We start from the raw sequence: 72,089 nt of genomic DNA, 5'->3' as shown, positions 1-72,089 counted from the left end.
CCTCAGGTGTAGCTGAGGATTCTCGCTTGATGGTTTTCCAGGTTCGATTACAGTTGTCTACCGAGAAGTCCGTGGAGGTTTTGGCGATGTTGGATAGCGGCGCGGCAGGGAACTTTGTGGATAGGGTCTGGGCTACGGATCAAGGAGTTCTCTGTCAGACTAAACACTGAGCCATTCCTGTAGAAGGAGTTGATGGTACACCTCTCGTTTCTGGACCCATAGTTTCCGAGACCGAACCTTTATGGATGCAGATGGGTGATCGCCAAGAAAAGATCAGTTTCGACGTGATAAGAGCGGCTCATTTCCCCATTATACTGGGGATCCCTTGGCTCAGAAAGCATAACCCCTACATTGATTGGTCCCTCAACACACTAAGATTTGACTCTGAGTTCTGTCATAAAAACTGCCTTAGTAAGCAGGTACCAGAGAGACAGGAGGGGCGAGGTAACACTCTACAGACAAGGGTTGTCTCGAGCATTCCGCTGGTCTACCAATGTTATTCTGAAGTGTTTGAAGACAAGGTTCCACGTCTTTTGCCACCCCACAGACCAGAAGACTGCTCCATCGAGTTACAGGAGGGTGCAGTGGTGCCCTTCGGAAGAATGTTCCCTTTATCTCTCCCAGAAAGGAAGGCCCTTAAGGAATATCTGGAGGAGAATCTGGAGAATGGACTGATCCGGGAGTCACGATCTCCAGGTGGGGCCTCCCTGTTCTTTATACCCAAGAGGGGAACTACAGAACTAAGACCCTGCATTGACTTTAGAGGTCTCAATAGGATCACCTGTAGAGATAGATATCCAATGCCACTGATAAGAGATATCCTGGAGGCGGTGCAGGGGTCACGTCTATTCACCAAGTTGGACCTTAGGGGGGCCTATCATCTCCTTAGGATTAAGGAAGGAGATGAATGGAAGACTGCTTTTAGGATTCCCCTAGGCCATTTCGAATACAGGGGGATGCCTTTTGGTCTGGTCAATGCCCCTGCAATATTCCAAAGATTTATGGATCGTATATTCTCAGATTTACTATACCGATCCGTAGTTGTTTATCTTGACGACATCCTTATATTTTCTGTACATCTGAACGAACACATCCGGTTGTTAAGGAAGTTCTGAGATGTCTTCAGGAGAATCAGCTCTTGGTGAAGCTCGAAAAATGTCAATTTCATGCTGACTCTATCCCCTATTTAGGTTTCATCCTATCCAATAAAGGTATCAAGATGGACCCAGGGAAGATTGAAGCCATATTACGATGGCCAGAACCCAGGTGTGTCAAGGAGATTCAAAGGTTTCTAGGACTGGCAAATTTTTATCGTCGATTCATCCCTCACTTCTCTAAGATGTTCTACCACTCACAGCACTATTGAAACAAGGGGTTAGGTTTCAGATGGACTCCGACGCAATATAATCTTTTCAGTATCTCAAGAGTTTGTTTACTTCTGCTCCCATTCTAGTTCAACCTGACCAGACACGTCCCTTTGTTTTGGAGACAGATGCATCGGAGAATGCCATTGGAGCGGCCCTGCTCCAGAACTCTGAGGACAGAGCTGAACATCCGATAGCTTATTTTTCCAAGACCTTGAGTCCTAGTGAAAGAAATTACTCGGTACTGGAGAAAGAGCTTCTGGCAATGAAGATAGCCTGTGAGGAATGGAGGCACCTCTTACAAGGATCCCTTGAGCCCTTTGTCATAAGAACTGACCATCATAATTTGCGGGTGCTACAACAGATGGAGTGCACCAACGCTAGACATGCTAGGTGGGCATATTATTTTTCTCAATTTGACTTCCACCTTACATATCTACCAGGTTCTCAAAACATCTTGGCAGACGCCTTGTCTAGAAGCTGGGAAGTTTCTTCTGAGACACAGTCCAGTAACGAGCTGCTACTTGCCAACAAGAAATTTATCTCAGTGGTTTCTAGTTTTCTCCAAGCAATACAAGAGGAAATTCAGCGCAGCAACCGTGTAGACCCTAATCTCCTTCTCAAAGACGGACTATTATATCACGACTCAGCTTTATTCATCCCAACACATAATCTGAGGACGCAGGTGCTGAGGTGGTGCCATGAGTCTCCTCTGGCAGGACATAAGGGTCTGAGGAATACGACGGAATTGGTGAAGAGACTTTTCTGGTGGTCAACCTTGTCTCAAGATGTCAAACAATATGTGTTCTCGTGTCCGGTATGTGCTGTGAACAAACCCCAAACTGGTAGACCTTTGGGTCTGTTGCAACAACCGGAGGTACCCTCTCAGCCCTGGGAACATGTGTCTACTGACTTTATAGTGGATTTGCCACCCTCGGAAGGTCAAAGAACCATTATGGTCACTGTGGATTCCTTTAGTAAGATGGCCCACTTTATTGCACTTGCAGGACTCCCAACAGCTCCAGAAATGGCAACAGTATTCCTTCGTGAAATAGTTCGACTGCATGGGTTACCCAAAACAGTACTTTCCGACCGAGGGTCGCAGTTTATATCACGATTCTGGGCTTCCTTGTGTAAACAATTAGGAATACAGAGAGCACTATCATCGGGATTCCATCCACAAAGTAATGGCCAGACTGAGAGACTGAATGCCACCCTCGAACAATACCTCAGAAGTTTTTGTAACAGGGAGCAAGACAACTGGACTTCCTTGTTACCCTTGGCAGAATTTTCGTATAATAACACATATCATTCTGCCATAAAGATGAGTCCGTTTTTGTGCACCTATGGATTCCACCCTTCCCATGTATCAGGCCTTCGGAAAAACTGTTCAGACTCTCCCACTGTGGACAGTTTATTGGAAGCAATTCGATCCACCCAAAAGATGGCCCTGAAGGCATTGGAGGACAGCCGCAAGAATACAAAAGAGCGGGAAGATCGACATAGACGAAGTAACCCGGAATGGACACCCGGCACACTGGTTTGGCTTTCGACCAAATACCTACCTAGATGGTTACACCTTGGCAAATTTGCTCCCAAACACCTGGGTCCCTACTCAATAATCAAACAAGTTAACCCAGTAGCATACCGTCTTCGACTCCCCCAGAAGATGAAGAGAATTCATCCAGTGTTTCATACTTCCCTGTTAAAGCCTTATGTGCCGGATCCCTACCAAAGACCCAGAATGCAACCAAGGATACCTCCTGTCTCTGAGCCTGAGGAATATGAAGTGTCTCATGTGGTGGACTCAAGATATTACCGGGGGTCCCTACAATATCTGATCCATTGGAAGGGATACTCAGTGGCGGAATGTACCTGGGAACCCTGTCATCATATCCATGCACCTCGTCTGTTGCGAATGTTCCACAGGAAACACCCTGGCAAGCCGGGGGGAACCCCGAGGAGAAGAGGTCATACTGTTATGTTCCGGCCATGGAAGGTTTGGCAAAGATGGTCCCTTTCCCGACTTAGGTGAGCGATCTACGACTAGAACCATTTCGCACGGTCTAGTCTTCTTCCAAGATGGCCGCCCCAGTCAGCGTTACTATAACAACGCACTGAAACCTACGTTCAGTGCGTTGTATCGCTCCCACTTCCTGTTTATGACTTCGTTACTCTGGTTCGAGTCGCCTTCAGTTCGCTCTGGTTCCTGGTCCTTCTTGCGGGAGTTTCCCCGGCTTCCGCCCTTCCTCGCTCTGCTCCTCTCCGCCCGGTTTCATTCCTTTCCTTCTTTCCTCGCTCCCACTCTCTCTCTTCCGGCTTTCGGTTGAGTGCACTCCTTCCGCCCGACTCCGACTCCCAGTGCCAACTCGAATCGGGTCGCATTATTCCTTTACTTTCCTGTGCCCCTGCACACTCTAAAGCTGCCCTTGGCGCTCTGTTCTGTCTTCCTCTTCCTTCTGCCTTTCTCTATTTACCATTACCTTCCCCTGGTATTGGATAATATCTACGGCCTGCAGAATTTCACCGCCAGAAAGATCAAGCTCCAAGTTCAACCTGTGTGCTTCAGGGTTTTTTGGTGCCGCAGAAGCTTTTTCCCTGAATACTCGGACGGACTTACTGGGGGTCCCACTTGGCGAGGAGTTCCTCAGTTGCCAAGGTGGCCTCCAGTGGAGCCCGTCCCTACCTCCACGATAAGAAGGTCAAGGGCCAAGGAAAGAAGACTCAGACGACCACTACTAGAGGAAGTAGAGGGTCCTCAAGAACTTTGAACACATCCTCAGAAACCTCAGGTGAGGAGGGGTCACGGGAGAGAGACCTAGCCGTTAGCAATCTTGACACATATTCAAAATATATACACAGGCGAAGGTACCAGAAGTTACATAAATCACGTGTAAAAGAACCTATCAGGAATGACATATATCAAATGGGCACATAATACGTATAAATTTTAACAATTCACAGATACACATGAATTAATACAACTGTTGTGCAATGGAGTATAGGTAAAGGTAAGTGTAAAAGTAAAGGTAAACATGTATGTACTTACCCATTGTGAATGTAATTTTCAGTTATGAATGCCGAAGAGGATAATGAAAGGGGGGGAAATCAAAGAATGATTGTGAAAAACTGGTTGATAACATGAATACAATGTTACATAAACTGGCCTTATACTACACAATATGTGAGGCTATGCTCTGGGTTCATGCAAATTACCTTAGGTAATTCTCTGTGGGATCTTGCACTGCTTACATGCGAGAATGTGTGTCTCTAATAGCTGTACTGTGAAAGAATGAGTGACGCAGACTTAGTATTATCTTACAGTGTACAATGTTTCCCAGACAAATCGAGTGCCATTAATCTAGAGTAAGCGGCTTACCGGTCGGTATAAATTCCTTGCTACAATTGCTGCCCTGCAAAAAAACAATTTCAATCTAATTTTAGCGTGATCATTCAAGTACTCATTGTTAAAAGTATGGTACTAAAGCAGGTGCAGGCTTACCAGTGCGTTTCGTTAAAAACGTGGCCGTGAGAGTAGTTGAGGTTAGTGTGTTCGCCGCAATAATGGAGCTGGTTATGTTGTTCACCTGTTCCTATGGCAACCCTGCGTGGCGTACGGAGTCACAAGGGGCGTGCCCAGCGCTCCATCTCCTTGCGTCCCGCATCCCCATGGAAACGGGGAGACGGGACGGGCAGGGTGCTGATTAGGAACTTGAGACTCTGAAGTCTCTTGAAGTAATAATGCTATCATAAGGAAAATTATGTGCGGAAAAGCTAAAGGTACTAACATGTCTTCTGTTTTATAAATAAGAGCACATAGTTTGTGGTGCTCATGCTTGGTGTCGAGCGATGTTTATGTCACGAGTGTAGGTAGATCTTATGGGTAATGAATGCTTCTATGGGTGTGTTCCTATTATGCTTGCATGTATTGTATGAACTTTACGTCAATTTACGAAGGAATTGATGACCCTCCTTGATGTTTATATCACGAGTGTAGGAGCGTACTAAACTCCTTATATGCTATCGTGGTAACAATAGATCTCACAGGTAATGGATGCCTCAATTGGTGTATGTACGCATTGTATGAACTGTACGCCAATATGCAATTGGCGACCTTCACTTCATATTTGAGTGGGAACCTGTCTTGAATTACTTGTGTGGAAACAAATATGCCAGAATGTACGTCAGGTTATTAATGTATATATGCAAATTTGTACGTATCTGTGGAATCCAATATATAGGTAAATCCATCTAGTTATTGGTATATACATATTATGAACCTCGCACCCTGTGAAACCATCTCACAATTCACACTTGTTGAACAAAGATACCAGAGCAGATATGCATGATATCTACTAGCATGTGCTTTACCCTTTTGTAAGTACTAATCATGTACATAATAAACAACCATGTTTGAAACCACTGGATGTGTTATAAGAAGCATGGCCATTTGATCTCTTCATTCAATCCTTGCGGAGGAATGAAGCTTCACAATTCTTTATTGGGATTTTATAATAAAAGATCTTGGGTTTGAGAAACGCCTACAGGTGTCTTGATTGCCTATAAGGCTCGACCACAGGCCCCTTATCTCCACCTCTCTTGAGACTGTGACAACGAACCACTGGTCATCGGTCATTTATGTTTAAAACACCCTCAGCCGTCTATCAGCGCTAAAAGACAGCCTTGGGTGCATGTGCTCAACACCATAATTAAACATACACACTCAGGAAAGGACTTGGACACATTCAGAGTTAACATTCTCACTTGTTATACTGAAATATACACTTGGCAAGAGAGTCATCATTGTAATGCATTTTAGCTTCTGGGGATTCTTATTGTTATTAAACAAGCTAAAATGAAAGCAGATATAACATAACATAGGATTATTCCTACTAGCAAGATTGGTTTGTATGCAAATAGCATATTGAATGTTCAGATAATTGACCAAGTGGTGTTCAGTTCAAAAGCATGGGAGACACATATCCAGTGCTTAAAGTGGGCCGGGGCCTGCCGGGGGCGGGCCCCGGCAGTCTCCAGAAAGTGGGGCTGAGCCGGGGCCCAGCCGGGGCCCCCCGTCTCAAACAACATTGGCGAGATGCATTATCCCGCCGCAGCCGCGACGGGAGATGCGCCCGTCATTATGTCGGCCAAGCTGACAGAAGTGCCAGCCAGCCACAGCGACGCTGAGGCTGGCTGCACTTCTGTCAGTTAGTGTAACTCCCTTTGATGACCCCTCATTAGGGTCATCAGAGGAAGTTACTGTCCCTTTGTTTTCCCTCCCCAGGTCAGTGACCCCGGCGGGCTCCGTGATCTAATATGCAGATTAGATCACGGAGCCCGCAGGTTCGCAGAGGGTGAAAGATGCCTCGGGCTCAGTGATCTATGTGCTCTGAGCAGACAGATCACAGAGCCCGAGGTGCCTTTCTCCGTCGGCAAAGCTTTATAAAAGATGCCTTGAACTGTGTATGTTTCAAGCCATCTTTTATAAAGGTAGAAATATTTCTATGTTTATAAAAGACGGCTTGAAACGTGCACAATTCAAGGCATCTTTTATAAAGCTTTGTCGACGGACAAAGCCACCTTGCGGTTTGTTTTGTCCGTCATCAACGCTTTATAAAAGATGCCTTGAATTGTTTACGTGTCAAGCCATCTTTTAGAAACATAGAAACATGTTACAAATGTCTATGTTTATAAAAGGTGGCTTGAAAAGTACACAAACCATAGTAAGGTAAACACACAAGTGTGCGTAAAATACTATGGTTTGTGCACTTTTCAAGCCACCTTTTATAAACATAGAAATATATAACATTGCTATGTTTATAAAATATGGTTTGAAAAGTACACACACCATAGTAGTACGCATACAAACATATAAATGCTCACATACATTTATATATTTGTTTGCGCACCTTACTATGATTTGTGTACTTTTAGGCCACGCCCACAATGAAAGCCACGCCCCCAAACGAGGGCCCCCCCTCAATTTCTTACCCCACTTAAAGCACTGCACATATCTCTTGCTATTCTGTACTGTACTGTACTACACTCCTCTAGCCTCCATGCACACAGTGAAAATCCATGTTTCAATCACGTTTAGAGAGGAGTGTGTCTCAAAGCAAGGTGCTGCATCTGAGGTTGACAGGCTCTCCATTTCAGGCCTGGCTAAGTCTCTTCTCTTTTATGTTCTTCCCCAGCCCCAAGCCCCAAGCCCCTCAGGCTTCAATGAGCAAGCAAGTCTGCTGGCCCTCCATCTCTGTCTGTGTGTTCTACTGGTGTGCTGAGCTAAATATTTATTACCAGCAAAATGGACGCCCTGGATGTGTGGATCAGTCCTATCCACTTTTTTCAACAGTAAAGGATGGCACATCAGAGGTACAATTCTGTAACATTACAGAAACATGTTCCTCTGTAAGCTATGCAAGAAGTCCATCTTCTTACCCATTAGCCAACGCCTTTCACTTTAATCTATGGGACTTTGGGTTTGTGAATGTAAAGAGTGGCCATGCAAGCCTTGTGTGTTAACTGGCTATTTCCTGCATCAGATAAGAATTAACTGACCGTTTGCGGCTAGCCTGCCAGCTTGAGGCAGGAAACGTACCATTTCCTTTTTCTTAGCCAAAATAGAAAACGTACACAGGCAGTGCAAGTTTGGGCCTCTGACTTTACGCGTTCTGGGTTATGGTGCTTGGGTTAGGGCTTGGGTTATGGTGCTAAGCGCTAAGAAGACATGGAACACGTATGCACCTTTAAAGTGTTTGCCTCATCATAATATTATAGAAATGCACACGGTGTCTTAGCTTGAGGCTGTCTTTAATTGCTATGAGTTTCTGGCACATGTCACAGGTACAAGGAAGTATTCTGGAAAGAGTAAGGGACCACTTGATAAATTAGTGTCAAGGATGGGATAACTTAAAGTGGGGTTATCCAGGTACTCCTAGACCCCACATGTCTTGGCTCACTATGACACTGTGGAGGCCTCAATGTATAACCACTTCAGAGCAATAGACATACTTTGTGTCCTTAAGCACCTTTCACAGAAGAACAAGCCCAGGGCTTTGGTAAAAAAAAAAATCCTTTTCATAACTGTAAGGGAGGCATGGTATCACAAGTATGACACTGACACAAAAGGTACAATTTGAAAACCTTTATTAAAGTTTCTGGGTTTGGAAAAACTCCTACTTTGCCCTATAGCTGCGATAGGAGTAGTCTCTACCATCAAATAATAAACAGTTCTAGTTGAGTCCGTCAAATCAAAATGGCCTATACTAACAAAACCTAATACCCGCCCTATCTCTTGTACAAAAAGTGTGTAAAGGAGAATATGTATGCAAAGGAAAATCAGTGTTCAAATATAAAGAATAAATGTGGCTGAGTCAGCTCTCCTCCCCACGGTGGACAGCACAGAGTAAGGCCGCCCGTGTAGGCAGGATGGCACACTCTGGCTCAGGTTCTTAACACAAAGGCAGTTCAAAACGTGGATCGAGGCCCGTCTGGCCTTCCATGTTAAAGTCTCTCTTTCCAGCTTTCAAAACACAGTTCAACAAAGGTTCACATTGGTCCCCCTCACTCGGGCTCAGACCTCTCAAAGCAAAAGTTCAAAACACTTGCAGGGGAACTCTTCCCCAAGCTTAATTCACATCCTTTAGGTGTTCCCATACCCTAACCTATTACACTTCCAGTCTCCCTCAGTCGGGCGCAAATTGTTTCCTGATGTCGAAGACTTTTGAATGTGCGTGGCTTTTACTATAGACCACCGCAGGACCACTTTGACTTTCCCTTCAGCTCACACTCTTCTGCTAGTTGCCCCAATGCTTCTTGGTCTGGGTAGTGCAATGCCATAAGCACCAATATTCGACATTCACCTTTTTACTCTCCCCTTTTCTCTGGGTTAATTTTGATCACTTCGCTTTGACAGTTTAATCACTTTATCGCTACAAACATTTCACCTTTCACAGAGACTTTCGAGTGGGCTACTTCCTTTCGCCGGACCCCTCCATTACTCAGTATTGCGGGTTTCACAGTAATCGTTACTACAAGGTTCATTCACAGGTCTGCTTTTCTTCACGTCTCATCCACACGTGAGCAGCCCTCAATTGCGCAATATAATGTTGCAACTTCAATCTTTGCTTTACACACACCGGTTTTTCATGTCGCTTGCCAACTCACCGGCTGTGTGCGTTTCTTTCTTGTCTTTACAGTTTTCAATTCACGAGTCAAGGTCAGTGCCACAGGCTTGGACTTGCTTCCCCAACTCTATTGTTCACCTGGGAGGGTCGCTGGCGTCCTTGAAACACAATGCAGCCTTCTTGTTTGGGATTTGGCCTTCTCCACATGTCTTTTTCAGCCTGTTGGATGCAACAACCTCCTGCAGGGAACTCCTGGTGTTCTTTACCCTTTGCTGTCGTCCCTCCGTCTGTTGCTCTGCTCCAGTAGGTTTGCTTCGCCCCAGAGGTACTGCTCTTACTCGTGTTCCACCTTGCTCAGAGTGTGTCTCTATGTTCCACCTTTTATACGTGTGAGGAGAGCTAATTGGTATCAGATGTATGCACTTAAAGTCAAATGCCTGACTTTGCCTGACCCGATTTGCAGGATATGTCCAATGCGATATGTAAAGGTTAGCCTCTTTACTCTCAGTCACCCTCTTCCTCGGCCCAGTGTTTGTGTAGAAAGGGATGGGGGGGTTTGGGACAACAGAGAATCCTATGAAATAGGATGGGTCATCGGTACAGGAAAGGGGGGAATACCACGTCTCACCATTTGTCACCTCACCCCCACTCCTCGAAGACCCCTCACCCAGGTGATCCTCCCGCACTGGTCTACCTGCAGGGTCCGGATCCAAAGGCAATGACCGTGCCCTGGCCATCTGAGAGAGAGATCCCCGGGGACTAGTAGGTGAGACACCCTTTGGTTTCTCACATAACCATGGCATAAATAGGAAGCCCGAAAAAAAATCTAGGTTCTTTTGCTTGCTTTTCATGGAGATTTTTTCAAACGGGGTAAATTCGGATTTCTGACATGCAGCACCTTCCAAATATTTGTTGGGGGCCAAGAGAAGTAAGTAGGAGGGTGTTGCTGTCTGTGTCTTCTTGGTCATGACTGTGTGGAAAGCTCAGAGTCACACCACTGCAGAGCAATGGTGTCCTTAAGCACTGTGCACAGCAGCACAATCCTAGAGTTTTGGTAAAAAACAAAATCCTTTTGTAGGCAAGACATAAATAGGAATCCCAAAAATAAATAAATAAAATACAACAAGGTGGTTTTGCTTGCTTTTCATGGAACGTTTGTCAAAGTTGACAAATTCGGATTTCTGACATGCAACCCCTTTCAAAAGTTGTTGGGGCCTATGGTAGGAAGTAGAAGGGCTTTGCCGTCTGTGTCTTCTTGGGCATGGCTTCAACACAAGTTTGCTCTCCATGAGATGAGTATGTTTCAGACATAGCACTGGTGGGGCGAACACCTTTGTCCAGGTGTCTCTCCTTTCAGCACCATGCCCCAAAGAATACAGTTGAGTCCCCCACCGCTCACTACCACCGTTATGCTGCTAAGGTTGTTTAAGCTAGGCACCCTCCATGTGTTTAACACCTCATGCATCACCTTGCCCAGAGAATCCGTAGGCACACCCCCAGTGGACCATACTGTTCACCAAACGCCCACCCAAAGAACCTTAGTCTGTCGAGATAAATTACTGGGAGCCTGAACCCCTCTGTAATCGACCCCTCTATCCCCAGGTGCACCACAGCCAAAGACCGTCTACTAGGGCTACGCACTCAGCCCTCATCACCTATGATCCCCCATTTCCACACCTCCACTGCAGCCACCAAGTCCCACAAACCTGTTAGCAAGCCTTCCAGCCAGGTCACAACCAGCACCGACAGGAGATCTTCAGCGTCACTGAACAACCGCCTTCTCTCGAGCTTCCAAGGATTGCACAGAGCCTCGGCGAATCCAGCTACACATTGTGCACACTCTGGCAGTCAAAGTGACTCATCTGAAGTGCATCTACCCAAGGGGCCCCACCCACCAAATGCGATCACAGCACCTGTAGGGCATCCCCACCTCGTCTGCAAACCTGTGCTCTGCCCCAGACATGCCTGCCCGCACTCACCAAAGGAAAGCTGTCTCCATGCCTAAGCTAAACGAAGCATATATGACTAATGTAGCCAATAGTTTGGGTACACCCCCTTTCTGATTTGCCAGTACCCCTGTATGCCTGCTGAACTCTGAAGACTCCAACGAGACTACACTGGACCCACATGTTGTCACTCCTCACCTCCTCGCAATTTGTCCTCAGACCTCTAGCACTTTGGTTCCAACGGCAGTGGTACCTAACCCAAATGTTGTTTTACCTCATCCTAATGACTTATATGTTAACACTCTGCATTCAAATGTTGAAATGTCTACTCCTAATCCTACAAAACTCAGTCCTACCGCTGCTAAGCCAAATGTAGATGTAGCCACCCCAAATGTGCCCATAACTCATCCAAATGACATATTTGTTAACACTCTGCATTCTAATGTTGAAATGTCTATTCCGCATCCTGAAAAACGTAGTTCTTGTGCTGCTGCACCTAAGCCAAATGTAGCTGTACCTAATACCTCTGACTATTATACTCTCACACCTGCTGACACGAAAAGCAGCCATACCGCATTAACACCCAAGCCACCTCACAAACCCTTGGCCTCTCTAAAATACGCACTTATCAACGCATGCTCCCTCCCAGCACATGCCCTGGACATCAACAACTTGCTCAGCTCTCACAACCTGGATGCTCAAGCCATATCAGAAACTTGGCTCTATGAAGCGTCCGGCCCGCCATCTCCCTAGCCTCCCCTAGGGTATACAATCTACCAGCAGGACTACCAAAATGCCAGAGGGGGAGGAGTAGCTCTCGTGGCCAAAGAGTCCCTGCCCTTCAGGTAGTTCAACGCCCCACTTGAAGGCAACAGCAACATCCTATTACTTAAGCTCACCAAGCAAGTAGAAATTTTGGGGTAGATCCTTGTCCTCTGCAGGTGCCTCCCTCTGGAACAGCCTGCCTGACTCTCTTCATCTTGAGCCGGACCTCCTTAAGTTTTGGAAACTCTTCAAGACATCCTCTTCTCTTCCTCTTTCTCCCTCCCTTGCTAACCTCCTTTGCTTCTCTCCTGCTTCCCTCCCTCGTTCTCTTCCCCAATGTGCTCAGTCAGCTGACTGGTCGCCCAGTGCACCCCCAGAGACTCACAGGTCGCAGGCTCCCCCGCCAGTCCTGCACTTGCCTCCGGGGCTCAGCACTCTGCCTTGCATTACTGCACTTGGAATACGTTCCTGAGAGTGGCACCCACTCTGTACTTGACACTGGCCCCTGCTGGTCTGGGCCCACTTGTTCCCCTCCCCCTCCCTTACACTTCTGTCTGCGCACTTGCACGACCTTGAATGTACTAGGCTTAGCATGTTTGTCTGCCCTGTCCTCCTCTATCTCCCTTCCCTAGCCGGTTATGCCTGCATGCATAGGCGCATTGATGACCAACCTTTATTGCCTTGTATGTTCCTCTCCTGATCCCCCGTCTTTTTTCCCCCACTCTTTGTCACGCACTTATACTAATAGAAATGCCTCAGCCTAGTATGGTAGTTATTGCTGTTAGAACATTCAGAATCTTCCAGGCCTAAGAATGACGATGATATCCCCTTGGTCCCTTCCCGCTTTACACCGCTTTGAAGCACTTCACTTGTGTATAAGCACTTTACAAATAAACAATTACAATTACCACCTCCCCCAACTGCACCATCACATTTCACATCGTCCACCGCCCCCAGACCCTGTGGCCAGTTTCCATGAGAACCTTCTCCACCTCGTAGCTGCCAACATAAACATCTCCTCGAAGATCAATCTATTAGGGTACCTGAACCTAGGCGTAATCATCCTGAGGACTCACAAGCCAAGACACTCCCCAGGGCACTAGAAACCTTTGGCTTCAGACAGTGCATCACTAACCCCACGCATACCAAAGGCCGCACTCTGCACTAGATTGCAGACCTCAACTGTCTGCCGTCCATCAGTTGCAACTCTCCTTGCCCATGGACTGACCATCATGTCATCCTCTTCTCCATCCCCCTGCTGAAGAAAGAGAAACTGGTGACCATCCCTCTACCAACGGCACTAGCATATAGCACACACAAACTGACTTAAGAAAGCCTAATGCCATTTCTAGATGTCCCTGACTTCAAGCCTCCTTTCTCCAAGGATCCCAATGTTCTCGCTGACCTATAAGACTCCACGTTAAAGCAGGCAGTCGATTCTATAGCCCCACTAATGGCATGGATAGCGAAACCCATCAGGCACTCAAACTCTTGGTACACCCCAGAGTTACCTGAACTTCGAAATAGGAAACGCATTGCCCTTACCACCTGGCAAAAAAACCCTGAAGAATCCTTGAAACTAGAATGCACTAAAATATCCGCAAAGTACAAAAAGGCAATCATCCTGGCCAAAGCCTCATCCTTCAATACTAGGATTGCCACGCAAAATCAGACACCAGGTAAATCTTCTCCATTTTCAGAGAACTCGAAGCCCCCATCCCCACCACGCAGTGCTTCTCTAAAGACTATGGGCCTCATTACACAGATGGCGGTAAGGATTTCCCGGTACCGGTATTTTACCGGTACCGGGAAATCCTTACCGCCTTACTACGAGGTCCCTTTGCGGGTTGGGGAATTTAACGCCTGCTTTTAGCAGGCGTTAAAAACCAACCCGCAAAGGGACCCAGGGAGCTAATTACGGTACCGCAATTTGCGGTACCGTAATTAGCGCCTTCCCCATTCCCATTATGCCCTATGGGGCAAAAATGGGAATGGGGAAGGGCAATGGTGGAAGGGGGAATTACCGCCCCGCCGACCTTGGAATGGGGCGGTAATTCCCCTTTCCACCAAGGCGGTGCTGGTATTTTACCGGCATGAACCATGGTGCTAATAGCGCCATGGTTCACCGCCATCCGTGTAATGAGGCCCTATGTCTGGTGTACCAGAATCCAAACTGCCATGCTTAGCAAAATAGACTTATTACATAGTAAAATCCAGTCTAATCAGAACAACTGGAGTACTCCACATCACACAGCCCCAGCAACCACCCTGAACACCACAACCCAGGACTTCCCTCTATTCTCCTACAAGGATGTCTTGGAACTCGAAGTTCTCACACTACTGAAAAACCTTACACCTTCAAAATGCAAAGGCGATGCCTGCCCTGTCACAATTATCAAGGACTGCACAGCCACCCTGGCTCCCTTCCTCTCTGCCTTTATAAATGCCTCCTTCGCCTCAGGTATTGTCCCTCCATGCGCTAAAGAAGATAGGGTACACCCCCTCCTAAAAAAACTCACTTGACCCCACGGTCCCCAATAACTACTTGCCCATGACAACAGTGCCCTTCCTTCTAAACATTCTTGACAAGGCGGCATATCTACAGGTCCAACACTTCCTTGAAACCAACCGTATTTTAGGACTACATCAATCTGGTTTTCGTCACGGCCATGGTACCGAAACAGCACTGCGTGATTTAAAAAAACAGCTGGATGAGATCAGGGATGGCGGAAAGCCAGCCTTGCTCCACCTCCTGGACCTATCAGCAGCTTTTGATTTAGTGGACCTCAAAACTCTCTGTCACCACCTCACTACTTCGGCTCAATTCTCATCCAATGCTACATCATGGATCGCCTGCTTCCTAGAGGGAAGAACTATGAAAGTATTATCAGAACAGGCATGCGCTGCCCCCACTACCATCCATTGTGGAATCCCGCAGGGCTCCTGTATCTCTCAACCACTCTATGACATCTTTACTAGACCCCTGTTTGACATCCTGGATACTATCGGCATAGCCTACACCAACTATGCTGATGATACCCAAGCCCTCCTCACTTGTAGCTATGAAGTAGATGCCAAACCCTTAATGTAGCCTTCCCCACCATTCAGGCTTGGATGGCAGCCAACATGGCTATGCCTTAATGGAGAGAAAACACAAATCCTTATGGTAGGGCCCCAGGAGACCCTAAAAAAACTCAACAATCAAAACACTGCGTTCACCATGGACAACATACAGATTCCTGTATCGTCCGCGGTCAAGAACCTAGGCGTATACCTAGACGCCACCCTCTCCATGTCACGACAAGTCAGCACTATCGCTTCCTCTGCAGCCTGCTCTACCAAATGACTGAATGCGCTAAACCATTCTTGTCCATCGAGAACTGCCTCACCATTGCCAGACCTGTCATAGGTTCAAGAGTAGACTAGCGCAACGTCCTCTTAGCTGACACCTCGTCCAAAAATGTACTAAAATTACAAATCATCCGAAATAATGGGCTCCAAACGGCCCTCGGATTCCCCAAAAGAGAACACATCTCTACAGCAAGGCGGGAAGCTCACTGGCTTCCCATTTGGGAGCGCATCCTATTCATAACACTGCCCATCACCCACAAGTGCATTGCTAACATAGCCCCCGTATGTCTCATATAAGGTTGTTGGAGCATGCTCATTCCGACCTACTAGAACACCGTACTCGCACCGACTCTTACTACCCAAGGTCAGATGCATCAACGCAGGTGGCGCCAGCTTCTCCTTCATTGCGGCCAGACAATAGAACTCCTTGCCCATTACAGTCAGAACAGAACCCGCCCAGTATGCTTTCCGGAAAGCCCTCAAAACCTGGCTGTTCGACTAGGCTATGCATATGCAAACCTGAAGATTGTCAGCCAAACTGATGTATATATGCTGCTATATATGCGCCCATGTAACTATGTATAACCATGTATGTGATATATGTAACAGCGCCTCAATGCCAACAGATATGATACTTTAGTTATGAACATTATATTTGAAAGAATGTTCTTTTAATTCATTTTACATTTAGTTTTACATAGTTCTAATGAAACTAGTCAGTCAGTCAGTCAACAAGTTTATTCGGATTGAAAAAAATCCATCAAACACAAAGCAAAAACAGCACACAAATAAACAGTTACAATCAATAGGCCATATAATGGGATAGTACAGCAAAGAGTCACTTAGGGAAAGAAAAGGGTAAAACAAAGGACCCCATCCCCCTCTGGATAACTCCCCTTGCCTGGGCCTTACCCCCCAAAAAGCCTGTCTGGTCACTGCCCAGGGTAATGAGGTTTGCCCGAGACAGGGGGTAGGTCCTCCTGACTGGCCTCATGGGGGATTCAGAGCCTAAATATGGGTGTGGGGTGATTAGGATTCCGCTCCCTGGCATCCCTCCCATCTCCCCCCCCCATTGACCAAGGACCTTGCTCGCCAGTCTCCAGTCCCAAAAGGCCAGTTCCACTATGTCCTCCGAACTCTTGCCCAAACTGGCCAATCTCCGAGAGCCCACCAAAGTTTCCCTGGACACAAAGGAGCAACCTCTCACGGATCGTAGCCAGTGTACACTTTTGTTTACAAGAGACTCCCTGGACTCCAGCATGTTCCTTTCCATTTTTGGTACCCTGCGAAGATACACATACAGGAGGCTGAGATGGACCGCCTCTGTGCCATGGACCACAAGCAATCTTCCCCCCAAGATTAGGGCTTTACTGGACTTGGGGCATAGACCGCCACTGCCCCCTGCCCTGGGATCTTTTCCAATGGCCGAATGTATGATCCCAGACAACAGGCTAGGGCAAGAAGATATTGGAGCTGTAATCTCGGCACTCAGAGGGTCTTGGGTCTTAGGGTGTGCCAGAGAAAAGTCAGAGGGACCCTTGCAAACAATCGGAATGGGAAAGGGCTCCCCCTCCCTTTGCTCCCTCCCCTGAATGGCTATTAGGGCTGTAAGCAAATTTCTAATAGCAACCAACTCAGCCAAAACTTGTTTGCACTTACACCCCGAGTGACAGATCCACCTCGACTGGGGGGTTAATAACCGGCCCTGCAGCCGGGGAGGTTTCACATTTTGGTTGCTTGGATGCCCTAAGTGGGGATAGGTGGAGAGAGGGGCTGGCCAAATAGCACACTGTGGGCATAGGCACACTCCCTAAACTTCTGTTGCCCAGGGGAAGATTGCACACAAAGTCGTCATCAATAAATGGGCTGCCCCCTGCAATCGGGCTGGCCAGAGCAGAGCTAGAAAGAGTCTTTCCCGGGCTGGCACCAATGTTAGAGCCTGATGACGGTGTGGAAGCCGCGATGTTGCTTGCAGGAGTGGAGCTTACTGAGGGATAGCTGCTGACTAGTACTCTGATTCCTGCAATGTCTCCCTCCTTGGACTCCGGCATCTCCGTTCCCGGGACCGAGATTTCCGGGGACAGAAAACACCTTGGGGTAACTGAAGCTCAAGGTAGGGACAAGAGGAGAGAACTCAGCTGCAGTGGATGGATGGGACAACGGGCCTGGATGTCTTCCTCCGTTGGGGCCTGTGATAGCCTGGGCCTCCTGAGGCTTAGAGGTACAACCCCCTCCTTCACATGGATCGGACAGACTGCCTTGGTTGGTATGTATTGGAACTTCCCTGATCCCTTGTCCGGCAACTATACTGTTCCCTGTGGCGGCCGACATCCCCCATCTTTCTTCTCTAGTTGGGGTTGGGAGGAACATGTAAGGGGCTCACCCCCATGTACTAGGACATAGTTTTGCACATCCAGAGTGAGGGCTTTGACTTGCACTCCCTTTTGATCCTGGGAGCGAAACCTCTTCACAACCAGGACCTTTCGCTTGGGTTTGGGTCCACTCTCTTGGCGGGCGGGATAAACCTGGGATAAACCTCTGAACAAAACGAAGGGAGTGGGAGGGGCTGGAGTGCTGGTGATGGAGGGGGGGTTTCCTTGGTGGGCCATGGGCTTTCAAAGTTCTCAGGGTCTTGAGAAGTGACATTGCGGGCTTAGCAAATCCACACCAATGTTTCGCCCCTCTTGTCCAAGACAAACAGACAAACAGCTCCTCATACAGACCCTCGCCTGCACTTACTTCACCCTCTTCTCACAAGCGGATCCACGCCGGGCCTCCCACTTCACCGCCAAAACACTGCCCTATTGCGCCGCATCAGGGTCAAAGTCCAGGTGGTACACCGCCCCGGACCCGCGAACACCTTCCGCGGGACGCCAACACCCGCGCCCTTATCCCCCGCGGGCTTCACCCTGGCGGGCCTCGAGTCCTGGGAAAAGTAATGAAGGGGGCGTGGCTTGCACGCGAGTATGGAAGCCCTCCTGGGCCAGCACAACACCCTCCGCAGGACGCCAACACCTGTGCCCTTGTCCCCCGCGGGCTTCACCCTGGCGGGCCTCGAGTCCTGGGAAAAGTAATGAAGGGGGCGTGGCTTGCACGTGAGTATGGAAGCCCTCCTGGGCCAGCACAACACCCTCTGCGGGACGCCAACACCTGTGCCCTTGTCCACCGCGGGCTTCACCCTGGCGGTCCTCGAGTCCTGGGAAAAGTAATGAAGGGGGCGTGGCTTGCACGTGAGTATGGAAGCCCTCCTGGGCCAGCACAACACCCTCTGCGGGACGCCAACAACCGCGCCCTTGTCCCCCGCGGGCTTCACCCTGGCAGGCCTCAAGTCCTGGGAAAAGTAATGAAGGGGGCGTGGCTTGCACGCGAGTATGGAAGCCCTCCTGGGCCAGCACAACACCCTCCGCGGGACGCCAACACTTGCGCCCTTGTCCCCCGCAAAAATAGTGAATTATGTCATATATATTTTTTAGATACAGAAAAACAGGCAGGTAGGAAGATCCTACCTTTTGTGATTATAAATAATTTTTGAGAATTAAATTGCTAAAGTAAGATGACAGAACATCTTATTGGACCATTCATTATGCTTATTGGTTATTGTGTAGATTATGGTCCCTGAAGATGGTCATAGGCCCAGAATCCATTGGATGTCAACATTTGCTTGTGTTTTTGGATTGAATAATTTTTTTTAAGAAAACAAGAATCTGACAGAATTGAACGTTACTATGAACCTGTAATGGTCTACTCTAGAGCATGACATGGAAAGTCAAACATCCCTTGGAGTGGCTAAGGAGAACGCAGTTCCCGACGGAGATGCAAATGCAGGAAGTGACACAGAGCAACCCTATGTACAACTGCTTGGTGGATGGTGAGGCCGTGACACGGGAGAAGAAAATACACCCAGTATTCGGGCATGTGTGGGACGAACTGAGCAGAGAGACGCAGAAGGGGAAAACCCACCCAAAATGCTGCCCTGCAAGGGAAGAACTGTGTGTGGTTGTGGGGAGGAGTCGGAGGAACATGCGGCTGAGAGCGGCCTGTCGGCAGGGCCCAGAGGGGAAGGTCTGCTGCCGGGCGGGGCCTCTAACGGGTGTGCGGACTCGGGACACGGGGACGCGAGGGCCGAAACGCTGCGTTGCTTCGAGGCATCAGCCACGCTGGCGTTTGGCTGTTACTGTGTTCAGGAGGACCCGGGCCCTGTGGACGCGAGGGCCGAAACGCTGCGTTTCTGCGAGGCAGCTGCCACACTGGCGTTCGGAGGTTACTGTGTTCATGAGAACGGGAGCCTGCTTGAGCAGCCCCAAACAGAAACTCACAGAATCCACGACCAGATACAAACAAAGTCACATCCACACCAACTCACTTACCTGTATAACTGGGACACAGACAGGGCGGTGGAGACAGCAGGAACTGGGTAGCTACACAGGACGCCATTCTCCAAAGAAGAAGGGGTTGGGGCTTGGAGGAGCATTTATAACCTGGGGAAGGAAATGGGTCCTGATTGGCCAATTAAGCATTGTCTATATAAACCCACAGGTATGATGGGAATGGCGGTTCACTCTCGGTTTTGTTGCAGAGCCAACCAGACGTGGAAGCAGGAGCTGCGGGAGGCTTGTGGGCGTATGAAGACTAAAAGGAGAAGACTTGCCAGAGGTCCTTACTGCATTCCCTGTAAAGAACCAGAAAAGGAACACTGCATAAATACAGAAGGAGAAGAAAATAAAATCTTTCTGTGAAGAACTCTGTTTTAATTTTGGGATTTTGTGATAAACCTGACGTTTGCTTGTAAGGCTAAATAAAGACAAATAATTTCTTTCTTCAAGACACTGCTTGACTGTCTCATTGTCACAGAACCTTATTATGCAAAATCATTGTTAATCAATGGAATGATCATTATGAAAAGGCATTGAGTTAGCGAAATATCTTTTGAAACATTTTGGCGTGTTATCACACAAGAGGTCCTTCGAACTCCTTGGGTCGGTACACTGAGGGTAGTTAACTGATGGAAGACCTTGCCATCCTGCACCTCACATGGGCCGATCTACCTCAGACAAACCAGGACTGCTACACGCTTCTCCAAGCACTCAACACTACCATCAGAACCCAAATCAACCTCCATGTCCCAGGGAAACAAAGCACCCCCAACTCTAAACTTTCCACACCCTGGTACATGCAAGAACTCAACTTAAACAAAAGAACCATCAGAAAACAAGAAAGCAGAGCCCCCCTTAAAGTATTGAAGCATTGCATCAACGATCTGCCAGGCACACCTTGCACTGCATTTCATTGAGATACCCACCACCATCAACTCTTTCTTCATCAATAAGATCAGCATCATCCCACAGCACATAGACATTAATGCCACAACTCACAGCACATTATACATGCCCCATCGCAAAGCCACCACTACCTCGGTAAATTTCAAGGCACTCAATATGCGAGACCTCACTTGCACCCTAGCATCCCTCAAAGTCTCATCATACGTAGATGACATCCTCCCTCCCTTGTGTAGTACCAGAGAATATAAGTTTCAGGATGTTTATTCAACTTAAAGAAGGACTCACTATCCCTATTGCTATAGGGAATTTCCAATTCCATGCCTAACAAACTAAACCAAGGTGCTTGTCACTAGTCCAAAAATAAATAGTCCTCACTCCTGACGTATCCGCTAACTGGCCCTACTACTTAACATAACATAACAGAAAAGATGGAGTAGCCTGTACTCATGGACTTCTTAAGAAAGCCTCTCCAAGTGTTACAGGAATCATTCCCTGGAGGTAATTCCAGTATTTAAATTGGCTCACAGTTATGCCTCAATGTATAATTCTTGTCAATCACTTGTTGATACCCAAAAGTTCTTCACAATGCCACAAAACACAAAAGTCTCACATTTCTTAGAACACAAAATGTCAGAGTTTTTAGTAGGAGGGGTATATCTCTTATCCTTCTCCTCTACGTACCTGGGCTCTTTATCACATTCAAAAACTGGGTACCTCTGTGATTCCCACTTAACTGTGTCTTAATTCCTTTATTTGAATATATTAGTTCCCTATCATCCAAGTATCTAAGGCCTCGGCAACCCATGTAACTTGAAGGGTCTGCCCGAGGTATCATGTCGCTCTTCAGAGCGGTTACCCACGGCATCTAGCTCATCTTTCTTGGATGCAAGAGGTTGTAGCTTTTCACTCTGCTGGATGTCCCCACTCTCGTTCACTTCTGCGGTGCAGCACGGTATTAATTCTTGCTTCACGAGTGAAGGAATCGTCCTGCTCTCCTTCCCTTGCTTCAGCAGCTGTTTGCGGGCTCCTGGCCCACCACGTTCATGTCGTAGTCACGCCTCCAGGTAAGTCTCGGCGTGTATCACCGTTTCCTCTCTGCTCTAGCTTCACTCAGGCTTTACACAGTGGCATCTTTGCCCGACGCCCACTCCCCTCAGCACCACCGCTGGTTCTGCGGCACAGCTCAGCCTCTTGTGAGCTCTCTCCTCCTCCATTCTAGCGTCACCAGCTCTTTATCTTCATAGTCCAATGAGAGGGGGCAGATCATTCATTACAGGAAATTAAACTTCAGGTCTCCCTCAGTTGGGTTCAGACCGCTTTTCGGATGTTGAAGACTTTTGAATGTGTGGGGTTTCCTTGACAGACCGCCGCAGGACCACTTCCACTCAGAATTCAATGTTCAGCTTTTCGTCTCCCCTTCTCTGAGGGTTAACTTCATTCAATTTCGCTTTTACAGTTCATTCACTTTTATAGTCTCAAACAATGTACCTTTCACAGAGACATTCAAGTGGGCTACTCCTCTTCGCCGGACAACTCTGTTACTCAGTATCGCTGATTCCACAGCTGTCTTTATCTTAAAGTTCATTCACAGGTCTGCCTTTCCTCGCGTCCCACCACACGGGAGCAGCCTTCACTTGCGATATATTGTTGCAAACGTCAATCTTTCTTAGCACACACCGGTCACTTGCCAACTTACCAGCTGTGTGCGGTTATTACTTGCTTTTCCGATTTTCAATTCACGAGTCAAAGTTATTACCACAGGCTTTGCCTCACCTCCCCAACTCTGCCGTTCTGACAGCTGGCATCCTTGAAACACAATGCAGTCTTCAATATTGGGATCTGCTCTTCTCCACATTTCCTCTGTGGCTTTGTGGAGGCAATGACCTCCTGTAGGAAACTCTTAGGGTTTTCGACCCACTGCTCTCGTCCCTTGGTCCGCAGATCTGCTCCAGTAGGTTCCCCTTCACCCTAGAAGTTATGCTCGTACTTGTGTTCCACATTGCTCAGAGTGTGTTGCTAGATTTTGCCTTTTATCCGTGTGAGGAGAGCTAATTGGAATCAGGTGTATGCACTTAAAGTCAAGTTCCTGACTTTGCCTGACCCGATTAGCTGGACCTTCCAAAGGAACGTTGTATAAGAGTGAGTATTGTTACTCTCAGTCGCCCTCTTGCTCGGCCTAGTGTTTGTGCACAAATGGGGGAGGGAGTTCGGACATCAGATCCTAAACAATAGGAGGGGTTGGAGGTACAAAAAAGGGGGGAATACCGCGTCTCACCATCAGCTGTCTCATCCCCACTCCTTGAAGACGCCTCTCCCTGGTGATCCTCCCGTACTGGTCCACCACAAGGAACTGGATACAAAAGCGATGGCTGTCCAGGCCACCTGAGAGAGAGAGATCCCCCGGGACTAGCGGATGAGTCACCCTCTGGTTTCTCGCATATTCCCTATGCGAGGTGGATATGTTTGTTTTACTCCAAAGTCCTCTAGTTTGAGGGCTCCAGAGAGTACAAGTGGAGGGATTCTCGCAAATCCACGTAATGTCCTCTCGCATGTTCTGACAGGGGCTGGATATTGACATTTGACCCCTGTGAGTAGCCCATGAACTTGGATCAAGGGTTTTTCCCACAAATAATATATCTATGAGGGTCTATTTGCATCCATTCCCACACCGGGGAGGTCTGGGAATAAAAAATCCGACTGCCAACGATATTGTGGTGTAAATTCTCTGGGTGGAAAAGAAGGTTCTTGAAGAAAGGTGGACAATTCTGGAAAAAATCTCTTCCTAAAATAACCTCTTCTAGAAGTCTAGGGATGATGGCCGATGACACTAGCCGGGATTCCCCTCTGATATTAATGTACATCGGAACTCAGGGATAGATTTCGTTATCGCCGTGTACACAGGTGACTTTGACCATAGTTGCATGTTCTAGATCTGTTGGAGGGACCAAATTGACTTTTATGGCTGTTTGTTTACTGACAGAATCAATCAATGCTTTCGCTATTCTCCCATTGACCAGGGCCCTTTCATATGTGAAATCAGCTGAGGATTGGCATATACATATGCTAAAGGTTTGTAAATATTCCTTTTGTTTTTCCCATTCTTCTCGTTTTAGGCACCCTATTTCCATATTCTCCTCCTTTTGATTTTTGGGACAATGCCGTGCTAAATGACCTGTCTCTCTACAAAAGAAGCAGATGGGTGCTGATGGTCTAATCCCTCTAGCCTCTTCTCTCCTTAATTCTTCCTAATTCTTAATGTTGTTTTTTTTTTTTATTTCTACCCTCACTTTCAGAGTCCACTCTCAGGTTTTAGAGAGTCCTCCTCGTTCTAATGTCTGGTTTGGAGAGCGGTAGGTTGGTCTTTGATCTTTTCTGTCTTCGTTCTTTTGTAAGGAATGGAAATGTTTTACTGCATCTGAATGATTTTGGGTGGTCTCAATAGCCATGCTGAGGGTGGGCCGATTTAATTGTAACAGATCTTTTTGTAGAAAAGGAGGTAAGGAATTGGTAAACGGTTCCAAGATGATAATTTCTACCAACTCCTCTAGAGTTTTAGTACCGACCCAAAGGGAGACAGTGTTCTTAATTCGTTCCCCTACTTCCAGGTCGGATCTCACTGGGGTTTAGTTTGATGAATCTTAGTTTTTGTCGATAAAAATTACTGGTCTGGCCTGCTCGTTTAAGGAGTCCTTCTTTGATGGCCACGAAGGTAGCTCGCAAGGCTAGATTGAGTAACTGATACGCTGTTTGTAGCTCACCTTTTAATAGGGGTCCCAAGTAGCATTTCTTTAAGTTTTCTTCCCATCCCAGTTATTCGGCTAATCAGTTGAAATTCAAAAATAAATTCACTAGGTCTTCTTCTTCCTGGTAGGGTTGTAATATCCCTTGAGATTAATAGGGGTCTTGCTCGTAACTCGACCAGCGTTGTAAAGTTTTCTTGAAAGCGAGCGTCAGCCTGAATCTGATGGGCGGCCACTTGAACTACAACTGCTTCAATATCGGCCATATTTTCAGGAGGGGTAAGGGTTCCATTTGTAGGATTTTCTGACTCAGAGAAGAAAATGGTTTCAACCCCTTCAGAGATGGTTTTGAAGTCATCTGACCATTCTGAGCTGGATTTGGATGAAGGGGATTTGTTACCAAAAAAGAAAGGTTCAGGAAAAGGTGGGTTCAAGGCGCTAAGTTCTAATGAATATATGGGTGGGTCTTATTTTTAAGACTATTCGGTCCCATTATTGTATTTGATAATGTGCTATTGGTAGGGTGTCTAATAGCACCTGGGTTTTGAAAAACAGATCCTGTTAACTAACTGGGAATTGAAGTTGGGAGAATAAGATCTCTTTAATAGTAGATATTAGGTCAGAATCAAGGACTTCGATAATTCTGTTTTCCCCTTCTGGTGGGATGACATCTATTAGCATGGGTTCTCAATTTCTATCAACTGAGTCAGATCCCACTTCTTACACCATATATAGGGGAGGCATGGTATCACAAGTATGACACTGACATAAAAGATACAGTTTGTAAAACCTTTATTTACTTTGTGGGGTTTAGAAAAACTCCTACTTTGCCCTATAACTAGAATGGGAGTCATCCCGACCATCAAATAATAAAGAAAAAACAGTCTTAGTCATGTCTGTCAAATCAAAATGGCCTATGCTAACAAAACATAATGCCTGCCCTAGCTCTTGTACAAAAATGTGTAAAGGAGGTATGTATATAAAAGGAAAATCAGTGTTCAACAAAGAATAAGTGTGGCTGAATCAGCTCTCCTCCCCACATTTAGATAGCACAGAATAAGGCAGTCTCTATAGGCAGGATGACACACTCCGGCTCGGGCTTTAACACTGAAACAGTTCAGAACGTGGATTGAGGCCCGTCTGGCCTTCCACATTACAAGCTATGTTCCAGTCTTCCCCAAATAACAAAACAAAAAGTTCACATGGGTCCCCCTCTGTCGGTGCTCAGACCTCTTCAAAGAAACAAAAGTTCAACGTTGGTCCCCCTCTGCCGGGCTCAGACCTTGCACACTTCAGCGTTGGTCCCCCTAGGCCGGGCTGAGACCTTATACAGTTTAACATTGGTCCCCCTCTGCTGGGCTTAGACCTTTCACAATTCAACAACACTTGCCTGGGCTCCCTTACCAAAATTGTTGACACTTCGGGTCTCCCTTAGTCAGGCTCAGACCACTTTATGGATGTCGAAGACTTTCGCATGTCTGAGGCTTCCTTGACAGACCGCCAGAGGACCACTTTGAATCAGAATTCAATATTCAGCTTTTCCTCTTGCCTTCTCTCGGGGGTTACTTCGATCACTTTTGCATTTACTGTTCATTCATTTATCATCTCAAATAATGCACCATAAACAGAGACTTTCGAGTGGACTACTCCTTTTCTCCAGCACCACTTTGTTACTCAGTATTGCTGATTCTACAGCTCTCTTCATCTTAAAGTTCATTTACAAGTCTGCCTTTCCTCTCATCTCATCCGCACCTGTGCAGCCTTCACTTGTGATATATTGTTGCAAACGTCAATCTTTCTTAGCACACACCGGCCTCTCAGGTCTCTTGTCAACTCACTGGTTGTGTGCAGTTCTTGCTTGCTTTTCCGATTTTCAATTCACAAGTCAAGGTTAGTACCACAGCCTTGGCTTCGCTGCCCCAACTCTGCCGTTCACCCAGGAGGGTTGCTGGCTTCCTTGAAACACAATGCAGTCTTCAATATTGGGATCTGTCCTTCTCCACGTGTCTTTCATGGCCTTGTGGAGGCAATGACCACCTGTAGGGAACTCTTGGGGTTTTCGACCCGTTGCTCTCGTCCCTTGGTCCGTCGCTCTGCTCCAGAAGGTAGGACTTTGCCCCGGAAGTTCTGCTCGTACTCGTGTTCCACCTTGTTCAGAGCGTGTCTTTAGGTTTTCCCTTTTATCGGTGCGAGGAGAGCTAATTGGAATCAGGTGTATGCCCTTGAAGTCAAGTGCCTGACCCGATTAACGGGATATATCCAGTGTGAGAAACCAGAAGGTGTCTCACCCGCTAGTCCCCGGGCATCAGTCATCCAGGTGGCCAGGACACGACCATCGCTTTTGGATCCAGTTCCTGGGGGTGGACCAGTGCGGGAGGATCACCTGGATGAGGGGTCAAAAGGGGGGGTGGGACACCGGATGGTGAGACACAGTATCCCCTTCCCTGTAACACCTTTTCCCCATCCTACCAGGTAGGGTACTTAGGAACTCCCCCCCTTTCCCAACATGAACACGTTCTCACAGATTGCTCATTGTGAGAGAAAACGGACTAACACCAGAGCCGTATACCTGACATGTCCCAACACAAGGGTCAGACAGAGTCAGGCAATTACTGATAATTAAACACACCTGACTTCCATCACACTTCCCCACACAGATAAAAAGGCAGAGCACAAAAGCACACTGTGAGCAAGGCAAAACACACAAGGAAGCAGCAGTTCCAAGATGGCAGTTTAATACCAAGAAAAGGATGGCAAGACCAGAGAGGGTTGCAAGGAGGGAACTGCACTTTACCTTTTTGGAGAAAAAATACTACTTGCACGAGCCCTCGAGAACAAGAAACATAAGACCAGCAATCAAAGCTGAAGAAACTTGCATTGTGTGTTGGAGGTACACGGGGCACTTCCGCATTGATGGCCAAGGTGGGGAGGAGCGATTGCCACCGTGGTACTGACCTTGTCTCCTACAACAAAGCAGCGCAAGTAAAGTCAGCATAGCCGGTGAGTCCAGGACACTGATAGCAGACCGGTCTGTGTTAGAAGCAAAGTTCCAAGCGGCAACATTGTAGGAAGAACTCTGAAAAGAACAGTGTGTGAAGCGTATGTGATGAGCAACGTGAATATAATTGAACATCCAAGGAGTGACTGAACTTTTGAAGCCAAAGTAGATACCATATACAGAGTGATCTGGCACAACGTGGGTGCTCATTTGAAGGTCTCTGTTAGGTATCCAACTGATAGCTGGTAAGTGTAAAATTGAGAATTGTGAAATCGAAGTGGTCCTGCAACAGGTCAAGCTACACCCTGTGCATATTCAAAAGTCTTCGCTAGCTAATACAAAATGCAATTGGTCCAAGTCCGGCTGAAGAAGACTAATTGTGTAAAATGAAGGATCTGAGCCCGGCTGAGGGGGATCCAGGGTGAACCGTGAGTAACCTGAGAAAGGATATTCTCTGAACCTTGGGGAAGGGGATCTGAGCCCCGAAGAGGGGAATCCAGAGTAACGATTGTAGTATGTGAGCCTGGCTGAGGGGGATCCAGGGTGAAGAGTGAATCACCTGACTTGAGTACTTGTAAGAGGAAAGGAACATTTAGTTTGTTTTGGTACATCAGGCCCTCTGAATCAAGAGACTTTAATAAGTAAAAAGACTTGGGTACAGAAGGCTGGGTAAGGGCTGGTAATGGAACTGCATCCTCGTGCCGAAGAAGCCAGAGTGTCTGCTTTGCTCGAGTGAACTGCCTTGTCCCGTGCTAAAAGCATGGGGAAGGGAGGCCCACGGCCTTAATAATCTGACATATCAATTTTTGTGAACACTTGTTTCTTTTTCATGAACACTACCCCACATTATTTGTATTTGGAAGCTAAGGATTGTCAATAGGTTTTTAAAGTAGAGGCCCTTTTAGTTTGACAAGACTCCACTAGGACTGCTTTATTATTATTTGATGGTTGTAGCTTGCTCCCATCTGTAGATTTAGGATTAGATAGGCGTTTACCACACCCTTGTTAAAGTTCAATGAACACCATTGAACTGTGGTCACTTGTGCCGGTCTTACTATTGATACCATGCCTTCCTTACACCAGTATGATGTATATGAGTGAGCCTTGTTACTCTCAGTTGCCCTCTTCCTCGGCGTAGTGTTTGTGCAGAAAGGGGGGGAGTTGGGTATCTGAGCCTAAAAAATAGGAGGGGTAGATGTACAAAAAAGGGGGGAATTACTGCATCTCACCATCGGCTGTCTCACCCCCGCCCCCAAAGACCCCTCTCCCAAGTGATCCTTGCGCACTGGTCCGCCCCCAGGAACTGGATCCAAAAGGGATGGCCATGTCCTGGCCACCTGAGAGAGAGATCCCCAGGGACTAGCGGATAAGACACTATCTGGTTTCTCACATAACCTACACTTAATCAGTCCTACTCCCTCCGGGGATGCCCAAAGTTTTCCAAAACAACAGTTCCCTGAGATGACCAACAAAAATGTTACAAAACCTAATCTTAAATTTTTACTGTTCATCCCCAGGGTAACCCTAGATTATGCAATACAAAGTCACATGTCTAGCCAACAAAAAGAACCACAACCTATCAACAAAATATCCAACCCCATACTAAATAAAAAACCACAATAGAAGAGGCTCTCAGCCTCCCTCCCTCAGGACCACTCACAACACAATTGCCTCTTTCTTAGGTGTCTGTTTTCTTCTCATCAGCCTTCTTTCACAAGTCCACGTATCTCTTGAAACTCTTTCACCCAGTCTCTCTATCTTAGGTCACAGGTGTCTCTGGGTACTCTTTCACCAGGTCCGATTAACCCAGGTTTTAGGATTATCCTGGAGTCCTCTCCACTACAATCACAGATTCCTGCTTCAGGCTTTCTCCAGGTGACTGTGGTTCAGTTCACTCACACTGAACTCAGACTCCCAGCAAGCACTACCAATAGGGCATTGCCCTCTTAGCCCTTAGGTTAATGTTAATGTTAAAGGATATGTATACTAGGCACCATCTCCACAAGAGTGGTCCCCTAGCGCTCTGGCAGATCTGAAAGGGACGGGGATAGGATGGGTTAGTAGGACTGAGCGGGAAAAGGCAAAAGACATGTGTTCGGTTGACACTGTTCACTGAGCTAAGGTGTGCTTTCCAGTTGGTAGCCATCATGTGCTGTTGTGGGAGGCTGTGCGGGGTTTCTTTTGTTGATAAGGTGGGGGAAGTGTGTGCAGTTTGTTGTAAGTTAGAGGTATGGTTGTTTTCAGTTAGACTTTGAGAGGTGTAGGCAGAGGGGAAATTTTAAGTAGGGATGGTTAGTGGCATCACTATCTAGATGTGATGCAAGATTAGCTACACCATTCTATCTAGAAGTGATGCACGATTATCTACACAATTCTATCTAGATGTGATGGAAGATTATCTTCACAATTTTATCTAGATGTGATGCATGCTAATCTACACAATTATATCTAGATTTGGTGCACGCTAATCTAAACAATTCTATCTAGACGTGACGCAAGATTATCTATACAATTCTATCTAGATGTGATGCATGCTAATCTACACAATTCTATATAGATGTGTCGCATGCTAATCTACACAATTCTATCCAGATGTGATGCATGCTAATCTATACAATTCTATCTAGATGTGATGCAAGATTATCTACACAATTCTATCTAGAAGAGATACAAGATTATCTTCACAATTCCATCTAGATGTGATGCAAGATTATCTTCACAATTCTATCTAGATGTGATTTAAGATTATCTTCATAATTCTATCTAGATGTGACGCATGCTAAACTACACAATTCTATCTAGATGTGATGCTGAATTATCTACACAATGCTATCTAGATGTGATGTATGGAAATTTACACAATGCTATTTAGATGTGACACAAGATTATCTACACAATTCTATCTACATGTGGCGCAAGATTATCTTCACAATTCTATCTAGATATGACACATGCTAATCTAAACCATTCTATCTAGATGTAATGCTATATTATTTAAACAATGCTATCTAGATGTGAAGCATGCAAATCTACACAATGCTATCTAAGGCCCGTGAGCCAAAGGCCCCTCCTGTCTGCCCCTCCAGCCCACTATCTTCATGGGCAGGAGCCCTGCTGCATCCACCCAAAGGCAGCTCCGTGTGCCCGCGCTGCATCAGGCTGCAGGAGAAGCTGATCGCTAGGCGCAACAAACAGCCCGCCCGCCCGCCCGACATTATTTAAAGGCATCTGCTGCATTTTTCAGGAGCCATCCAGCCCATACCACGATAGGGCCAGCTTTGCTGTGCCCGCACCTTGCCCCTCAGCCGCTACCCTGCACTAGCAAGGACCCGATGAGCGTCGCTGCGGCAAGATGGCCGCCATCACGAACGCACCAGGAGCGTTCCCATCGGTTGCCTAGCAACCAGTTCGGCATAATCACCGGTGCTGAGGACCGGAGGCGGAAGCCGGCCACAGCAGCCTAAGGCCCGTGAGCCAAAGGCCCCTCCTGTCTGCCCCTGTCGGCCACTGCGCTACGGCGCGAGACGCTGCCCTGCCTACCTATCGTCTCTTCTGCCTCCAAGCCCGGCACACATCCCCCGTCATCACTGTGGAATACACAATCCCTCTTGCCTGCGCTCCTCTAACGAAGGCACTCATCTATGAAATCTGGCACCTGAGCTAATGACCATCGACTACAATGCGCACAATCTTACCACATGGAAGGCACAGTAATCTTAAGTCACCACCGCTTGCCTCCAAATATTAATGCATAGAGTCTCCCTAGACAGCATAGTGATAGCCTGCCAGCATTGTGATAGCCTGCCAGCATTGTGATAGCCTGCCAGCATTGTGATAGCCTGCCCCGCGTAACAAACTTACGCTCAGTATGTTCTCCTCGCTCCTCCACACCTGCCTATTGTGTGCGCTACTAACCCTCATGATCACACTATTCAGCAGCAACAGAGAGCACCACCCTCACGACCTACACTCACAGGTACACCCAACTATAATGGACTGCGTGCGCACGCCCACACCGCCACTACAACTCACGGCACTGACACCAGACTCGAACCTTAGATTAGTCAGACTCAGAGCCCGCACTGCTCCCATCCAACACCAGGCCAATACAGCACACACAACACTCAGAAACTACAGACTTAGCTCACGTACCACGAAAGGTAGTACACCCCACTATCAAAGGAACACTACCTCATACCACAGTAGTAAGTCTACAGTCAATATACCAAGCAGTAATCCCTGCGCCCCAATTAACGCTACCGTTACACCGAATCCTCTTACCCTAGGGCCACAGAACTCCGGCCATACTCCATACAAGTGCGCTCTCCTCAACGTAAGATCCCTCATTGCCCACGCCATAGAAGTACATGACCTACTAACCTCCAAGGACCTAGACATACTAGCCATTACCGAGACATGGCTTCACCAAGCGTCTGGCCCCGCCATCGCTTTAGCCCTACCTCCAGGGTGTGCAATCATCAGACAAGACAGAATGACCAAAACAGGAGGGGGGGTTGCCCTTATACACAAAGAAACCCTACCCATTAGAACCACACCACACCAAGAAGAGGGAAATGCTGACATCCTATCTATCAAACTAGCACCATCGCCTAACTGCACTATTAATATTCATACTATTTACCGTCGACCTGGCCCTGCCACCAACTTCCAAGGCCAAATTAACCACCTCGTAGGAAACAACATTAAAAAATCCACGAAATCACTCCTCCTAGGAGACTTAAACTTAGGACTCAATGACCTCAAGGACAAAGTTGCCTTATCTCTAGCCAAGGACCTCCACAACCTAGGATTCTCTCAAAAAATCGTAACGCCCACACACGTTAAAGGACGCACCTTAGATTGGATCTCCGACCACAACTGCAACATAGCAATCACAGCCAACACTAGCCTCCCGTGGACAGACCACAATCTCATCCTCTTCGATATCCCCAGCACTATGAGCAGTAGAGTGCCCACCAAGGCTGCGGCTACTCTAGCTAGAAGTGCCAAAAAACTCACAGCAGCCAACGTCAGCGCACTACCCAACGTGCCCTGTCTAAAGCCCCCTTTCTCATCAGACCCTAATACACTCGCTGAAATATTTAAAGATTCCATCACAAGGGCAGTCATCACTCCCGCCCCCTCTAGAAAGCACAAAAGAGAAAAAATCACTCCACTCCAACTCCTGGTTCTCTGAGGATCTCCAATCAATGCGCACAGACAAACGCCAAGCGCTTAAAAATTGGCAACGTAATCCCTGCGACAACACAAAAGATATATTCAAAGCCATAGCCAAAAAATACAAAGAGGCCATCTTCCTAGCTAAATCCGAAGCCTACAACCAGCGCATCACCGCGGCTAACTCTCAATCTAAAGAGCTATTCTGTATCGTTAAAGAACTAACCATACCTCCCACATGCCCAGACGAGATTGTCAAGGACGAGGCTTGGTGCACAGGTATACAAACAGCCATGCTAGAAAAAAATCAACCTCCTCCAAAAAAAGATATCACACCACTACGACTCCTTACCCAAACAAAGCTCACACACACTTATGAAACCTAATGTCAAAGCCAACAATATACCCAAGTTCACCTTCACCGAAATCTCCATTACTGAGGTCATCAACATCCTTAAACATCTCAAACCCTCACTATGTAAGGGTGACGTATGCCCCCCAAAAATCATCAAAGAATGTGCTGAGCAGCTCGCACCTATCCTCACTGCGTTCATCAACTCATCATTTAGGTCAGGAATAGTCCCAGACACCCTCAAAGAGGCCTGGGTACGCCCCCTCCTAAAAAAACCTACACTTGACCCCGCAAACCCCAACAACTATCGACCCATAACCACAGTTCCATTCCTTCTAAAATTACTTGACAAGGCCCCCCATATACAGATCCAACACTACCTGGAATCTAACGCAATCCTAGGTAAAAGGCAATCTGGATTCCGTAAGGGTCATGGAACTAAAACCGCCCTTCTAGACCTAAAAAACGAAATCATCAACATCCTCGACAAAGGCAAGCCCGCTCTCCTCCTCCTCGACCTATCAGCAGCATTTGACCTGGTAGATCACAACACTCTCACTAACCATCTAACACATGCAGCACACTTTTCTAAAGACGCTGCCTACAAGGCAGAGCCATGAAAGTCTTCTCCAACACAGCTCATGCAGCGCCATCCATCATCCACTGCGGGGTTCCACAAGTCTCTTGCATGGCCCCAACGCTATACAACCTCTTTACCAAGCCACTATTCGACAAGCTGGACACTAGGGGGATCACCTACACGAATTACGCTGACGACACGCAGATACTCCTGCCCATGACTGGTAGCTATCATCAAGACTCCACCTCCCTTCAACTAATCTACTCCACCATACAAGCCTGGATGGCCACTAACGGCCTCTGCTTGAATGGGGACAAAAATGGAAATCCTCATTTTAGGCCAGAAGCCCACCCTCGCCTACCTCAACCCACTATACATCAACTTTAACATAGACAACTGCATAATCCCAGTCCTATCATCAGTTAAAACACTAGGAGTCCACATAGATGCCACCCTTTCTACGGATAAACAAGTAAGCGCAAAAGTCTCGGCCTCGGCATTGAGTACTAAACTCATCAACGCAATAAAACCATTCTTAACAAAAGATAACTGCCTGTCCATCGCAAGGGCCACCATTGGAGCTAAACTGGATTACTGCAACACGCTCCTAGCCGGCACATCCAAGAAAAACCTATCAGGGCTCCAAACCACCCAAAATAACGCGCTCAGAGCAGCTCTCAGCATACCAAAAAGAGAGCACATCACCCTAGCCAGGAAAGCTGTCCATTGGCTCCCAGTCAAGGATAGGATTGCATTAAAAATCCTCACCACGACACACAAATGCATCAACCTTACAGCACCATCCTACCTATCCAACACCCTGTCTAGATCCCAGTCCACAAGACCAACCAGATCTACCTACACCAACCGTCTCACCATACCACGCATCAGTAGATCCAAGGCAGGAGGTATAGGCTTCCCCTACCTGGCTACACCAAAGCTTTGGAACGCACTGCCCACCAACCTCAGAGCAGAAACATCCCTCCTCCCTTTCCGGAAACAACTCAAAACTGCTCTCTTCAACTAACTTGCACACCTGCCCACTGTCGTGCTCTCTATGTACATGTACCTAAAGCATAACCTTCGCCCAATGTAACCAAGGGCACAACTGTATGTAACTAAGTTTAAGAAACACTGTATCCAGCGCCACGATGCCTTCGGTCTGATGTGCACTTAACAAATGTGAATAAATAAATAAATAGGTGTGATGCAAGATTATCTACACAATTCTATTTAGATGTGACACAAGATTATCTACACAATGCTATCTAGATGTGATGCATGATAAGCTACACAATACTATCTAGATGTGATGCATGCAAATCTACACAATGCTATCTAGATGTGACACAAGATTTTCCACACAATTATATCTAGATGTGGTGCATGCTAATTTACACAATGCTATCTAGATGTGGCACAGGATTATCTATACAATGCTATCTAGATGTGATGCAGGATTATCTACACAAGTCTATCTACATGTGACACAAGGTTATCTTCACAATTCTATCTATGTGTGATGCAAGATTATCTTCACAGTTCTATCTAGATATGACACATGCTAATCTACACAATTCTATCCAGATGTAATGCATGCTAATCTACACAATTCTATCTAGAAGTGACGCAAGATTGTCTTCACAATTCTATCCAGATGTGACATAGGATTATCTACACAATTCTATCTAGATGTGACGCAAGATTATCTTCACAATTCTATGTAGATGTGACACATGCTAATCTACACAATTCTATCTAGATGTGATGCATGCTAATCTACACAATTCTATCTAGAAGTGACGCAAGATTATCTACACAATTGTATCTAGATGTGACGCAAGATTATCTTCACAATTCTATCTAAAAATGATGCAAGATTATCTACACAAATCATCTATATGTGATGCAAGATTATCTTCACAATTCTATCTAGATGTGACGCATGCTAATCTACACAATTCTATCTAGATGTGACGCTAGATTATCTATACAATGCTACCTAGATGTGATGCATGGAAATCTACACAATGCTATCTAGTTGTGACGCAAGATTATCTTCACAATTCTATCTAGATGTGATGCATGCTAATCTACAAAATTCTATCTAGATGTGACACATGCTAATCTTCACAATTTTATCTAGATGTGATGCAAGATTATCTACACAATTCTATCTAGAAGTGATGTAAGATTATTTACACAATTCTATCTAGATGTGACACAGGATTACCTTCAAAATTCTATCTAGATGTGACGCAAGATTATCTTCACAATTCCATCTAGATGTGACACATGCTAATCTACACAATTCTATCTAGATGTGACACTAGATTATCTACACAATGCTATCTAAATGTGATGCATGGAAATCTATACAATGCTGTTTAGATGTGACGCAAGATTATCTACACAATTCTACCTAGATGTGATGCAAGATTATCTTCACAATTCTATCTAGATATGATGTATGCTAATCTAAACAATTCTATCTAGATGTGATGCTAGATCATCTAAACAATGCTATCTAGATGTGATGAATGCAAATCTGCACAATGCTATCTAGGTGTGATGCAAGATTATCTACACAATTCTATTTAGATGTCACACAAGATTATCTACAAAATGCTATCTAGATGTGACGCAAGATTATCTTCACAGTTCTATCTAGATGTGACCCATGCTAATCTACACAATTCTATCTATATGTGATGCATGCTAATCTACACAATTATATCTAGATTTGATGCATGATTATCTCCACAATGCTATCTAGATGTGACACAGGATTATCTACACAATTATATCTAGATGTGACACATGCTAATCTGCACAATTCTATCTAGATGTAATGCATGCTAATCTACAGAATGCTATCTAGGTGTGACGCAAGATTATCTACACAATTCTATCTAGATGTGGCCCATGCTAATCTACACAATTCTATCTTGATGTGATGCATGCTAATCTACAGAATGCTATCTAGGTGTGACACAAGATTATCTACACAATTCTATCTAGATGGGACGCAAGATTATCTACACAATGCTATCTAGATGTGATGCATGCTAATCTACATAATGCTATCTAGATGTGATGCATGCACATCTACACAATGCTATCGATAATGTGACCCAAGATTATCTACACAATTCTATCTAGATGTGGTGCATGCTAATCTTCACAATGCTATCTAGATGTGACACAAGATTATCTACACAAGTTTATCTAGATGTGACACACGATTATCTACACAATTCTATTTAGAAGTGATACATGATTATGTACACAATTTTATCTAGATCTGACACAAGATTATCTACACAATGCTATCTAGATGTCATGCATGCAAATCTACACAATGCTATCTAGATGTGATGCAAGATTATCTACACAATGCTATCCAGATGTGATGCATGCTAATCTACACAGTGCTATCTAGATGTGACCCAAGATTATTTACACAATTCTATCTAGAATAGACTGGTTACAAGATGGCTACCTTGTACAAGTGAGATGAATTATAAATTTGGCTGATAGGCATAGGTAGGCTTTGTGCCCAGAGGGGTAGGAAATTATGTAATGATATAGATGAGGTAGTTAAAAGAGTAATTCAGGATGGCTAGCTAATATAATGCTATAAGTGCAAAATATGACTACTATATAATTGTAAGCTTCCATTGAAATTGGAAATAAGAAATAAGAGAGGGGGTCAGTTTAGTGGGGTGCAGTGATTGCTGTCACCCCCCATCCGCACCAGACTTACCTTGTTAGTCGCTACTGGATGCTGGCTGCTGGCTTCCTGCTTCCCCGGCTGACACCGCCAGACACGATCTGGAGCTGCTTCTGATGGAGCAACCCTTAAATGCGAGGGCTGCAACGGGCAGTGGGGCTGCCCTGGGACAAGGCTAATGAGGAAGCCGGTGGCTTATTTAAGTGGGGGAGGGGAAAGACCAGAAAGAATAAGGCATGAGGAGGAAGAGAGAAAGCGCAAGAGAAAAACGCAGAAAATTGGAAAAGAAGGTTTAGGAAAAAGAAAGAAAATATTGAAAATGGGGTCTTGGGACAACCAGAGAAGGGAATCAAGCTCACCTGTACTCCAGAGCTGGTAAATGGAGTTCCGTTGGGGGCAGCACGAGGCATTGCTCGCAGTAGCAAGGTTGGTGGCCAATTGGGGGGCCTACGGGGAGGGGGAAAGACCAGGAAGAAAAAGGCCTGAGGAGGTGGAGAGAAAGCGCGAGAGAAAAGCACAGAAAATGGAAAAGAAAGAGAAAGAAAATGCTGAAAAGGGGGTCAGGGGACAAGCGGGGAAGGGAATCGAACTCACCTGTACTCCAGAGCTGTTAAATGGAGTTCAGGTGGGGCCAGCACGGAGGCATTGCTCGCAGTAGCGAGGTCGGTGGCCAATTGGTATTGGCGAGTGCTATGGGACCAGGAAGAAAAAGGCCTGGGGAAGGGGAGAGAAAGCGCAAGAGAAAGGTGCGGAAAACATGGAAAAGAAAGTTTAAGAAAGAGAAAGAAAATGCAGAAAAAGGAGTCAGCAGACAAACGGAGAAGGGAATCAAAGTTACCTGCACTTCAGTTTCTTTGTCCCGAAATCTCCAACAACAATTCCACCTTCTCGCAGGTGGGGTCTTCCTCCTCTCTCAGGGGTGTAGAACCTTGGCTCTTTTCCCAGCCTATTACGGTTGTCAATTCTGATTGATTACTTGGGGAAGGGCCACTCGAGCCTGCAGTACTATGTTATTTCCTCTGAGTGAGGCTTTAAAAGGCTTGCAGCCTCCGGCATCATTCTGTTTGTCTTTTGATGCTGTTTGGTGGCTCTAAGATGCCCCATACTTAAGCAAAGTGCACCACTCGCGAGATAAGATTGTTTACCTGATCCGTGATTCTGCTCTGGTTTCATGTTCATATGCCGACTTGGACAAGTAAATGTGGCTTCATTATCCACAGTGCTGCAAGTCCCCGGTGATAGTTGTTACTTTTAGTTCTCCTTATGGCGCGATGTCCTTTCATCTGCACCCATTTTATTGGGGGTGTGGGAAAGGGCAGATAAAGGGTTGGGGGGTCGGGAATAACAAAAAATAGGTAGAGATGGAGATTTGGGAAATAATTAGTAAAAATTGCAATTCGTTTTTTCGGCAAAAACTTCGTAAAAACACCAGTCGAAAAAACGGGTGTCGATGAAATGATATCAAACCCTCCTTATGTCCCTTCTCCATCGAGGGTGATTGCATCTTTAGGCGGCTGCCACATTTTGGTGAAAGAACAGAACCAAAGGAATCTCGCTTTTTCAACCCTCTGTGGACCACACTAGGCAACCCTCGGGTCACCTCAATCCAGTGACTTGTTTTCCTCCATAAAAAGGCTGGTGAACACCTCTGACTCATCACAACCGAGTTAACACTACATTGCCTAATTCCATTATTCTCAGATAGCATGAAGTGCCACATTCTATGTCTGATTAGTGTTGTAGTGAAAGATTTAATGACACTTTGTTTGTAGAGCAATGCCAGATTTCATTAAACCCAGTTAGCATTTAGTGCCAGATCCGAATGTGTATCTATTTACACCTAGTTAGTACTACAGTGCCAGATTCTAGTATGCCGCCTTAGAGCAGCAGTGCCAGAATCTATTATGACCAATTAGGATTACAGTGCCAGATTCTAAAACACTAGTACACAAGTGCCATATTCTGTAATGATCAAATTAGCATTGGAGTGCCTGGGAGTTTGTTTTAGTGCCAGCTTGCGATGGCTATCTTGGATTAGGCACTTGCAGCTTCGAATGGATCTCGCCAGTGGTTCAATTTTGATGTTCCACTGAAAAATTGTGAGTGCCTCAGTTAAGTCACAGTTAAAAGTCCATAACAGTATTGAAAATAACTTTTAGAAGAAACTATTAGGAGTTTGCAGTTCTACAAGTAATGCTAGCAGTCAAATTGCTATACAATGTCCTATTTCTAAGAGCTGCAACATTCTGGGTTAGAAGGTGGATGTGTAAGGAACAGTCTCTATTGTGTGAATGTTAAGTCATGCACAGGTCATTACAAATATTTGATTGCGTTCAGTGGATGGATTATTGAGTGCTCTGAACCACAAGGACTTTTAACAACCTAATTATTCCTCACAATGTAAATTCAATGTTGAAGGATACAATTGTTGTCAGCAACTGTGAGGAAAATCGGAGGGCTGTTCTGGAAAAATGTTCAGTACATAGACATTCCAAGCTTGAGCCATCAGAACACTTGCCATCATTGCTTCAGCTTATTACGGTTAGCTTGCATGGAGTGCTAGACACAAAACTGCCCTATAGCCATTGACTTTCGCACAAAACATTGGTAGAGGGTATCTCCAATTGACAGGGTAATTAATAGAATTACGCAGAAAAGTGTCGCAAGCGGCTGGCACAGAGAGTCCGCGTGCGATTGTCTGCGCCAGGCGCGTGCGCCAAAACTGATTTCCGCGCACAGCGTATTCATGGATTTCAGGCTCCCAAACCAGCCGTGGCGCAGAGTATCGCAGCGACCCTGCAGCAGCGCCAGTAACGCCCCCAAGAACGCCCTCGCGCAAGGAAAAGCAATCAAAATCGCTAAATCATCGCAAAGGGCTGCGCTAACCCTGGACCAGTTTACAGGGCTGCCAAACAAGGAACGCAAAGCGGGTAACGTTCATATCAGGGGTACGCTGGAAGTTTTACATGCGATTAGCCAGGATACGTGTATGACAGGGGTACGCGTGAAGTCAAACACGCGATTAGCCAGGGTACGTGTATTACAGGGGTACGCGGGAATTTTCACACGTGATTTGGCTGGGTACGTGTATGACAGGGGTACGCGTGAAGTTTTACACGCGATTAGCCAGGGTACGTGTGTTACAGGGGTGCGCGGGAATAATCACACGCGATTTGGCTGGGTACGTGTATTACAGGGGTGCGCGGGAATTATCACACGCGATTTGGCTGGGTACGTGTATTACAGGGGTGCGCAGGAATAATCACACGCAATTAGGCTGGGTGGGTCCTCACAGGTGTTCTCTGTACACCCTCCACGGCCCCTGCAAGCAGCCCACAAAACAGGGGACTACCCTGCACACCTGCTCATGTTTCCCACCCCCACCCTCCCCCAGCAGTGTGGGGCACCCTCCACCAGGCCCCCACCCATGTCCCCTATCACCCCCACCCCCCAGCAGTGCAGGGGCAGCCTCCACCAGGCCCCCACTCATGTCTCCCACCACCCCCACCCCCCAGCCACCATGGGCAGCCTCCACCAGGCCCCCACTTATGTCTCCCACCCACCCCCACCCCCCCAGCCACCATGGGCAACCTCCACCAGGCCCCCACTCATGTCTCCCACCCACCCCCACCCCCCAGCCACCATGAGCAGCCCCCACCAGGCCCCCACTCATGTCTCCCACCCACCCCCACCCCCCAGCCACCATGGGCAACCTCCACCAGGCCCCCACTCATGTCTCCCACCACCCCCACCCCCCGGCCACCATGGGCAGCCTCCACCAGGCCCCCACTCATGTCTCCCACCCACCCCACCCCCCGCACACCATGGGCAGCCTCCACCAGGCCCCCACTCATGTCTCCTACCACCCCCACCCACCAGCCACCAGGGGAAGCCCCCACCGGGCCCCCACTCATGTCCCCTATCACCCCCTCCCCCCAGCCAGCATGGGCAGCCCCCACCAGGCCCCATTCATGTCTCCCACCCACCCCCACCCCCCAGCCACCATGGGCAGCCTCCACCAGGCCCCCACTCATGTCTCCCACCACCCCCAACCCCCCAGCAGTGTGGGGCACCCTCCAAACGGCCCCCACCCATGTCTCCCACCACCCCCACCCCCAGCCACCATGGGCAGCCCCCACCAGGCCCCCACTCATGTCTCCCACCCACCCCCACCCCTCAGCCACCATGGGCAGCCCCCACCAGGCCTCCACTCATGTCTCCCACCCACCCCCACCCCACAGCCACCATGGGCAGCCCCCGCCAGGCCCCCACTCATGTCCCCTATCGCCCCCACACCCCAGCCACCATGGGCAGCCCCCAACAGGCCCCCACTCATGTCTGCCACCACTGCCACCCGCCAGCCATCATGGGCAGCCCCCACCAGGCCCCCACTCATGTCTCCCACCCACCCCCCCAGCCACCATGGGCAGCCCCCACCAGGCCCCCACTCATGTCCCCTATCACCCCCACCCCCCAGCCACCATGGGCAGCCCCCACTCATGTCTCCCACCCACCCCCCCAGCCAACATGGGCAGCCCCCACCAGGCTCCCACCCATGTCCCCTATCACCCCCACCCCCCAGCAGTGCAGGGGCAGCCTCCACCAGGCCCCCACTCATGTCTCCCACCCACCCCACCCCCCGCACACCATGGGCAGCCTCCACCAGGCCCCCACTCATGTCTCCCACCACCCCCACCCACCAGCCACCAGGGGAAGCCCCCACCGGGCCCCCACTCATGTCCCCTATCACCCCCTCCCCCCAGCCAGCATGGGCAGCCCCCACTAGGCCCCATTCATGTCTCCCACCCACCCCCACCCCCCAGCCACCATGGGCAGCCTCCACCAGGCCCCCACTCATGTCTCCCACCACCCCCAACCCCCCAGCAGTGTGGGGCACCCTCCAAACGGCCCCCACCCATGTCTCCCACCACCCCCACCCCCAGCCACCATGGGCAGCCCCCACCAGGCCCCCACTCATGTCTCCCACCCACCCCCACCCCTCAGCCACCATGGGCAGCCCCCACCAGGCCCCCACTCATGTCTCCCACCCACCCCCACCCCACAGCCACCATGGGCAGCCCCCGCCAGGCCCCCACTCATGTCCCCTATCGCCCCCACACCCCAGCCACCATGGGCAGCCCCCAACAGGCCCCCACTCATGTCTGCCACCACTGCCACCCGCCAGCCATCATGGGCAGCCCCCACCAGGCCCCCACTCATGTCTCCCACCCACCCCCCCCAGCCACCATGGGCAGCCCCCACCAGGCCCCCACTCATGTCCCCTATCACCCCCACCCCCCAGCCACCATGGGCAGCCCCCACTCATGTCTCCCACCCACCCCCCCAGCCAACATGGGCAGCCCCCACCAGGCTCCCACCCATGTCCCCTATCACCCCCACCCCCCAGCAGTGCAGGGGCAGCCTCCACCAGGCCCCCACTCATGTCTTCCACCACCCCCACCCCGCCAGCCGTGTGGGGCACCCTCTACCAGGCCCCCACCCATGTCTCCCACCACCCCCACCCCCCAGCCACTATGGGCAGCCCCCACCAGGCCCCCACTCATGTCTCCCACCCACCCCCACTCCCCAGCCACCATGGGCAGCCTCCACCAGGCCCCCACTCATGTCTCCCACCACCCCCACCCCCCCAGCAGTGTGGGGCACCCTCCACCAGGCCCCCACCCATGTCTCCCACCACCCCCACCCCCAGCCACCATGGGCAGCCCCCACCAGGCCCCCACTCATGTCTCCCACCCACCCCCACCCCCAGCCACCATGGGCAGCTTCCACCAGGCCCCCACTCATGTCTCCCACCACCCCCACCCCCCAGCAGTGTGGGGCACCCTCCACCAGGCCCCCACCCATGTCTCCCACCACCCCCACCCCCCAGCCACCATGGGCAGCCTCCACCAGGCCCCCACTCATGTCTCCCACCACCCCCACCCACCAGCCACCATGGGCAGCCCCCACCAGGCCCCCACTCCTGTCCCCTATCACCCCCACCCCCCAGCCACCATGGGCAGCCCCCACCAGGCTCCCACCCATGTCTACCACCCCCTCCCACCCCCCAGCCACCATGGGCAGCCCCCACCAGGCTCCCACCCATGTCCCCCACCCCCCCACCCCCCCAGCAGTGTGGGGCACCCTCCACCAGGCCCCCACTCATGTCTCCCACCCCCCCGACCCCCCAGCAGTGTGGGGCACCTGTAACGCTCACCTGACTCCCACGGGGGCGCTTGCCTGGTTCGCGCTGCTGTGACCTCGTCTAAGGTGGTGCGCAGGGTTCGGAAGACGGACTGGACCGGGCCCCCAGATCTGGCTTCTGTAGGTGAGAATAGGGGGTTAACTGTCTGCGGGGTAATGCAATCGGCCTCCCACCTACCCCTCTCACCCTCCTCAAAACCCTTCTGTGCTTCCCCGTACCGTCTCACCTTAGGGTCTGTAAGGACGAGCTCTCCATCCTGCTTCTGATGCAGGGGCGAGTTGGTATCCAGTTACGTCACTGGATTTTCGGATGGGTGAGAACCAAACTTGCTTGGCTTCCAGGTAAGTTTTTAAATAAGTGGTTCCCCTTGTGTCCATGCATTAATGTTCTAATGCTAGTGTCTTTTTCCCCATAGGGGCCGGGGTACGGAATGCCGGGGAACAGGAACCGACCCGAGGTGAGCGGTAAAATCCTTGTGGAAATCAGGTAAGTCTTTAATGAGTGTTTTGGTAATGTCTTTTCATTCACTCATTAACGCTGATGTCTTTTTCCCCTTAGGGGCCGGGGTCCGAAAATGCCTGGATGCGGCGCAGACCCGAAATGAAAAGGGAATGACCCAACAGGTAAGTCTTGACATGGAGTTTTAGCTTCCCTTTTCCCTTCTTTCTCTCACCTTTGTTCTTGTCTTTTTCTCCCTAGGCGCGGGGGCGCGACTGCGAATCCGGATCGTCGCTGCTGAACATGGAGGCGCCTTGTAAAGGTGAGTAGAATGCGGCGCTGCAGCGATCGATGCGATGTGCTTTTAAAAATAAATGTCTTCCTTTTCAGGATTGTCGGCGAAATGTCTCTGGGATGCAGATTTAGCAGGTTATGCCTTTTCCTTCTTCTGTTCTCTTGTTCCCTTCCTTTGCAGGTGATTCAGGATGCTGGCAGGTGTGGCAGAAGTCAAGATGCAGGAGCAGACACGGTGAGCGTCCAGCTGCTAGATGCAGAACAACGCGAAGCACGTGTGGCTGATCGGGTGTGGTTTAAATAGCCTTGGAAGAAGTTCTTAGAATGTGTCCTTCCTCCAATCAGGTATGTATCCTTCCCCGACCACGCCCGGGTGGTAAATGAGTCCCACAGGTAAAGTAGTTCCTTTCAGGCCTCAAGGAGGCCGGGGTTCTGCAGCATGGTCTGCATCAGGTAAGTGCACCCAAACACTTTCATAATGAGCCTGGCGCCTATGGCGCCAGGACTGACGTTTTCTATGAGCCTGGCGCCATAGGCACCAGGACGCTGTCCAAAGGGCCCCTATAAGGGGTTGCTGGGACCTTCCCCGGGGACTTGATGTCCGCTTTCGGGGACGCAGGGCCTGGGCCGGCTCCCCGGGAGCGGGCATCGTGACAGCACCCTCCACCAGGCCCCCACTCATGTCGCCCACCACCCCCACCCCCCAGCCACCATGGGCAGCCCCCACCAGGCCCCCAACCATGTCCCCTATCACCCCACCCCCCAGCCACCATGGGCAGGCCCCACCAGGCTCCCACCCATGTCTACCACCCCCCCACTCCCCAGCCACCATGGGCAGCCCCCACCAGGCCCCCACTCATGTCCCCTATCGCCCCCACCCCCCAGCAGTGCAGGAGCAGCCTCCACCAGGCCCCCACTCATGTCTTCCACCACCCCCACCCCCCAGCCACCATGGGCAGCCTCCACCAGGCCCCCACTCATGTCTCCCACCCACACCCACCCCCCAGCCACAATGGGCAGCCTCCACCAGGCCCCCACTCATGTCTCCCACCACCCCCACCCACCAGCCACCATGGGCAGCCTCCACCAGGCCCCCACTCATGTCCCCTATCACCCCACCCCCCACCATGGGCAGCCCCCACCAGGCTCCCACCCATGTCTACACCCCTCCCACCCCCCAGCCACCATGGGCAGCCCCCACCAGGCCCCCACTCATGTCCCCTATCACCCCCACCCCCCAGCAGTGCAGGGGCAGCCTCCACCAGGCCCCCACTCATGTCTCCCACCACCCCCACCCCTCAGCCACCATGGGCAGCCTCCACCAGGCCCCCACTCATGTCTCCCACCCACCCCCACCCCCCCAGCCACCATGGGCAGCCTCCACCAGGCCCCCACTCATGTCTCCCACCACCCCCACCCACCAGCCACCATGGGCAGCCCCCACGAGGCCCCCACTCATGTCCCCTATCACCCCCACCCCCCAGCCACCATGGGCAGCCCCCACCAGGCTCCCACCCATGTCTACCACCCCCCCACCCCCCAGCCACCATGGGCAGCCCCCCCACCAGGCCCCCACTCATGTCCCCTATCACCCCCACCCCCCAGCCACCATGGGCAGCCCCCACCAGGCCCCCACTCATATCTCCCACCCACCCCACCCCCCCAGCAGTGTGGGGCACCCTCCACCAGGCCCCCACTCATGTCCCCTATCACCCCCACCCCCCAGCCACCATGGGCAGCCCCCACCAGGCCCCCACTCATGTCTCCCACCACCCCCACCCACCAGCCACCATGGGCAGCCCCCACCAGGCCCCCACTCATGTCCCCCTGCCCACAGGCCCTGACAATCCTCAAGCATGGGCCTCATGGTCAGCCACCACAGCCCAAAGACACAACCAACTATTACATGCGCCCATGATACTACTCCAATGGAAACAATGTAAATCAACACATGTGTCTCACACACACACACAATGGTTGCAAGTGAACCTGAAAACCCATATCATGACATGCATGAAAACAATGAGATGAAACCACACATTGAAGAATGAAAAAATCCAAATAATGTATTAATAACAACAGTAATGGCAAACAAAATTAAACAAAATACACAAGTAAAAAAAAACAAAATTAAGCTGGCTGTCCCTTTTCAAATTAAAATCAATAAATGATAATCCAAAAAAATCACTTCCAAAGTTCAACTCCATAAAAAGGAAATGAAGGGAAAAAAGAAATAGAAAACCATTGCTCCATGGGAAAAAATATTCATAGTAAAAAAAAATGTCCAAATCCAAAGTCCAACTATGTACAAAGTATTCAGGGTCCATCATCCCAACAGAAGAAATTAAACCTACCAAAAAACCTATCTAAAATGGGACTATATACAAAAGGTGGAGCAGTGTCCGTCGACTCCAAATAAAAATAAACTATAAAGGAAACCTATCACTAAATAACTATATACAATGGCGGCGGGCCAGTCCAGCGGCTCACTTAGTGGTGTTCCGGGCCAGGGCATCATCAAACTCCTCGTCTATGTCCCGGAGGCGGTCCTGTTCCATGGCCCCGAGGGTCCGCAGGGACGCCGACATGTTCACCTCCAACTCCCTGCGGATTGGCTCGAGGCACTCAGCCCGCCTCAGGGCCCTCCGCATGTAGTTCTCCGCCCTGACCATCGTGAGCTGCGCCTCTTCCGCCCGCCGCCACTCCGCATCTATGGCGTGGCCCAACCGCTGCCACACGGAAGACACTTCCCGTCCAGGGTCCTCCTGCCCTCCGGCCGATGCCAGCCCCTCCGATGTTGAAGGCACCGAGCTATCGTGGCTCCCACCTACAGCCTCCTGCTGCTGCAGCTGCTGCTGTCCATGTGCCCTGTCCGATGGTGCCTGCACATCCTCCTCCAGCTGGGGTGCAGTCGTTGATGTGGCCACCCCTGCTGGACGTCCGACTCCCGACTGTGGCAGGGATCTGTTGTCCACCAGCCTGGCTGCACGGTCGGAGGCAGCTCCACAGGGCACCCAGGTAACACACGGGTGGGAAGATGGCATGGAGGACGACTGGGGCATAGGGGGTTCCGTGGAGGAGGGGGTCGGAACAAGGTCCAGGAAACGGAGGAATCCAGCCCTGATGAGCTGTCCCAGTGGGTCAACGCAGTCAACGAGCCATGCGAGAAGACGTGCAGACTCATCATGAAAAGACTGCAGGTCAGCTCGCATGGCCTGTTGACGCAATGCCACCCCACCCTGGACAGGCTCAACCTGGTGCAGGATAGCCACATCCGCAGGGAGAGGAAGGCCAGGTGTTGTAAGCCAATCCCCTCCCTGAGAACGGGTCTGGAGGTAGGCATCCCCGCTGGTGCAAGATGATGCAGTGACAGGAGCAGGGACAGGATTGCACACTGACACCTCCGCGGCGGCCTGTGCTGCCTCCTGTCCGAGATCCTGCACTGCACCACTAGCACCAGTGGAATCCCCACCTCCAGACCCCGCCTCTGTCGCTTGCACGGCCTCCTCCTCCTCCAAACCCCCCACCAACCTGGATGACTCCATGCCATCTTCCTCCGTTGGGCCCTGTGGGGTCCCAGCTGCCCCTTCTGCTGCCGAGGAGTCCAACTCCAACCTCCGCCTCTTGGACCTCCCCTCGGCAGCTGCGGCCTGGGACACGGCACCGGACTCCTCACTCCCCGACGAGATCAGAACCTGGGAGGGGATCCAGGCCTTGCGTCTCCGGCTGGTGGTGCGACCCCTGCCGCTGTGCTCCACAGCACCTTCTACGCCCTCTTCATCAGTTGACGCTGCAGACAGGGAGAAAGAAAACACAGGCATCAGGGCACTGTCCAATGGACTCATACACACATGACAGTCATACATGAGTGGCATTGGTAAACCTCAGACATGGCATCACAATCCCCAATACACATGTCATTTCAACCTGCACACATGAGCCATACCACAGCCATATTGCAACAGGCAGCACCACCATTCACATACAACAGCATGAGCAGCCAAAGGTCATCCACACATCACATGCAACATAGGGAGTACACTACACATGCACACACACCACCAAACTTGCATGCATGTGTACACCTACACCAACTGTCGCAGTGTTCCGATCGACATCCATGTCACACCTGACAATCATTCCTCCACATCCTGTGCCATGCAAGCCCACACACACAAGCACCATCCATGTGTCACACATGAGACCCCTCGCATGTGTCACCCTCACGGCCCTGTACACCCCCCCCCCTACTTGCCCACATAAAAATACATGTTCAACCTGCACACTCCTGGCACACCACAAGCACAGCTTACAATCAGTATGCATGTACACTTACCGCTCGACTCCAGACGGGTCTGCCTCTCAAGGACCTGGACGTGGAGCGCTGGGGATATGCGTTCCAGGACCCTCATCTGATCTTCCGACAAGTGAGGGTCCTGGACCTGAAGTCCTCCCAGCGCTTCCTGACACGTTCGTAGTCGCAGACTGCCACCTCCTCCGTGTTGATGGCAGTCACGATGTCCATCCAGATCCGAGTCCGTCCTTCCTTGTCGGCGCGCAACCTTCCGAAGAGGGCATCATGCTGCCCCAGGACATGCTCCACCAGGACACCAACTTCGGTGGCAGTGAAGCTGGTGCCCCTCTGCCTCCTTGGCCGGGGGTTGCCACTGGTGCCAGATGTTGCAGTGCCTGACATGGTAACCCCAGAGGCAGGAGTGGGTGGGCAACTGGGTCCTGGGGCTGGGCTGTGGGGCGATGGAAAATCAGTCGGGAGTCTTCGGTTCCAGCAGGGGTGGTCACAGCAACAGCACCCCTGGCTGATGTGCAGGCAGCAAATGGCAGGGCACGTGGGCAGCAGGCAGTCAGGCAGCAGCAGATGGCAGGTGGGAGCGTGCTCAGGGCCCTGGGGGGCAGTAATTCGGCCTTCTGGGCAGGAGCGTGGTCTTCCATGTGTGAACGCGTGGCCAGCTTGATACGGAGTGATTTTGCACGTGAAAATCCAGCACGTCTGCGTGTAATTCGAGGAAAGGCCCTTAGCGCGTAAGCGCGTCAGCACACGTCTGTACATTCATTGGCCCAAAGGCCACCAGCGTATGCGCGTCTATGAAGTCACGTGCACGTTGAATATGGCACACGTTTGAAATGTTGCGTGTTAAAAAAATGAAAGACACGTCCGACTGTCAAAGCGTGTAATTGGTGGAAATGGCCCTAGCACGTAAACGCGGAAGTGACAAAGCGTGTAATTGGTGGAAATGGCCCTAGCGCGTACACGCGGAAGTGACGCTGGACGTGTGGGCCTGCATAAAAGGTACGTGTAGAACACCATTCCCTTGTACGTGCTTTTCGTGGAGAGCGAGTGGGTGAAATCCGTACTTCTTGTTGTTTCACACGCGATTTACTTCACGGCGTTTCAAGTTCGTACTCTCTGTTACCTCTGACAGCTTTTTCTCTTTTTTCTATTTTTCTGGTTTTCCTGGGCCTGTTCCCTCAAACAGCGTTCCCGTCTACTGTTGTCCTGTCTCCTCAGACAGAGTACAATTCTTCTTTTGGCGGGGGTGTTGCCAACATGCACATGCGCTTCTTTTTCACGCTCTTTTTCCTGGCAGACGGTGAGTCACGCACGTATCTAACATCTGTGCTTGCCCCGTGTGTAGCCTACCCCTTCAGAGGTCAATCTAGGCTGCGTGTGACACGCATACGTTCATTCTTGTGTTACTGGGTGCCACAGCGTAGTGCAGGTTTTTTTTTCCACACACGTGGTCTAGGAGGGGTTGCGTGCACGTCATCTCCCTTTTTTGGGCTTCCTGTGCGTTGCGTGACCCGTCATCTTTCCCCAGGGGTCACATTCAGCCTTGCTAGAGCACTAGGGTACAATTACCATCTGGTACCCAACCCCTTTGACCCCCAATTGCCCAGGACAATAGTTTACAGCCACTCCCATACGCACATTAACATCAGTGCCATGGTTGGGAGGCGAGGAATCCGTAAGGGTGGCAAAGGTGGACGAGCCACAAGTGGTGGCCGTGGTGGATCCGGTAGGGGACATGGTTGTTACTTGCAGGGTGACCCTGTCCCCCCATGTGTGGAGGACCAGTCAAGGGCACCCATAATCCCCCCCCACCCGCCCTGGTTGAGGCTGATGTAGCTGACACCATCCATGCTCAGCCCTTGTTGGACCAGCCCATTGTGGCACCAGACCTGGCTGACTCATTGGCTGACTTCCAGGTCAGCAGGCCTATGACACGTGCGCTGGTGCACGTTGATGTCATCAGGCCACGTGGATCAGGGGCAGCAAGGTCATCTGCTGCCCCAAGTAGGCAGGGTGGAGAGGCTGCAGGGGCAGCTGCGGCTCCATACACCCCAGCTCTCACACACCCAGCCAGGACAGTGTCGCTCCTAGTCCATCCTGCTGACATTCCCCCTGACACCATTACACTTGAGCCAATGCCTGCACCAACTCCCATGCTGAGTGTGCAATCCCACACTCCTGATACAGAGTCCACCAGGGCTCCTGCCCCTAGTGTCCAGAGCGGCGTAGGACACTCAGGATCACCACCACCTTCCAAGCGGAAGAGGAAGAGTGCTCGTCCGGCACAGGCTGATGCCCCAGACACGGCTACACAGTCCGGCCCGTCGAGGAAGCCCAGCTTCACGGATGTCGAACTGAATGCACTTGTCGAGTATGTGTCCGCACATGATAACGAAATGGTCATTGTTGCAGGATCCAAGACCACACCTGCACAACGCCAGGCACACTGGCAGACCGTTGCGGACATCGTAAGTGCCCTTGGAATCGTGAGGTGCACAGCCAATGATTGCTATAAGCGCTGGAATGACCTAAAGCGCAGGGCAAAGAATAAGCTGGCCTCAAGTCATGCCGCAAATCTAGTAACTGGAGGTGGGTCTCCAGTAGAAGACATGGAACTCACTCCACATGAGTCAGTCGCTTGGACCTACGTCACGGAGGAACAGATCCAAGGCGTGGGAGATCTGCCTGATTATGAGGCATTGTCCGGTGAGTGCACATGCATGTGTGTGTCATCCATGTGCATGGTGTGTGTGTGAGGGCTTCTGTTTGTGTGCCAGGTGAGGGTGTGTGCGCCTGAGTCGTTTGAGTCACCCATGTGCTTCATGCAATACATTCTGCGCAGCAGCATTTGGCCATAGCAGTATCCCTTCTGCCAACAGTAGACATCTAGCCCAACAGCACGCCAGTTGCCCTTGAAGTGTCACCTTGCCACAACATTGTTGCTTAATTTTCTCTGTTCATTCAGGCAGATTGTTTGCATTCCACCACTTTTACTAGGCATTTCTCAGTCCTCTAGTCACATGTCTGACATGGCTATGGTAAAGTGGAGTGACTTTGTTACCTGGATATCATTTGTTTAGACATGTCCCTGTGCAATCGGACCATTTTGGACTGGCAGCTCCAGGTGAAAAATCAGACCTGTTTGAATTAGAAAAGCTATTACATGAGGGAACTGGACTGAATGAATAAGTGCTGCCCTCCTCTCCATCTTCACTCAATAGCAATGGTACATGCCATCTGTGTGATGGCATGTGCATTTCACCTGGCAATCACAGGCCAATGTGTGATGCCACTGCCAGGCAGCATGCAGAAAATGTGTTCATCTTCCATCTTGGTGTCATCAGTGTGTGCCATTTGCCTACCCTTCATACGCAGTGAGGGTGCATTCATGGGAGGGTTTTAGTCATGTGGGACATGTGTCAATCAAGTACTGGTTCTGTTGCTTCTCAGCCCTCATTGTGTGCCATGGTGCGAATGCCTGTTTCCATTTGTTTGCTTTTATGTCTTTGCAGGGGAAGATGCACCTGATACTGCTGGGGTTGTGGAGATGGTGCAGACCCAGGAGGGGTCTGAGGGCCGAACAACCACCAGTGAGGGACGTGGTGTGGTGGTGGGTGAGAACCCACAACTGCTGCAGGTCGTGCTCTCAAGGGGTGTCTCTGGCTGCACCTCCCCCGAGCTGTACTCAGGTGTTGATTCAGATGATGAGACCTACGTGCCGTCGCAGGTGAGTGTTCCTGGGAGGGATTCTGTTCTGTCCCACCCACCTGCACCAGGGTCAGAACCCTCAATGGGGATGTCAGTGTTGGCAGCTACGCCTTTGGTGGTTACGGATGCAGGGTCACACTCCGCGACATCTGATCCTGTTCCTGGGCCAGCAGATCAGAGGGGGAATGCAGTCCTGCAGCCTCAGGCAGTGCCGGCACAGCAAGGCGCAGTTCACCTTGCCCCAGACAGGTGTGGTGCCCGCCGACGTGGTGGCCGTACGCCACCTGGCAATACCGCATGGGAGCAATCCATTTACGGTATGGCAACCCAACAGGCAGCATCATCAGAGATGATGGCTCAGGCCATGGATAGGGTGGCCACTTCCATTGTCCCCCTCGAAAGGCTGATGGAGCGACTACAGCAGGCAACCGACTCCATCTGCGTCCAACAGGGACAGGCGGGTGGCACTGGCGACTCTGCAGGAAGCCATCTCCATAGAGTCCCAGGGCCACAGGGAAGTCCTGAGGCTGGAACTCCTTCACCTCAGGACGACTCTTGTTGAGCTTGTTGTGCTTGAGGCTTCAACAAACCGAAGGACAGAACAGCAGCTGGAGCGTCTGACCCGTATGCTCTCAGCTGAGATGCAGGCAACTAGGGCGGAGGTCCGGGCATCCCGTGAGCTGTTGCATGGGGACCTCCGCACACTTATCCTCCAGAATGAGACCTACCACACCCGCATGCTTGCAGCCATGGAGGAACAGACTAGGGCCTTGCGTGGGCTGCCTCCCATAGTGCCACCACCTCCAGATGCAGCAGCACAGGGTGATAATAGCGACAGCAGTGATACTCCCACAATAGGGTAGCCGTGTGGGCCATGAGCCCATGGAGGTGTTTTTTTTTCCGCAAGATCCACACAGGTGGGTTTTGGTGTGCACCCTGTCCTCGGACCTCCTGGGTGGCCTCCCCAACCCCCCTGGGCCCATTAATGGGCATTTTTGATTTTTTTTTTTTTTTTGGGACAGTGTGTTGCCTTGTGTGGCTCCCGTGGGCATACGCTGCATTGTGGCTGGGCACATGCAGGCTTGTCATGTATTTGGTTCAGATGCTTGGGTTTTTGTCACACACACCCCTCCTGCTTCCCGTTTCCATGGGCTTGCAAAGGGTGTGCCCAAGTTACATTGACGTACATGGTGACATTGGACTCCCACTACATGTGTGGGTAGTCTAGTCAATACTGTGTATACATTCCTAGTGAATATTGCTGTTGTGTTGTACACTGCATGTTGCATTGATGTGTAACTCATCATCCATGTCTACCTCCTAATTTGCAGGTCCTTTCCTCATGTCTACACAAGGCCCTCTACTTTGGAGATGGGGTCCATGTTGGCAGCAGTGCACCGACAACTCTACATGGCGGCAACACTGTACAGTTGGAAGTGGTGGGAGTGCAGGCATTTCCAGGTGGTGAGACTACTGATTCCTTACATTCGTAATGTCATGTTAATGGTAGTTTTGAGGGTCAGTAGCTGATAAGTGTTATTGCTAAATACCTGCTCAAGTGTGTTGTTGGTCCTGCATTACTGTGAGCATTTCAGGTGTAGCGAGTTTCAATTTGGGACACTGTACTTTGTGACACTTGTGTCATGTTGTGGGGATTACTTTGTTTACCTGCACATAGCATGACATGGCACGGTGTGTCGTGTGGCGGTGCTGGGGATGGGTTGGGTGACATGGCACTGTCCTCATGTTGCATTTTGCAAGTGGGTATTCATTTTAGCTGCATGAATGTGTTTTTTCACGAAACTGCATTGGTGGTGTCTGTGTAGGTAGGGATGCACACATTGTAACACTTCCAGGTGAACAATCTCAGGCTGATATGGTTTTGACGGTTGATTCTCCAGACATTCAGGATCAGTGTCAGGTTGAGTCATCATTGATTGTCAGATGGTATGTGCCAGGGCAGTGTGCACTCCACAGGGGTGTGATTTCTATGTGAAATAATTAGCCGCTAGCTGTGTACGGGCTGCCTCCCCCGTGCCCTTTCCCCTCCCATGAGCAGCGGGTGTGCATGTGGTTGGGGATGTGGGGGCACCACCATGTCCACGGCCAGGCCCTGGCGTGTTGCAACGTTGTGCAGCACACATGCTGCCACTACGATCCTGCACACTACTGGGGGAGCGTATAACAGCTGCCTAACAGAACGGTCAAGGGAGCGAAAGCGTGACTTAAGCACTCCGAATGTGCGCTCCACTATGCCCCGGGTTGCAATGTGGGCTGTGTTATATCTTACCTCGGGTGGCGTGGTGGGGTTCCGAATTGGCGTCATCATGTGGGGGCTGAGAGGGTAGGCACTGTCCCCTGTGGAGGTGGTGATGGGTATCATTGGTGGGGTTGTAACCTTGCTCAGTATCTGACATGCATGCATGTGCAGTGGCATTCATACTCACCAAGCAGCCATGTATCGCCATGCCGCCCAGCTTCTAGGTCCCGGCTTAGGGTGGACATTCGGTAAATGAAGCTGTCGTGGGTGGACCCGGGATAGTTGGCATATACTGAGGTGATGATTCCCTTGGCATGACATACTACCTGTAGGTTGATGGAATGCCAGTGCTTGCGGTTCCTATAGATGTGCTCAGATGCCCTGGGGGGACGTAGAGCCACATGGGTGCAGTCGATGGCACCTAGCACTTTGGGGAATCGTGCCACACAGTAAAAATCCAGGGCGGCAGCATGCCTTTCTGCAGGTGTTCTGGGCAGGTATATGTGCCTGCGGACTGATGGGCGTGCAGTGATGATGTTCAAGACCTGGTGTAGGCAGCGTGACTGCGTGGCCTGTGACACCCCACCCACTATGGCACTTGTCCGCTGAAATGATCCAGTGGCTAAGAAGTGCAGTACATTGAGGACCTTCTCCAGGGGGCTGAGTGCTTGGGAGCACAGGGTGGGTGATGTGAGGTCATCCTCCCACTCACTCACCAGGTCCAGTATTATGTGTGGTGGAAACCTGTACCTCCCATACACCTGGTCATCAGGCATCCCGAAAAGGCTGGTTCTGGGTGTGAAAATTCTAGCCCTGACTATCCTCCTCCTCCTCCTCCTTTGGTAGCCCACGGCCACTGCTGCTAGGAACGGTATATTCATCCTGGCGTCTGAGCTTGTTAGTTTTTTGCGCACAAATGTATGCGTCGCGGGTCGACGTATGCCTGCTTCCTACTGGCGTACGTGTTTCTTTGCGCGTGTTGTAGGCGAGCATGTGAAACTTCCCGCGCACCCCTGAAATCCAGTACCCAGGCCAATAGCGTGTGGAAATTTCCGCGCACCCCGGAATACACGTGCGCTGATGTACTCGCGTGTGTAAGTGCCGGCGCACCCCTGAAATACACGTACATAGGCCAATCGCGTGTACGCACACTTTTGTCCAATTACACGCGATGACACTCTGACCTGCAGTCTTTCCACGTGTGCTCCAGCATCACGTGCTATGAGGGAAACACCCGTGCAGGTCACGTCACAGACACGCTTACGCGCTGAGGACCTTTGGTCCAATAGAATCGCGTATGCGTGCTGACGCGCTTAGGGCCTTTCCTCGAATTTCACGCTGACGTGCAGGATTTTCACGTGCCAAATCACTCCGTATCAAGCTGGCCACGCGAAAACACACGGAAGACCACGCTCCTGCCCAGAAGGCCGAATTACTGCCCCCCAGTGCCCCGAGCAGCCTCCCACGTGCCATCTTCTGCTGCCTGCCTGCCTGCTGCCACCGTGCCCTGCCATTTGGTGCCTGCACATCAGCCATCTGCAGGGGTCCAGTTGCTGTGTCCACCCCTGCTGGAACAGAAGACTCCCGACTGGGATAACATCGCTCCACAGCCCAGCCCCAGGACCCAGTTGCCCACCCACTCCTGCCTCTGGGGTTGCCATGTCGGGCACTTCAACATCTGGCACCAGTGGCAACCCCAGGCCAGAGGGGCAGAGGGGCACCAGCTTCACTGCCACCGAAGTTGGTGTCCTGGTGGAGCATGTCCTGGGGCAGTATGATGCCCTCTTTGGATCGTCCCGCACCAGCAAGGAAGGACGGGAGAGGATCTGGGCCGACTGTGTGGTTGCCATCAACGCAGAGGGGGTGGCAACCCGCAACGTCCAGAAGATCAAGAAGCGCTGGGAGGACTTGAGGTCCAGGACCCTCGTGAAGGCCCGGCGCCTCGTGGAGGGGGGCCGGGGCCGCATGAGTTCCATCCAGATGAGGGTCCTGGAACGCGTACGCCCAGCGCTCCACGCCCAGATCCTTGAGAGGGAGACCCGTCTGGAGTTGAGCGGTAAGTGGCCAAGCATTGCTGTGTGAGACAGGGCATGTTGCGGTGTGCTGGTTGTCTGATACTTGCCTGTATGTGTGACATAGGCCATGTATGCATGTATGTGTGCAGGGACATCATGGTAATGCATGTGCGACCAGTGATGTGTGAACCACATGGTTGTTGCATGTGTTTAAATGCGACATGGGGAGCCCTATGCAGATTTTACACATGAGAGCATGCCAGTCTCTGTTCCTGGACATGGGTGGGGGTGAGGGATGGGTGCTGATGCCAGGTACATATATGGTAGCCATGTCTGTGTGCCTGACCTGCGTGTCTGTGACTTGTGAATGCCATGGATGCATGACACATGTGTGTGACAATGCACAGATTCACTGATGCAGCCTAGTTATCCTTTTATCCGCTGTGTTTGGGGTGTATGAGGCCAGATGGATGTGACTGAGGTGAAGTGTGTGCATGTGATAGGCATGACCCATGATGCATGTGAGTTCCATATCATTGTATGTTTCAAGAGTCCATTGGACATGTATGGAAATGTCCATGGCATGCACCATGCCTGTTACTGTGTGTGTTTTGCCTGGACTGACCCATGTGTTGTGGAGGGACATGATGGAAGTGTACTTTGACAGTGGTACTCATCTGCTATTGCTTCCTGTCTAGGGGACCATTGTACAGTACCCTGATGCTTGTGTTCTATGTCTCCCTCTACGCAGCGGCTAGTGAAGAAGAGGGCGGAGACGGCGCTGTGGAGCAAGGCGGCAGGGATGCCCCCACGGCTGCAGCGGAAGGGGTGGGTGAGCCCCCACAGGGGCCTGCTACGGCGGAAGACGGTGAGGAGCCATCCAGGTTGGTGGTTTCCACAGAGGAGGAGGAGGCCGCCACTGAGGCACACATGGGGCCTGGTGGGGTCATCCCTGCTGGTGCAAGTGGTGCAGTCCAGGGGCAGGGGCAGGAGGCAGCACAGGTCACCGTGGAGGGGCCTGTGCATGTCGCTGTCCCTGACCCTGTGAGTGCACCACCATGCACCAGCAGGGATGCCCCGTCCCAGGCCCGTCCGCAGGTAGAGGGGATGTCCATGTCACCTGAATCCCCTCCACCTGTGGACGAGGGGACCCGTGGCTGTATGGAGAAGGTCCTGATTGGGGTTGCGATGCGCGCAGGTGCAATTTGTGATGACGTGCGTGCTTCCCGGGAGGAGCACGCACGTCATCACGAAGAGCACTGTGCCGACGTGGCCCAATTGGGATCTTCCATGTTCGGGGGTTTCCTGCATTTGTCGGCCAATCTGGCGGCCCTCTCCTCCTCTGTGGAGGCTATAAGCCGGTCGTTCTCCTTGCCGTCTTCCGGCCCAGATGCCACCAGGGCCCCCTGTGGACCTGCCCTGACCAATGCAGCCAGCTCGGTGGGGATCCTATCCCTGCCACAGTCGGGAGTCGGAGGTCCAGCAGGGGTGGACACCACAGCAACTGTACCCCAGCAGATGGAGGATGTGCCGGCATCATCAGGCAGGGCACGTGCACGACGGCGTCAGTGGATTCCATCAGCCTGGATGCCGTCGTGCTGGCAGAGGCAGTTGCGTCGGAGGCAGCAGCAGAGTCAACGTGGGAGGCATCATGGCTCGGGGCCATCAACATCGGAGGGGCAGGCATCGGCCGGAGGGCAGGAGGACCCAGGACAGGAAGTGTCTTCCGTGTGGCTGCGGTTGGGCCAGCAGATAGGTTCGGAGCGGCGGCGGGCGGAAGAGGCGCGGCTAACAATGGTCAGGGCGGAGAACTCCATGCGGAGGGCCCTTAGGCGGGCCGAGTGCCTCGAGGCAATCCGCAGGGGGTTGGAGGAGCAGATGGCGTCGTCCCTGCGGACCCTCAGGGCTGTTATGTCGTCAGCCCTCGGCCTGTGCGCGGGGGCTAGCAGAATGTTAGCAGGCCGCGCGGCCTGGTGCGCAGCTCCAGCGGGAGCGAACTGAAGATACACCCACACAGGTTGCTGGTCGGCCCTGGAACTCCCTCCCGAACGCGGGGGCGGGGCTTTTATTTAGGACGCCCTGCGTCACCGCCTAGCGGGACGCAGGGCAGAACTCAACATTCCTCCTTTATTATAAAACAAACAAAAACATCACACTAACTGCCAAACAACGGCAAAGTCCAACGTAAGCTTCCAGTCCTCAACACTCAGCCACCCTGCCATGGGGTTCATGGCACCCGTTACCACACATAGTCACTTAGCTTGGCTGGCGGTCTCGTCGTTGTTCTCAGCCGGTATCGCCCTTCGCGGGGGCCACTCCCCCTTGCTTCATGCTCTGGTTCGTTTTCGCTGTTCAGGTCCTCGAGGCCGGGTGCATCCACCGGCTCCCAGGTCCCATCCCCCGCTCCTTTCTCCTCAGGGATGGCCTCCGGCTCTTCTTCGCTGGGAGGAGTGTCCTCGCCTTCCCGATGGCCCTCCTTATCGGTCCATAGGGTACGGGGTATGGCCTTGAACCATGACGCATTTCTAGTCACTTGGCGGCGTCCTCGTGTCACAGTTACCATGGTTCCATGCCGGTTGCTGACGGTCCATGGAAGTTCTTCGTACCTGGTGCCAAGTTTTGACTTGGAGGGGTTTCCTAGCATGATGACCTGGTCACCCACTTGATGATGGGACGGCCTCGCTCTCCGCTTGCCGCTCATGTGTGCGTTAGCATCCCTTCTCCTTCTTTCTGTGCGTTCCTCGTTGACCGCGTCCGGGGTTCTGCTAGGGTGATGCGGGATCGAAGATCTAATGACGGTGCCGAACATGAGGTCTGCTGGCGGTATGCCGGTTGAGCTGTGGGGCGTGACCCGGTAGTTCCGGAGGAACCGGAAGAGGTCAACCTTCCAGGGGCTGGCGTTAGCCTTGGACACCCTGAGCACCTTGTTGATAGTTCTCATAAACCGTTCTACGTCCCCATTGGCCTGGGGGTGTCTTGGAGTGATGTGATGATATTTAACATTGAGTTCCTGTAGATACTTTTTGAAATCCTCTCCCGTAAACGGTGGCCCATTGTCGCTTTTGATTGAGATGGGTAGCCCGTGAGTTGCGAACATTTTCTCTAGGGCCGGAATGACCACTTCAGCTTCTGTAGATTCAACTACCTCAACTTCCGGGTATCGGGAGTGATCATCGACGGCCACCAACAGGTGGAGGCCCTCCCTCAGCTTGCAAAAGTCAATGCTGATGGCCTCCCAGCGAGAGCGGCCCCGTTCAGCTGATATGATGGGTTCTGGGTCTGGCCGGGCCCCCGTTATCTGACAGGATAGGCACGTGCTAACGAGTGTCTCGACCCGCTCCTCGATCTGGGGAAACCATACCCGGTGCCGAATGCGGGCTTTCGTCCTTACCAGTCCTTGGTGTCCTTCATGCGCTAGGGCCACTATCCTGTCTTGTAGTTTGAGAGGGATTACGATGCGGTTTCCTCGTAGTATTAGTCCACCTTCCGTGATTGACAAGTCTTGTCGTACTGTGAATATGCCGGACAAAAACCCTTTTGCGTCCGCTGTTCTGTTGTGCGTGTGTCTCATGAAGGTCTTCCAGTCACCGGAAAGGATGGCATCTTTCACTAAGTCACAACACGGGTCCTTGTGCGTTTCCGCCTCGATTTCCTCGATGCTCACCGCCTTGGGCCTCATTGCGCGCACCACTTGGCATATGTGTTCCTCCGTCTCTGCAGCTACTTGGATCTCTTGTTGAGTGGCCTCTCGCGGATGCCTGGAGAGAAAGTCTGCCGGGTTTCCGCTGCCCGGTTGGTAGATGAGATCAAAGTCATATTGCTGGAGGTGCAATAACCACTTGGTGATCCGTGCCGGAGGGTGCGCTGATGTTCCCATGAAAATGGGTAGTAGGGGCTTGTGGTCCGTGATCGTCGTGAAATGACGCCCATATAAGTAGAGGTGAAAATGCCGGCACCCCCACAGCACGGCGATGGCCTCCTTTTCGATGTGTGAGTACCTTTGTTCAGTCTCTGTGAGGGCTTGAGTTGATGATACCCCGCCTTGAGATCAATCTTTGAGAATATGCTTGATCCTGTGAGGTCAGCCACGATCTCGTCGATTGTTGGGGTTATGTGGCGTTCTCTTTTAATGGCGGTGTTGGGGAGACGCATGTCTATGCAGATCCGCACCTTTCCAGGCTGCTTAGGCTTCCGTGTCACCACCATTGGGGAGACCCACAGTGTGGGCCCTGTGACCTCCTCAATGATGCCCGCTTCTTCCAGTGCCTTGAGTTCCTGCTCCACTTGTTCTCTCATGTGGAATGGCGTTCTTCGGTGCCTGACGGCTTTCGGCTGCACGGTTTCATCAATATGAAGTTTGATGGTTTTGCCTTTTAGACAGCCTATTCCCTCTTGCAAGTCAGGGTATTGGCTCAGCATCTGCTCCACTTCCTTGTCTTCGTTGACATGGCAGATGAATTGGACCACTCCCAAGTCCTCTGCTGCGTCCCCACTCAGGAGGCTCTCAACACCTGCCTTTCACGACATAGACCTTGGACCATAGTCTGTTTTTTTCGTGTTCCAGCGTGGTGCGGAACCTGCCAATCACCGCCAGGGGCTTTCGACAGCCGTATGCATACAACAGAGTGTCTGTGCTTTTCAGCTCTGGTGGAGGACTTAGAGTCAGGAAGATGCTTTCGGGCATGACGTTCACCGAAGCGCCTGTGTCGATGGTCATGAGAATGCACTGGTTTTGGATGGTGACCATGCATTTGCGCCTTCGGACGGCTTTTCTTCGAGGTCCTCGGCCTTGGCACAGTGCAGACACCAGGTATACCTTCCTTCCTTTTCTCTCGATGTCCTTGGAGGGGTCCTGCTGCATCGCCGAGACATCATCCCCTTCATCCTCCGTGGAAGAGCTGGCCACTGCGATCCTTCTGGCACTGGCTTGCTTCTTTTTCTTGGTCGCGACCTTCTCCGGCTGGTTTTGCAGGGGCTGTATGGGGGTGTCCGCTGATCGGCATACCTTCGCGTAATGGTCCTTCCGGCCACATGCTCCACATGTGGTGCCTTGAGCAGGACAGTTGCGACGGCCATGTCGTGGGCCACCGCACCAGCCACACTCTGTGGGTCCCGGAATGCGCGGTTGCCACCTGTTTTGGCCATACCCGCCACTGTTGTCGTCTCTCGAGGATTGTATGTTGGTGATACGTGCCACCATAGCTGTGTTGAGAGCAGGTTGCAGCCTGTGTAGCGTGGCCTCCATGTTGGCCGCTCTGGTGTGTGCCAGTTCCCTCTGACGTCCTAGTTCGAGGATCCGCTGTAGGGGAATACCCCTTTCGCTAAGTATCAGGCGCCTTAATTTTTCCGAATGTATCCCGTTGATGATTTGCCTCCTGATCTCCCTCTCCACGTTCGTGAATTCGCAGGACATGGCCAGCTTTCTCAGACGGGTGTGGTACGCATCAAGGGTTTCCTCCGCTGCCTGTAAGGTGGTGCAAAAGAGAAACGTCTCATAGTCTGGGTTTAGTTGAGGGCATCTTTCGCGCTTCGGTATCCATCCTGGCCATCATCAACGTTCAGGGAATTGAAGATGCGCAGTACCTCGTCACCCACGCTGAGTAGTAGGTGGGCCTTCAGTTTCCTGGGCGCCGTAACCTCTTTGCACTCCATCGCCATCTCGAACTTCTGAATCCACAGCTGCCATCTGGGTCCGCATGATGATGGATCCGTGAATGGGTCGAACGGCTGGACCAGTGTCGACGAAGTACCTTGTGTGCGAGGTGGAGGTGGCGTCATGGACAGGTTTGCCGCAATTCTGGATGGCGTGGAGGGCCCAGGCGTGGATGTGCCGGCCGCCATGTTGTCGTGGACCTGATCCGTGTTGTCGTGAGTTCATCCAACGGCCACCAACGCCGCGATGTTGGGCCTACCTTGGAGGTGCAGCCGTACCCAGGCGCCGGGTTGCAGATCAGGGCCTGGTGCTCCCGTTACACTGTGATGCTGCCCTCTGGTGTTGGATGTCAGATGCCACCTGGTTCTCCAGTGTCCAGAGGGAAAAGCTGTGGTCTTGGTGGCAGAGAGCATGAATGGAGGAGAGAAAAAAAAAAATTTTTTTTTTTTTTTGGGGTGGGGGGTCACGTGTGTGATTGCACCCCCACCGGGTGTCCAAAAATTTCGCCGCGATGGCTGTGTGGCGTTAGGGTGCCTTCAAAGCACCGAGCCTGTCGTGGAGTTCCTCTCGCCTCGTCGCCATTGTTATGTCGTCAGCCCTCGGCCTGTGCGCGGGGGCTGGCAGAATGTTAGCAGGCCGCGCGGCCTGGTGCGCAGCTCCAGCGGGAGCGAAATGAAGATACACCCACACAGGTTGCTGGTCGGCCCCGGAACTCCCTCCCGAACGCGGGGGCGGGGCTTTTATTTAGGACGCCCTGCGTCACCGCGTAGCGGGACGCAGGGCGGAACTCAACAAGGGCCATGGAACAGGACCGCCTCTGGGACATAGACGAGGAGTTTGATGATGCCCTGGCCCGGAACACCACAGAGTGAGCCGCTGGACTTGCCCGCCGCCTTTGTATATAGTTCTTTAGTTTTAGGTTTCCTTTGTTTCTTCTTATGATTTGGAGTCGACGGACACTGTTCCACTTTTTGTATATAGTTGCATTTTAGTTAGGGTTTTTTGTAGGTTTCCTTTGTTCAGTTGGGCTCATGGACCCTTGGATGTTTTGTACATAGTTCTTCATTGGATTGTTTATTTATTTATTTTTTATTTATTCACCATGGGGCAATGGTCTTTGCATTTATTTTTCTCTCTCGGATTGATTTTATTTTTAATGTGACTTTGGACAACATTTTTTTGGATTTGGATTTGTAGTTTTGATTTTTTTGGACGGACATGCAGCTTATCTTTTTTTCATTGCCATTGTAGTTTGTTTCATTTCATTTGCATTCAATTTTTTTTAATACAATTTTGTTTTCATACTTCACTGTGTGGTATCATCTCATTGGTTTCATGAATGTCATGTTGGGTGTTTTCCCATTCAATTGCAACCATTGTGTGTGACGGACATGGGTTCATTTGCTTTATGAACATTGGGGGTGTAACATGTAATTTCCATTTCCATGTGGGTGAATGGGTTACTTGGTAGGGCCTTTTGGCTGTGGAGGCTGGCCGTGGGAGTCGGAGGTCCAGCAGGGGTGGACACCACAGCAACTGTACCCCAGCAGATGGAGGATGTGCCGGCATCATCAGGCAGGGCACGTGCACGACGGCGTCAGTGGATTCCATCAGCCTGGATGCCGTCGTGCTGGCAGAGGCAGTTGCGTCGGAGGCAGCAGCAGAGTCAACGTGGGAGGCATCATGGCTCGGGGCCATCAACATCGGAGGGGCAGGCATCGGCCGGAGGGCAGGAGTACCCAGGACAGGAAGTGTCTTCCGTGTGGCTGCGGTTGGGCCAGCAGATAGGTTCAGAGCGGCGGCGGGCGGAAGAGGCACGGCTCACAATGGTCAGGGCGGAGAACTCCATGCGGAGGGCCCTTAGGCGGGCCGATTGCCTCGAGGCAATCCGCAGGGGGTTGGAGGAGCAGATGGCGTCGTCCCTGCAGACCCTCAGGGCCATGGAACAGGACCGCCTCTGGGACATAGACGAGGAGTTTGCTGATGCCCTGGCCCGGAACACCACAGAGCGAGCCGCTGGACTTGCCCGCCGCCTTTGTATATAGTTCTTTAGTTTTAGGTTTCCTTTGTTTCTTCTTATGATTTGGAGTCGACGGACACTGCTCCACTTTTTGTATATAGTTGCATTTTAGTTAGGGTTTTTTGTAGGTTTCCTTTGTTCAGTTGGGCTCATGGACCCTTGGATGTTTTGTACATAGTTCTTCATTGGATTGTTTATTTATTTATTTTTTTATTTATTCACCATGGAGCAATGGTCTTTGCATTTATTTTTCTCTCTCGGATTGATTTTATTTTTAATGTGACTTTGGACAACATTTTTTTGGATTTGGATTTGTAGTTTTGATTTTTTTGGACGGACATGCAGCTTATCTTTTTTTCATTGCCATTGTAGTTTGTTTCATTTCATTTGCATTCAATTTTTTTTAATGCAATTTTGTTTTCATACTTCACTGTGTGGTATCATCTCATTGGTTTCATGCATGTCATGTTGGGTGTTTTCGCATTCAATTGCAACCATTGTGTGTGACGGACATGGGTTCATTTGCTTTATGAACATTGGGGGTGTAACATGTAATTTCCATTTCCATGTGGGTGAATGGGTTACTTGGTAGGGCCTTTTGGCTGTGGAGGCTGACCATAACGCACATGATTGGGGATTGTGAGGAGCTGGGTGCAGGGGGACATGAGTGGGTGCCTGGTGGAGGGTGCCCCTGCACTGCTGGGTGGTGGGGGTGCAGGGGGACATGAGTTGGACATGAGTGGGGGCCTGGTGGAGGGTGCCCCTGGATGCTGGGGGTTGGGGGTGCAGGGGGACATGAGTGGGGGCCTGGTGGAGGGTGCCCCTGCACTGCTGAGGGGTGGGGGTGGTGGGAGACATGAGTTGGGGCCTGGTGGGGGCTGCCCATGGTGGCTGGGGGGTGGGGGTGGTGGGAGACATGAGTGGGGGCCTGGTGGAGGGTGCCCCTGGATGCTGGGGGGTGGGGGTGCAGGGGGACATGAGTGGGGGCCTGGTGGAGGGTGCCCCTGGGTGCTGGGGGTGGGGGTGCAGGGGGCATGAGTGGGGGCCTGGTGGAGGATGCCCCTGAATGCTGGGGGGTGGGGGTGCAGGGGGACATGAGTGGGGGCCTGGTGGAGGGTGCCCCTGGATGCTGGGGGGTGGGGGTGCAGGGGGACATGAGTGGGGGCCTGGTGGAGGGTGCCCATGCACTGCTGAGGGGTGGGGGTGGTGGGAGACATGAGTTGGACATGAGTGGGGGCCTGGTGGAGGGTGCCCTGCACTGCTGGGGGGTGGGGGTGGTGGGAGACATGAGTGGGGGCCTGGTGGAGGGTGCCCCTGGATGCTGGGGGGTGGGGGTGCAGGGGGACATGATTTGGACATGAGTGGGGGCCTGGTGGAGGGTGCCCTGGATGCTGGGGGGTGGGGGTGCAGGGGGACATGAGTGGGGGCCTGGTGGAGGGTGCCCCTGGATGCTGGGGGGTGGGGGTGCAGGGGGACATGAGTTGGACATGAGTGGGGGCCTGGCGGAGGGTGCCCTGGATGCTGGGGGGTGGGGGTGCAGGGGGACATGAGTGGGGGCCTGGTGGAGGGTGCCCCTGGATGTTGGGGGGTGGGGGTGCAGGGGGACATGAGTGGGGGCCTGGTGGAGGGTGCCCCTGGATGCTGGGGGGTGGGGGTGCAGGGGGACATGAGTGGGGGCCTGGTGGAGGGTGCCCCTGCACTGCTGAGGGGTGGGGGTGGTGGGAGACATGAGTTGGACATGAGTGGGGGCCTGGTGGAGGGTGCCCCTGGATGCTGGGGGGTGGGGGTGCAGGGGGACATGAGTGGGGGCCTGGTGGAGGGTGCCCCTGCACTGCTGAGAGATGGGGGTGGTGGGAGACATGAGTTGGACATGAGTGGGGGCCTGGTGGAGGGTGCCCTGCACTGGTGGGGCGTGGGGGTGGTGGGAGACATGAGTGGGGGCCTGGTGGAGGGTGCCCCTGGATGCTGGGGGGGGTGGGGGTGCAGGGGGACATGAGTGAGGGCCTGGTGGAGGGTGCCCCTGGATGCTGGGGGGTGGGGGTGATAGGGGACATGAGTGGGGGCCTGGTGGGGGCTGCCCATGGTGGCTGGGGGGTGGGGGTGGTGGGAGACATGAGTGGGGGCCTGGTGGAGGGTGCCCCTGAATGCTGGGGGGTGGGGGTGCAGGGGGACATGAGTGGGGGCCTGGTGGAGGGTGCCCCTGGATGCTGGGGGGTGGGGGTGCAGGGGGACATGAGTGGGGGCCTGGTGGAGGGTGCCCATGCACTGCTGAGGGGTGGGGGTGGTGGGAGACATGGGTTGGACATGAGTGGGGGCCTGGTGGAGGGTGCCCTGCATTGCTGGGGGGTGGGGGTGGTGGGAGACATGAGTGGGGGCCTGGTGGAGGGTGCCCCTGGATGCTGGGGAGTGGGGGTGCAGGGGGACATGAGTTGGACATGAGTGGGGGCCTGGTGGAGGGTGCCCTGGATGCTGGGGGGTGGGGGTGCAGGGGGACATGAGTGGGGGCCTGGTGGAGGGTGCCCCTGGATGCTGGGGGGTGGGGGTGCAGGGGGACATGAGTTGGACATGAGTGGGGGCCTGGTGGAGGGTGCCCTGGATGCTGGGGGGTGGGGGTGCAGGGGGACATGAGTGGGGGCCTGGTGGAGGGTGCCCCTGGATGCTGGGGGTGCAGGGGGACATGAGTGGGGGCCTGGTGGAGGGTGCCCCTGGATGCTGGGGGGTGGGGGTGCAGGGGGACATGAGTGGGGGCCTGGTGGAGGGTGCCCCTGCACTGCTGAGGGGTGGGGGTGGTGGGAGACATGAGTTGGACATGAGTGGGGGCCTGGTGGAGGGTGCCCCTGGATGCTGGGGGGTGGGAGTGCAGGGGGACATGAGTGGGGGCCTGGTGGAGGGTGCCCCTGCACTGGTGGGGGGTGGGGGTGGTGGGAGACATGAGTGGGGGCCTGGTGGAGGGTGCCCCTGGATGCTGGGAGGTGGGGGTGCAGGGGGACATGAGTGAGGGCCTGGTGGAGGGTGCCCCTGGATGCTGGGGGGTGGGGGTGATAGGGGACATGAGTGGGAGCCTGGTGGGGGCTGCCCATCGTGGCTGGGGGGTGGGGGTGGTGGGAGACATGAGTTGGACATGAGTGGGGGCCTGGTGGAGGGTGCCCTGCACTGGTGGGGGGTGGGGGTGGTGGGAGACATGAGTGGGGGCCTGGTGGAGGGTGCCCCTGGATGCTGGGAGGTGGGGGTGCAGGGGGACATGAGTGAGGGCCTGGTGGAGGGTGCCCCTGGATGCTGGGGGGTGGGGGTGATAGGGGACATGAGTGGGAGCCTGGTGGGGGCTGCCCATGGTGGCTTGGGGGGGGGGTGGTGGGAGACATGAGTGGGGGCCTGGTGGAGGCTGCACCTGCACTGCTGGGGGGTGGGGGAGCAGGGGGACATGAGTGGGGGCCTGGTGGAGGGTGCCCCTGGATGCTGGGGGTGGGGGTGCAGGGGGACATGAGTTGGACATGAGTGGGGGCCTGGTGGAGGGTGCCCCTGGATGCTGGGGGGTGGGGGTGCAGGGGGACATGAGTGGGGGCCTGGTGGAGGGTGCCCCTGGATGCTGGGGGGTGGGGGTGCAGGGGGACATGAGTGGGGGCCTGGTGGAGGGTGCCCCTGGATGCTGGGGGGTGGGGGTGCAGGGGGACATGAGTTGGACATGAGTGGGGTCCTGTGGAGGGTGCCTCTGGATGCTGGGGGTGGGGGTGCAGGGGGACATGAGTTGGACATGAGTGGGGTCCTGGTGGAGGGTGACCCTGGATGCTGGGGGGTGGGGGTGCAGGGGGACATGAGTTGGACATGAGTGGGGGCCTGGTGGAGGGTGCCCTGGATGCTGGGGGGTGGGGGTGCAGGGGAACATGAGTTGGACATGAGTGGGGGCCTGGTGGAGGGTGTCCTGCACTGCTGGGGGGTGGGGGTGCAGGGGGCCATGAGTGGGGGCCTGGTGGAGGGTGCCCCTGGCTGCTGGGGGGTGGGGGTGATAGGGGACATGAGTGGGGGCCTGGTGGAGGGTGCCCCACACTGCTGGGGGGTGGGGGTGCTGGGTGACATGAGCAGGTGTGCAGGGTAGTCCCCTGTGGTGTCGGCTGCCTGCAGGGGCCGTGGAGGGTGTAAGGGAATACCTGGGAGCACACAGCCAAATCGCATGTAGAATTTCCCACGTACCCCTGAAATACACGTACCCAGCCAAATCGCGTGTGGAAATTCCTGCGCACATACCCGGCCAAATCGCGTGTGGGACTTCCCGCGCACCCCTGAGATCCACGTACCCAGCCAAGTCGCGTGTGGAAATTCCCGCGCACGTACCCAGCCAAATCGCGTGTGGAACTTCCCGCGCACCCCTGAAATCCACGTACCCTGCCAAATCGCGTGTGAGACTTCCCGCGCACCCCTGAGATCCACGTACCCAGCCAAATCGCGTGTGGAAATTCCCGCGCACGTACCCGGCCAAATCGCGTGTGCAACTTCCCGCGCACCCCTGAAATCCACGTACCCTGCCAAATCGCGTGTGGGAATTCCTGTGCACCCCTGAGATCCACGTTACCAGCCAAATCGCGTGTGGAAATTCCTGTGCACGTACCCGGCCAAATCGCGTGTGGAACTTCCCGCGCACCCCTGAAATCCACGTACCCTGCCAAATCGCGTGTGAGACTTCCCGTGCACCTCTGAGATCCACGTACCCAGCCAAGTCACGTGCGGAAATTCCCGCGCACGTACCCGGCCAAATCGCGTGTGGAACTTCCCGCGCACCCCTGAAATCCACGTACCCTGCCAAATCGCGTGTGAGACTTCCCGCGCACCCCTGAGATCCACGTACCCAGCCAAGTAGCGTGTGGAAATTCCCACGCACGTACCCGGCCAAATCGCGTGTGGAACTTCCCGCGCACCCCTGAAATCCACGTACCCTGCCAAATCGCGTGTGAAAGTTCCCGCGCACCCCGCAATACACGCACACGTTATTTTTCAGTCAGCGGGTGTCCGTGTTTGTGGGTACCCCTTTGCACGTCATTTGTCCTGGAGGGCCACAGTATAGGACATTCATCATAGCTGTATATAGGTGCTATTTGTTGGCGCACCTTTTGGCGCACATTTATTACAGGCGCAGAGACGCTACCGCCTGCTTTCTTGTGGCGGTCGTGTTTGTGCCTGTGCGCTGGTTTGACTGTGCACTTTTTTGCCCTATTCGATTCAATGAATACGTGTTGTAGGCGAGCGTGTGGGCGTTCCGCGCACTTGCACCCTGTACTTCCCCCGTGATGCCCACATTTTGGCAAGTTGTTCCCCATTCCGAGTGTTATGCCCCGTGTTCCGCCTACTTTTGTTGTGTGCGCCGTGCTATGTGCGATTTTCGCTGTGGCCTGTGCGATTTTCGCTGTGACCTGGCGCACGCCGTTAGATGGCCTGTGCGCCAACGTGCGCTGCGCACTTTTTTAGCGCACATCCGATGGTTTTCTCGCGCATGGCCTTCCATGAATCGATGTGCGCTGCTTTTCGTGCGATTTTCGCACTTGCACTGCGATTTTCGCTATTCCACTGCGAATCGCACGTTTTTGGCCACTTGCGCAGCGCTAATTATGCCATGAATCGGCCTGTGAATCTGCAATGTGTGCATGTAGACAAGGAATGAATAGAACCCACTTGTGCTTTAACTTCTTTTTCAGTTGAGCTGTAACGACGGAGCTCATTCAGAGTATGCAGGTAAAACAGTGGTAATACCTGTATGCCACTATTACTGTTACCGGCGGGGCGATCTCCGGAATAACTGGCGTATCACGAGTCTGCGGGAACTCACACATCCCCCTGCCGGAAACGGTAATACCGGCATGTGTGATTAGTGCCGGTAATACCAATACCACCAAACAAACTGCTGGTAACACTGGCGCCGGTAATAATTCAAGGGACGGGAGGCCACTAAAAAGGTTTATGTAACTCAGAAAGGGGAGTCACTGTTAGGATGCAAGGGGAATCCCAAGGGGAACCCCATAAACTTTTAGACACAACTACAACCGAGCAAGCTTTACAGGTCATGTCCCTGAGTGAAACCACGAGGGCGCTGAAGACTTTCTCATTGATGTTTCATAAATCTATTGGGAATCTACAAGGGTACACTCATTGCATTGTGAAGAAGAAGGATGCTCTGCCTACTGTATCGAGCCTGCAGCCTGTGCCGATGGCCAGGAGAGGGACTGTAAAGAAAGAGCTGATGAAGCTATGTGAGAGGGTGCATTCTGGGGATTGGGTATCCTCCACTAGAGGCATGGAAACTCAATGGGGAGGTAAGATTATACGTATAGATTTCAGACATCTTAACCAATCAGTGGTGGTGGAATAGCACCCGTTACCCAACATGGGGGAAATGCTGTGCTTTAAAGGGTAGGAAAAAGTGTTCAGAAGATTATACTTGGCATCTGCTTATCATTAAATTAACTGGCACACAGAATCACGTCCCCTCACAACCTTTGTGCTACACAGAAGTGTCTTTCAATTAAATAGAATGCCATTTAGGTAAGTGTCAGCATCCTCTGCCGTCCGGAAGGCCATGTTCAAACTCTTACAGATTATTAAAAATGTGCACTGCTTCCAGGATGATGTCTCAATAAGTAGTAGATCCCTTGAAGAGCACGACTTTGCCTCGGAAAGAGTTTTGGCGGTGTTACAAGGGATAAGATCACAGCAATGGGGTACAGTAAAAAAGATCTGTCAATGGTATAAAGAACTGTCCTTATCAATGGTGAAAATAAGCTAATTCTTGGGAATTATAGATTTCTATCAGAAATGTGTAAAGAATTTTTCACATAAGGTATTTATTATGGGACACCCATTTGAAGAACAGACCAGAATTCATGGAGGGAGAGGAAAGTAAAAAGAAATTCCAAAGAATAAAAAAGAAAAAGATCTCTCGCTACTTCTTAGGCACTTTGATATCAGTGGGAAATGGTCATAACAACCAATGCTAATGATGCGGGCTTGGCGGCTGTGCTCTCACAGAAAGGATGTGGTGTGATGGGATTGCACACGCGTCAAGGCTGTTAAAAGGAATCAAAAGTATGTACACTGTCACTGAGAAGGAGGCATTGGATGCCATTGGGCAGTGATGTTTTGCACACTTGCATGGGGGTCTGACTTCATATTGAGAACATAGCACAAACCACTGAAGGCCATTTTTTAATCAAAGGGGTTAGACAAGGTACTGGTACACATGGCGGGTTGGGTTGGTATATACATTGCCACAACCTTTGCATGGAAATCCCTCCTTGAAAATATAATAGCTTTGCTGATTCTTTATCACCTTTACTCGTAAGAAGGAGGATGCAGAGGAGCTATGGACAGAGCAAGTGTTTATGATTCACAGTGGGATCATTTGTTGAACCAAATGGATGAGTGAGTGTGGCATGGACAGCGGTATGTTAGGGGTGATGATGCATGTGTAGGGTTTCCGTTCTTTGGTAAAACATGAAATAAGACGGAAAAAATCACCCGAGAAGGATTAGTGAAGCTCTGAGCTGCGTGTGCCGCCCAGCAGAGCAGTTTCATTGCCCTTGGGTGAGGGAGAGGAAAGCCTGCAGCAGGGGCAGGCAGCGTGGAGATTAGAAGGCTATAAGAAGGCCTGCAGGGTGCATGGCTCTGAATGGCTGTGTGTGTGTGTCTCTGTGTTGGGAAGAGACCTGATGCACCTTTTGTGCTAAATACATCCCCGTGAAAACCTGTCCCCTCATATAGGTGGCTGTGTTCTGCTGGATATATACGTGACC

This window comes from Ambystoma mexicanum, chromosome 8 (genome assembly GCF_040938575.1).
Source record: "Ambystoma mexicanum isolate Mex_15411 chromosome 8, UKY_AmexF1_1, whole genome shotgun sequence".
In the NCBI taxonomy this organism is placed as follows: Eukaryota; Metazoa; Chordata; class Amphibia; order Caudata; family Ambystomatidae; genus Ambystoma; species Ambystoma mexicanum.
This window is presented reverse-complemented; position numbering follows the sequence as displayed.